General features: G+C 35.1%; 1 pseudogene; it reads right to left on the bottom strand.

The window, feature by feature from the left end:
- Window positions 1-34,612: 34,612 nt before the first annotated feature.
- Window positions 34,613-55,739, bottom strand: LOC141700238 (thaumatin-like protein 1b; annotated as a pseudogene).
- Between the last annotated feature and the right edge of the window lie 16,350 nt (window positions 55,740-72,089).

Here is a 72,089-nt window from a genome sequence, read left to right on the forward strand (position 1 = left end):
CTATTGTAACACAAGATTATAAAACGGTTAAATTATTTTGGTAACATTTTTATAGCCTATTATAAAACTACCTTTTTTAAACATTCGTGTAATCTACTGTTACACTCTCTTATATTTTTAATAAGAACATACTAAAATGTAATATTAGTTACACGTTCTGATTTTGAAAATGTAATAAAACCTAAATCTACTTCCAATAAAATGATACGACTTGATCAATACATAACACTAAGGATTAAATATAGTCAACTTTAGAATTTAACCAAGGCACAAATTGTAATGGCCTCAACCTAGGGGTCAGGAGTTGACGTCATCAACAACCATAAGATAAACAATTCAGTGATAAAATATAACTATGACCTCAGAGGAGCCTGACACCAAAAGGAATTGGAACTCTGCCCTAACTACCACGGAAGAATCTCTTAAGCATATGAAATATATATACATATATATATACATAACATTCTGCAAGGGTGAGCAATTGTTTGCTCAGCAGTACCACTAAATGAATAACAAGTAAAAACGATTTAAAGTAAAACAGTTATAGGAACAGAATTCATAATTCGTTATAAAACAAGTAAAACATGTATAAACTGGATATCAAAACTAGCATGCTCTGTAAAACAAAAAAAAGTCGTGTGCTGTGCATAAATACCAGAGTTCAATTTTAGCATGCTATTTTCATTTTCAAACCTTCTGTTCCATTACAGGAACCATAAAACCATTTGTCCCGTTACGGGGACCCAAAATCATTTGTCTCAAACACGTTGATTTGTTAAACATTTTGAAAACTGAATCAATCAAATCTATTGGATGTTTAACGGGTGAAGATAGCTGATCAGTCTACCCTCACCGGACAGCGACTAGCGGCCATCCAGAATAAGAATGTGTTCCGGAACTTGGGAAAAGACTAGCTAGGTCTTTCCCCCATGCTGGACTAATCGGTTAAACAGAATGCCCAACCCAATTAGCCACTTACGCAACCACATGTTGGGCCGTTACTGAATAACGGGCCTCTTACGCAACTCTAATTGATCAACTGAATTCCCTTTTTGCCTCTTTCCAAAATTCCACGACATAGGTGGATCAAAACATTCCACGACATAGGTGGATTAAAACAGTCTCTTTATCCAGTTCCCAAAATCACTGGCACCTATCTCTTTTTAAAACCAATCGGTCACAGCACACTATTCAAAACTTCCTTTCATTTTAATCACGTTTAGAGATAGGTGTTTTCAGAAATTATTTTTCCCTAAAATATAATTTAAACAACATTTTCAAATACAGGGGATACGTAACTTAAAATATTTTTGTTCCATTACGAGAATAAAACATGTAGCTATTCATACGTACTGAACCATAATAGAATGGTCAGGGGTACTTTCCTTGCAGAGCTTTACCACTATTACTGATTGACCTTGGACTAACTTGGACACTCGGCTTTATCGCCTTACTATCAGACTATCCTAGATCCGACTTTAACGTTCAGGTCCTTCGCTTGGAACCTCGCTACGCTTGTCGACTGATCACTAGGTTATCTTTAGTTCGACTTCACTTCTGGAGTCCTTCAACTAGAACCTACAGAGCCAAAATACCTTACGTTAGACGTCTAGGTATGCTTGACATATCCTCGCTAACAACCTACCCATTCGATATCAATTCCCGACTCGTAATTACACATATTACAATAACACACACAACAATTAGGGTTCACATTCACGAAAAATAGGTTCGGTGTTCGTTTTCGGAAAAATACATATACTCGTCATTTTACAAAAAATAGGGTTATTACTTTTCGGCAAAACAGTTTGCCACCATATACAATCAAATTTCGTATACAATATATATATATGTTTATATATACTCGTTCGATGGTCCAATAATTACTGGCTACGCTCCCGTATTTCCGTAGTTCGATTTCTCGGAAATTGGGCAGCACCTCCTTTATTTATCGGACTAACCCGTCGAACAACTCGACGTCAAGTAAATCTCAACCAAATCCAAACCAACTACAATCCAATTCCCAACCACCGATTTCAGTCAACAACGTCAATTCACAAATTCTCCAACACCAATTAAATATAATTATTTACATCTTATATTTTTATTTGTATTTTATATTTATTTATTTTAAAATATTAGGACTCAGAACCGCATCATCACAGTCCACCGTCCGCTCGTCGAAATTTATCGCGGCCGACGGTAAAATCCGCGGGTACCCGATTATTTCGGGTTTCCAACGCGAATCCTACCAATTAAATTCGTCGTAATATTTCAAAATTTAAGAATAAAAATTTGAGAAATCATAAAGGTAATCATTAAATTAAATAATAAACAAAATCACCACATCAATTTCGAATTACTAGGAACCAGCAAACCAACCCACACACGCGCGCGTGTGGGCCGGAAAAGAAACTAACACGGCCAAACAAAAATGCAGGCAACAGGCGGCAACTAAAGGAACTCGGCGATAATTAGCACAAGCACTGACAATTTACAAGCATCAAAACAAATATATATACAGACACACGTATACGTGTGTGTGTGTGTATATTTTCACACAAGAAAACCCAAGAACAAGTAGTGGAAACTGAAAGAGATATGTCCTAAGTCCAATCATGTATGAGGATTTAGGAATAACTTTTATGTAATCTGTTTTGATTTCATTGATATTAATAAAAGACTTGTTTTGTTTTTATTACGGGCTCTATCTATTTAAATGTTTAAATAAGATATACCACAGTTTAGAGTAAAGCTTTTTATGGATTGTGATGAGATCATAATAATGAGACCTAAAAGATGATAACTCTAAACTTAAATAGTTTCTGGACGTAGGATTACTAACTGGTAATTAATAATCCGCAAAGATCGGTACATACTATGCTTGCTTCATTATGAAGGATGTCTGTTCTCATAGACATTTGTGTGGTGACACTATAGCTAGTATGTAGGTGCTTAAAATATAGAATAATTTCACTGAACATGACTCACACAGCTGAACAACTGATGGAGTTCACTCACGTGTCAGCAGTTGTTCACATAGTGATAGTTGTACAAGTATCATTAGACTTGAGGTGATCATAGTCATCTTGTGTACACTGAACTATGCTTTGGTTTAGTTCTTAGTCTCAAGGGACAATTATAAGGGCTCTACTAGGTATAGGAATTTGTACACGAAGATAGTGTATGATCAATAAAGGATCTACCCCTTCCAGTGTAGGAAGAGAATGTTCAATGTTGATCCACTTATGTTAGTTCATGAATCTCTGGCCAGAGTGAATGAAATTAGAAAGGAGTTTCTAATTTACATTAAATAGAACTAAGCATAGTGAATGGGAAAGCAAGTGATTAAATAAAATAGGCTTGACACAAGTTCCATGCCTTGTATTTAATCGTGACATTACAGGGTAGAAGGAATTAATTGTACGGTAACTACTCACTGAATAGGTTCTTGGTATTCTAAGCAGTGAATTCGTATTATCCGGATAGTCGCGAAATGCTGAGAAGTATCCCTTACGATGTAGAATAAATATGATTAATTAATTAATCATATTTAATGAATTAGAAAATTTATATAAATAATGATAAAATAGTTTTATTATTATTTATTTCTACTACTGGCTTAATATTGAACCTACAGGATCACACCATAAAAGAGAATAATTTAATGGTGGGGAAATTAATTAATAATGGCTGATAATTATTTATTTATGAAATAAATAATTAATTGGCAAATTTAATAATTGATTAAATGAGATTTAATTGATTATAAATTAATTAAGAAAAAGTTCTTAATATTATTAATTAAGAATTTAATTTTTGGAAATTAAATCAAGTGAGAGAATTATTTCTAAAGTGTTTAGAAAAATGATTAATAATTAAATGGTGTTTTAATTATTAGTGAGAATAATAAAGGGTTAATAATAATAATATTTTATGGGAAAATTTTCAGCTGAAAATTTTTCCTTTAAATATACTATTATAGACCCTATTTTTGCCTCAACGAAAAAGATTTACAAAACCCTAATTCTCTCCATCTCCTCCTCCTTCATTACATCGTTTTCTTGGTTGATACCGGTGGAGTGCTTCACACTTGAGGAGCAGCTGCTAAGGATCTCCGTTTATCATTTTTTGGATCGCCATTAAAGACCTCCATCTTTCCATTAACGTAAAGCTTCTTAAGGTAAAATATTATTTAAATATTATGTGTTTAACTGTTTTTGATATATGAGCATGTACGTGATTCGCCATGATTTGATGTTGATATAATATGCTTATATTTGTATGGTTTTGAATATATGATATTCATGTGAGTTGTATAATCATGTGAGTTGTATAATCATAAGATGATTATGTAATCTGTATATATACTGATATATACATGATTTATGTTTGTTCTAATTATGAGAATCATATTATATACAGATTCTGAATTGGCTGCTGCAAATTTGCCGAAATCTGGGTCTGGTGTCCGATTTACGCAAACGAATACCCTATTCCATAGGTAAATGAGCGTCTGAACAAAACTGATAGCAAAATCTATCAACGACTTTTCTGTAAGGCGTTTGACGTCGTTTACTGCCCGTAAACAGTGATTCTTGTTTTTCTGATTTGATTCTGATTTTTCTGATTTTTCTCATATTTTTTTTTATGATTAGATCATGGATAATATGATATGTTAAGATCAGATTATGTGTTTTAACATGCTTTTATGTGTTGTATGAGCATGGTGGATGGTTATGGCCTTTCGACCTTAGTGTAATGGTTTTGGTTTTGGTTTTAAATACGACTTGCATGTCGTCAATCTTTGTAATCATAAATCTCGAATGTAACTCGAGTTATTCTTGTAAGTTCATTAGATTAGTTTTACTTTCAATCATGTAATGTAATTGAAGACTCAAGAAGGCTATCCAATGGAGATGATACAAAGAAGAAGATGAGGCATACAAGAAGTCTAAACAAAGAAGAAGACTTATGTAATAAGTAGTTGTATTTATTTCCATCACCATATTAGATTGACCTTGATCTTTATCATGAGCTTGATAAAGATCACATAGGATGGGGCCATAACCAAACATATTTACTTTATTGCACTTTACATTTACTTGTTTATTTAATTTTATATATGAGATATATACCTATGTTTACCATGCGATGATAGATTTAGGTGAACTTAAATCAATATAAGGCGTGCTCTAGAAAATCTAGAATATGAATCGTTTCTTGCCTTAATAATAAATATTATGAATACGATCATGAGATTCTTGTGTTTATGAAACATGTAATTGAATATGAATTTTCAATATTGAGAGAAAGGATGATTCTGTCAACAACAGATCTCTATCTGTAAGAAAGGGTTATTAAGTGACGCCTCTTGACAATGCTACACCCGATCTGGGAATCATTTGATTATCGATTATTGATTTGAAATATTTAATTTAAAAGGAAGAATCTCTTTATAATATGATTATGATTGTAACGTAATATAATCCCTCTAAAATTAAATAATATCAAGTAGTAATTGGCCAATGACACAACGGGCTTGTGTCGGTCATAGCCTTACAAATGGTAGAAAGTGGTTCTTATTTTTAAATCATTGTCGTTTCGTGCTACAGCCGAGGGCTTTGATTTCGAAATAAGAAATACTTGTCTATTACATAGAGATGTGTACATTGAATTAGAATATACAGGTCGTTACGTGCTACAACCGTGGGCCGTTGGAGACTGATTCAATTGTACGAAATGTTGGGTTAGACTTGACTTAGAATATTGAGTTTGTCGTGCTACAGCCGTGACTCAATTATTCAAGAGGCTAAAGTTTTATTAGGGAATAACATAAGATGTAATTGACAAGAGTTGTCTGCCTATTGAACATCACATGACGTTTCGTGCTACAGCCGAGGTTGTGTGATGGAATGTAGGATCCCTATTCCCACTAGCATTATGAATGCTTAATTTTCACTTAGGGGTTGTATAAATTAGATAAACTAGTGGGAGCCACTAATGAATAAAGACCCGATTCATATAGTGTTTTGAAATGAAATTGAATATTTGCTAAGTGTTGTTATGTGTTCATCATTTACAGATTTACTATATTCGTTATGTCTTCTGCACTATCCCTCCGAAGTATACTAGATGCTCACAAGTTGACTGGTCCTAATTTTGCTGACTGGCTTCGAAACTTGAGAATTGTTCTCAGGGTTGAGAAGCTGGAATATGTGCTTGACTGATCTAAGCCTACTTAACCTGCTAGCGATGCACATAATGATGAACATGTTGTGTATCATAAGTGGATAGATGATGCAAATGTTGCTCAATGCATCATGCTAGCTTCCATGAACATTGAGCAACAGAAGTAACATGAGCATATGAATGCTCACACTATCCTTATGCATCTACAAGAGTTGTATGATGTGGCAGGGAGGACAGCTCGGTATGAGATATCGAAGGAACTGTTCGGTTGTAGGATATCTGAGGGATCATCTGTGAATGACCATGTACTTAAGATGATCAATTTGATTGAACGTCTTGGACAACTTGGTTTTGCCATGGATGGGGAGCTGAGCCAAGACTTGGTCTTGCAATCACTTCTGAGTTTGTTCTCGCAGTTTATTATAAACTTTCACATGATTAAGCTGGATGTCAGCCTGCCTGAACTCTACAACATGTCGAAGACTGCGGAATCGAATTTTCCCCCTAAGAAGAGTTTTGTTCTTCTAATTGGTGAAGGTTCCAATCCTAGGAAAAGGAAGAAGAACCCTTCCAAGAAGAAGAAAGTAGGTGAGAAAAAGTCGGTTCCACCAAAAGCTGAAGACCCCAAAAGCAAAGCTGTTTGCTTTCACTATAACAAGGTGGGGCACTGGAAGAGGAACTGCAAGGTTTACCTTGCAGAATTGAAGAAGAAGAAGAAGGGTAGTGAGACTACCGCTTCTGATTCAGGTATGTTCATAATCGAAGTTAATATGTCACTAGGTCAAATTTCTACGTGGGTATTAGATACCGCCTGTGGTTCTCATATTTGCAATTCGTTGCAAGGACTAAAGGGAAGTAGGACTCTTGAAAAAGATGAGGTGATTCTACGTATGGGCAATAGAGCAAGGGTTGCGGCCATATCTTTAGGATCATTTAGTTTACATATGCCTACGGGCAAGACTATTATTTTGAATAATTGTTATTACGTTCCCTCTATTGTGAGGAATATTGTTTCTATTCCTATGTTGGATGTGGATGGTTTTTTATTTATTATTAAGAATAATGAATGTTCTATCCTTAGAGATAATGTTCTTTTTGGACGTGGCATTTTAAATAATGGTATGTATGTATGTGACGTAGAGCATGATTTACTTCAGATTGAACAAACTAATAAAAGAAAATGAGATGATGAAAATCTGACCTATTTATGGCACTGTAGGCTAGGTCATATTAGTGAAAATAGACTGCGGATATTGCATAAGGAAGGGTTACTTGACCCCTTTGATTTTGAATCATATCCTACATGCGAGTCTTGTCTATTGGGTAAAATGACCAAATCTTCATTTAGTGGACATGGAGAGAGGGCTGCTGATTTGCTAGGATTGGTACACACAGATGTATGCGGACCAATGTCTACGCAAGCCATGGGTGGATTTTCGTACTTTATTACTTTCATAGATGATAGATCTAGATTCGGATATGTGTATTTGATGAAACACAAGTCTGAAGCCTTTGAAAAGTTCAAAGAATATAAACATGAAGTGGAGAAACAAACCAAACACAGTATTATAACTCTTCGATCAGATCGAGGTGGTGAATACTTGAATGGAGAGTTTCTAGATTATCTCAAAGAAAATGGTATAGTCTCCCAGTGGACTCCTTCATATACTCCACAGTTAAATGGGGTATCTGAAAGGAGAAATCGAACTTTGTTAGACATGGTTTGGTCCATGATGAGCTATGCGAATCTTCTAGTATTCCTATGGGGTTATGCATTGGAAACCTCAGCATATTTACTGAATAAGGTGCCTTCCAAATCTGTTCCTCAAACACCATATGAGATATGGAAAGAAAGAAAACCGAGTCTTAAACACGTTAATATTTGGGGATGTCCAGCTTATGTCAAGAAAGTTGACCCAGATAAGCTGGAATCTCGATCCGTAAAATGTAATTTTATGGGATATCATAAAGAGACTTTGGGGTATTACTTTTACACCGATCATCGGGTGTTTGTCTCCAGACATGCTACCTTCTTGGAAAAGGAGTTTATCCTTGAAGAAAACAGTGGGAGAAAAATTGAACTTGATGAAGTTCAAGAAGCACAAACTACTACGGATCAAGTGGAAACACCTGTTCAGACTGAACAACCTTCTGTGAAACAGCCCATTCGTAGGACAGGGAGAGTGTCTCGCCAACCTGAGAGGTATTATGGCCTTGTCATTGAGAATGACAATGAGTTGTCAATCACTGATGATGACGACCCTGTGACCTATAATGAGGCTTTGAGTAGTGTTGACTCAGAGAAATGGTATAGTGCCATGAAATCCGAAATGGAATCTATATATACCAACCAAGTATGGACTCTGGTTGAGGCGCCTGAAGGTATTAAGCCTATTGGGTACAAGTGGGTATACAAGAGAAAGATTGGAGCAGATGTCCAGATGGAGACCTATAAGGCCAGGCTCGTGGCAAAAGGATTCAAACAAAGGAAAAGGATTGACTTTGATGAAACTTTTTCGCCTGTAGCCCTGTTAAAATCAATTCGGATTTTGCTTGCGATTTCTGCTTACTACGACTATGAGATCTGGCAAATGGACGTGAAAACGGTCGTCCTCAATGGGGAACTTGAGGAGGAAGTGTATATGACACAACCAGAGGGTTTTCTTTCCAAGGGAAATGAACACCTGGTGTGTAAGCTACTGTGAACCATATATGGTTTAAGGCAAGCTTCTCGTAGATGGAACATCCGTTTTGATGAGACAATCAAAGAGTTTGGTTTTATCAAAAACATTAATGAACCATGTGTCTACAAGAAGGTTAGTGGGAGCGCGGTAACATTTCTTGTATTGTATGTGGATGACATACTTCTTATAGGAAATGATATACCGATGCTACAATCAGTCAAAGTATGGCTATCAAAGAACTTCACCATGAAGGACTTGGGAGAAGCATCCTACATTCTCGGTATGAAGATCTATAGAGGTAGATCTAGAAGAATGATAGGTCTTACCCAGGGTACATACATCCAGAAAGTGCGTAAAAGGTTTAGCATGGAAAACTCCAAAAGAGGTCTCATACCAATGAGCCATGGAGTGTCCCTTTCCGAAAAAAATGTCTCCTAAGACACCTGAGGAAAGAGAGCGTATGAGTAAGATTTCTTATGCTTCAGCAATAGGATCTATCATGTACGTGATGTTGTGTACAAGGCCTGATGTTGCTTATTCAATTAGTGTGACAAGCAAATATCAGTCCAATCCAAGTGAAGACCACTGGAAAGCAGTGAAAAACATCCTTAAGTACTTGCGAAGGACTCAGGACATTTTTCTTATTTTTGGTGGTGAATCTGAGTTGAAAATAGAGGAGATGTCAACGTCGAGAGAGTTGACACACATAACAACGTAGCAGACCCACTCACAAAGCCACTTTCTCAGAGTCACTTTGATCGTCATAAAGACAAGATGGGTATTAGATACCAGAGTGATTGGCTTTAGTACAAGTGGGAGATTGAAAGAGATATGTTCTAAGTCCAATCATGTATGAGGATTTAGGTATAACTTTTATGTAATCTGTTTTGATTTCATTGATATTAATAAAAGAATTGTTTTGTTTTTATTGCGGGCTCTATCTATTTAAATGTTTAAATAAGATATACCACAGTTTAGAGTAAAGCTTTTTATGGATTGTGATGAGATCATAATAATGAGACCTAAAAGATGATAACTCTAAACTTAAATAGTTCCTGGTCGTAGGATTACTAACTGGTAATTAATAATCCACAAAGATCGGTACATACTATGCTTGCTTCATTATGAAGGATGTCCGTTCTCATAGATATTTGTATAGTGACACTATAGCTAGTATGTAGGTGCTTATTATAGAATAAGTTCACTGAACATGACTCACAGAGCTGAACAACTGATGGAGTTCACTCACGTGTCAGCAGTTGTTCACATAGTGATAGTTGTACAAGTATCCTTAGACTTGAGGTCATCATAGTTATCTTGTGTACACTGAACTATGCTTTGGTTTAGTTCTTAGTCTCAAGGGACTATTATAAGGGCTCTACTGGGTATAAGAATTTGTACACGAAAATAGTGTATGATCAATAAGGGTCTACCCCTTCCAGTGTAGGAAGAGAATGTTCAATGCTGATCCACTTATGTTAGTTCAGGAATCTCTGGCCAGAGTGAATGAAATTCAAAGGAGTTTCTAATTTACATTAAATAAAACTAAGCATAGTGAATGGGAAAGCAAGTGATTAAATAAGATAGGCTTGACACAAGTTCCATGCCTTGTATTTAATCGTGACATTGCAGGGTAGAAGGAATTAATTGTATGGTAACTACTCACTCAATAGGTTCTTGGTATTCTAAGCAGTGAATTCGTATTATCCGGATAGTCGCGATATGCTGAGAAGTATCCCTCATGATGTAGAATAAATATGATTAATTAATTAATCATATTTAATGAATTAGTGAATTTATATAAATAATGATAAAATAGTTTTATTATTATTTATTTCTACTACCGGCTTAATATTGAACCTACAGGGTCACACCATAAAAGCGAATGATTTAATGGTGGAGAAATTAATTAATAATGGCTGATAATTATTTATTTATGAAATGAATAATTAATTGGCAAATTTGATAATTGATTAAATGAGATTTAATTGATTATAAATTAATTAAGAAAAAGTCTTAATATTATTAATTAAGAATTTAATTTTTGGAAATTAAATCAAGTGAGAGAATTATTTCTAAAGTGTTTAGAAAAAAGATTAATAATTAAAAGGTGTTTTAATTATTAGTGAGAATAATAAAGGGTTAATAATAATAATATTTTATGGGAAAATTTTCAGCTGAAAATTTTGCCTATAAATATACTATTATCGACCCTATTTTTGCGTCAACCAAAAAGATTTACAAAACCATAATTCTCTCCATCTCCTCCTCATTCATTACATCGTTTTATTGGTCGATACCGGTGGAGTGCTTCACACTTGAGGAGCAACTGCTAAGGATCCCCGTTTATCATTTTTTGGATCGCCATTAAAGACCTCCATCTTTCCATTAACGTAAAGCTTCTTAAGGTAATCATTCTGAACTACGAATTAAATATTATTTTTTGCATAGATCCTGCGGAGGGTTTCATTTTTTTAAGATTTAAATTTACGTTTTCGTTGCGTTTATGTGCTAAAAACCCTTCAGAAACAACAGAGGTAACAGGCAGCGAATCGCCGGAGATGGAACAACGGCTCGACTTACCGGAGAGAAGAAGGGACGGCGGTGAATCGAGAAATAGGACAAGAGGGAGAAGACAATCGAGAGTGTATAACAGGGCAAGAGACTGTTGTGAGGTGTTTTGTTGTTCTTTTTTTTTATCTTTATGAACTGGTAACGAATTGCAACTAGACACGGAGCCAAGACAATCCTGAAAATAGAACACGTGTATTCACTCTACTTGAAAGCCTGATTTTTTTTTGTTTCGTGTTTGGATATTTACGAACCGTGGTGCATTTAAAATGATTCCAGAAAATCATGAAAACAGTCTTAAAACATTATAAATATCTCGAAGTTAATAAAAATGTAAATTTTATAATTTTAAAATAATTTCTGAAACGCAATTTATACCCGCTTTTATCAATTAAAAGAATCGACGCGCGGGTGAAACTAACTCCGAAAATTCCCAAAAAATTTTAAAATTCTCAGAATAATATGAACTTAATAAAATATAAGTTTCACAATTTTTTGAAGATTTCCAAAATTAAATATGGATTTTACCATTAAACACACTCAGAAAATCATTTAAAAATAAATATTTAATGAAATATTAATTTCTCAATTTGTAAAGTCCTAAAAATAATTATTGAAATTATAAAGTCATAAAAATAATTTTAGAGACAATTCAAGTATTTATGGAAATAAAATTGCAATAACACCATTTTTAACAATGATACAAAATCATACAATTCATTAATTAACCACGCAATTCAATTCCATATACTAGTAATCACGTATACATAGTGACAGAGTAATAACCCACTGACTGAACCCACACAAATATTTTATTTAATTATTTATTTCATAATTACACATTTAAATTATAATAAAAATATACGGGTCGTTATATCCTTCCCCCTAAAAAAGATTTTGTCCTCAAAATCTGACTTAAATAAATAAGTGAGGATTTTTGTCAAGCAATTATGACTCTAACTTTTAAATAGGCTCTTCTATTCAAGGATCTATTCAAACCATACTCAGTATAGACATAAACTCATTCCTAGGGATTCGCTTTTTAACGAACTAGAATTCGAATCGATCATTCCACGCAAAACAAATTCGGATAAAAGCCCCTTGACTCTCCATCAACGACTTGGTTCAAATCAGGTACATATCGCCTTAACATTGACACATTTAACATATTATTTATATATATAATGTGACTGCAGCGGTGATCCCAACTTATAAACAACTTTACCTATATTTCTTTATACCTCGAATGGTTCAATACAATTAGGACTTTACTTGTCCCTTCTATTCAAACTTAACCAATCTCTTCTACGGTAAAACTTTTTCCTATACCACGATCCTCATTCTATATATTCATATTCTTCCGATGCAAATCCGCTTTCTCTCTTTGTCTACCCCGAGCTGTTTCAACTCTTTTCTGAGTCAACACCACCACACTTTGAATGTACTGAATTAGTTCAGGACATAACACTATCTCTATTCCCACTTTATCTCGATAGAGTGAGGACCCACGCTTATGCCATACAATACTTTGCAAAGTAGCATTCTCTTACTAATATTATAACTATTATCATAGAAAACTCAATCTATGGTAGGTGATTACCGCAGTTCCCTTTTTAGACCCATCATATATACTCTCCACATATCTTATATTGTCTGAATCACCTTCTCACTTTGACCCTTCATCTAAGGATGATAGGCAGTACTCATTTTCAACATAGTTCCAAACACTTGAACGCCTTTTACTTATTCTCATCCGTCAAGGTTAGAAAGTAATCTCATATATTCACTTCTTATCACAGTTAGGTATTTGAACTCCAATTTTTACTCTTTCCAATTCTTCTATTAATTCCTCAATAATCTTAATCATATTCATTTCTTCTCCTCTATTCAAGACATCGGTCCCTAAATGGACCTTGCTTGGTTGGCAGTTACTCAAACAACTGGGATCCTGACACGAACTTCATACTCTTAAGGTTTAATATACAATTGTTACTGTTTAACCCTTCGCGGCATTTCTTTAAGTTTTCAACTTGGCCTTCCTTAACCCTTAGATGGGCGAGGATGTTATCAATAAATACGATTATACCATGCAATTACTCCTAACACACCATATTCCTTGATTCCTTATAGACAACTAATACACTCGTTACTCCGCCCATTATCACCAAAACTTACAGCACTCATAACTCATTCTAATCGCAATCTTTGATATGTCCTCAGGCTTACCTTGAGCTGACAGTAGTCTGGTCTTAGATCTTCCTTCAAGAACCAACACGTTCCTTTCATAAATAATCAATTTTATACAGGGTCACTTATTCCTATTCGTCAACTTTTCTAACTTCTGATAATCATCACGTAACTTCATACATCCATTCTTCTCTCTTATAAATCACATCAACGCACAACACGGAATGCACCTTGTCTCATTATTCTTTCATCCCACAGTCCTGAAGTTTCCTTTACTAATTACTTGATTCCTACTGGGTCTTACAATACGGGCTTTTAACACCAATCCGACTATCTTATACTCCAAGATTATTCTGGTAAGTCATTTGATAAAACCTTTGGGACTTCACTTATTATCTGAATTTCTTCCAATTTAGGTGTTTCCTTCTTAATATCCCTTATATGCGCTAGTTACGCCTTATCTTCCTGCTTATGTCCTTGAATACTTATCCTAATATTAGCTTCCGTAGATATTATTGTTTGCTTCTTTCGGTAATCAATTGTTGCCCTGGTTTTTTATCAGGGTCTTGAGCAGCTAAACTTTTAATCACATTACAAGTCTTAGCCTTGGCTGTACTGGACGCCAAACCTTTTGATGCACTACCTCCCATGCTATCTCGGGAAGTACTTCTACAATTCTTGGCAACATGCCCTACCTTGCCACAGTTATAACAGACGACTCCAGGATTTTCCACCTTACATTCTGACGCATAATGTCCCTTCTGACTACACCTAAAACATTCAGTATTTGCCTTACACCTTCCACCATGCCTCTTACCGCATTGCTTACACTCCGATATAGGCGATTTAACCGAATTGGCCTGATTAGAGCTGGCTGAGGTGTTACTAATTCTATTTAAAGAAATACTTTTCTCTCTAAATTCTTTATTCTTACTTCTTCCAACCTTTTTATGAGACTTCTGACTGGATCCTTCTTGATCTAATGCTTCTTCCATATCATCAATCTTTCGCTTCTTATCTTCTTTTTCTCTAGCGGCTAACTTCTGATCAAATTCAATTACTAAGGCGGCCTGAACTACGAAAGGATACGTCTTGAGTTGCAAGGCCACCACTCGACTACGAATTTTAGGCTTCAATCCTTGTTGAAACCTCCTTGCCTTCTGAGCTTCAGAGCACACATAATCTGGTACAAATCTAGCCAACTCTATGAACTTAGCCTCATACTCAGCTACACTTCTGTCACCTTGCTTCAATTCTAGAAACTCAATCTCTATTTAATTCCTCACACAGTCAGGAAAATACTTTTCCAAAAATAACTCAGTAAACCTAGCCCATGGAACAGGGCCTTCTCCTTCTAACGCCCTAGTTGACTCTCACCAATAATTCACTTCATTTTTTAAGATATAGCTTGCATTATCAGTCTTAAGATTCTCACTTGAACAAGATTGAAAGCTTTCTCCATCTCTTTTAACCATGCTCCAGCAGCTATTGGATTAGATTCACCTTTAAATTCAGGAGGGTTAACATTCGGAAAAGATTTGAAACTAGCACCTTGATTCCCTCCTTGTTGTTGTTGCTGCAACAGTAGTTGCTGCTGCTGAACCTGTTGGATTAACTGCAACTGTTGTTGCTGCTACTGGCGCAACAAATCTAGAATTTCATTTATAGTTGGATCCTCTGCAACACTACTACTTTCTTTAGACTGGGTAGCTTTCTTGGGTGACATTTTCCTGAAATATATAAATGAGTTTATTCAAAACATAACAAAATTATTTGACAAAAGGTATCACCATTTAAACGGTGCACCTGTATCAGGAAAATGCTGCCCAATCACAGTACCCAGGTCTTTAATATCGGGGTCCATTTATAAAAGAAATCTAGATTAACAGCACTAGCAATCACAGCAACAATGACAGTAGCAGAATCAACAACAGTTCAGGAAAACTAGAATACTGAACACCATAGCATAGATCCTTAATACAACAGCAACCGACCACTTCTCGTCACTACTCTATTACCACATTAACACCAATATGGTATATAATAAAACTTGGCCGGCTAAAACAGCCACCAATTACATAGAGCCCACCTGTTGGATTTTTAACGCAGCGGGGGCATGGCAAAACACTTTTACACATACAAAATCCAAATAAAAGCATATAAATCGTGAATAAAATTCGAGGGATCGAATCTAACCTTTTAAAATAATTCGGATACAACGATCAGAGATCCTTAGCAGTTGCTCCTCAAGTGTGAAGCACTCCACCGGTATCCACCAAGAAAACGATGTTAAGGAGGAGGAAAAAGGTGGAGAGAATTGGGTTTTCAAACTTTTTTGGGTTTTCGGGTTTGATGTGGGTTAAAATAAAATTAGGGTCTATAATAGTGTATTTATAGGAAAAATTTTCAGCTAAAATTTTCCCATAAATATTATTATTATTATCCCATTTATTATTCTCATTAATAATTAAAACACCTTTTAATCATTAATCATTTTTCTAAACACTTTAGAAATAATTCTCTCTCTTGATTTAATTTCCAAAAATTAAATTCTTAATTAATAATATTAAGAACTTTTCTTAATTAATTTATAATCAATTAAATCTCATTTAATCAATTATTAAATTTGCCAATTAATTATTTATTTCATAAATAAATAACTATTAGCCATTATTAATTAATTCCTCCACCATTAAATCATTCTCTTTTTATGGTGTGACCCTGCAGGTTCAATATTAAGTCGGTAGTAGAAATAAATAATAATAAAACTATTTTATCATTATTTATATAAATTCTCTAATTTATTAAATATGATTAATTAATTAATCACATTTATTCTACATCATGAGGGATACTTCTCAGCATATCGCGACTATCCGGATAATATGAATTCACTGCTTAGAATACCAAGAACCTATTCAGTGAATAGTTACCGTACAATAAACTCCTTCTACCCTACAATGTCCCGATTAAATACAAGGCATGGATCTCGTGTTAAGCCTATCTAATTCAATCACTTTGCTTACCATTTACTATGCGTAGTTCTATGCAAATTAGAAACTCCTTTCTAATTTCATTTACTCTGGCCAGAGATTCCTGAACTAGCATAAGTGGATCAGCCTTGAACATTCACTTCCTTCACTGGAAGGGGTAGATCCTTTATTGATCATACACTATCTTCGTGTACAAATTGATATACCCAGAAGAGCCCTAATAATTGTCCCTGGAGACTAAGAACTAAACCAAAGCATAGTTCAGTGTACACAAGATGACTATGATGACCTCAAGTCTAAGGATACTTGTACAACTATCACTATGTGAACAACTGCTGACACGTGAGTGAACTCCATCAGTTGTTCAGCTGTGCGAGTCATGTTCAGTGAACTTATTCCATAATAAGCACCTACATACTAGCTATAGTGTCACCACACAAATGTCTATGAGAACAGACATCCTTCATAATGAAGCAAGCATAGTATGTACCGATCTTTGCGGATTATTAATTACCAGTTAGTAATCCTATGACCAGGAACTATTTAAGTTTAGAGTTATCATCTTTTTAGGTCTCACTATTATGATCTCATCATAATCCATAAAAAGCTTTACTCTAAACTATGGTATATCTTATTTAAACACTTAAATAGATAAAGCCCGTAATAAAAACAAAACAAGTCTTTATTAATATCAATGAAATCAAAACAGATTACATAAAAGTTATTCCTAAATCCTAATACATGATTGGACTTAGGACATATTCCTTTCACCACCAGTAACTCAAGTCATGCCTAAGGAATGCTAGACTCCTCTAGACACCATGGTCTAAATTTCAACCAACCATTCCTCTAAGGTTGATTTCATATCACCCTCAAGTGATTCAACCATCACTGAGTTACCTTCCTGAGGCTATAACTCCATCCTTAGATCCTGAACTCTCACGTTTACCATTACTCTTAAATAACACCCTGATATAAATTTTTCCTTCTTCCTGACAGTTACTCTGACTTGCTTTCAATAACGAGGACCATCCAATCGCAGAAATTTATTATCATAGAATATTAAAGAAAATTTTCAACTCAAGGGAATCAAATAGGAAGAAACTGTAAAGAAGATATAGGTATGACTGAGAGCAACCATAAAAGTACATAAGATGGCCAGTCTTAGTACCATACGGTCACAACACATAATTCGGTGGCGTCCCACCAGACCCTTTTACCACACAGACAAATGGTCAACTCATATGCATTATTTTCCCCAATCAACCAATAGAATTTCCGAGAGAAGAAACAAGGTTAAAAAGAAAATTCATAAATAGGAAGGGGTGAATCTGATTTCTAGCTTACTTCGGGTTCACAACTTTCTCACAGGAAAATAAGTAACTTATGGAATAGGAAACAATTACTCTGGAAACAAGATACATTTCAAGAAGGAAATAGAAGGGTTCAAAGATATCACCTCCCGTTTTGATCCACTATCACTATAAAACTTGGCCGTCATAGTGGCCACTGACTATTATCATACTATCTGAACTCACCTAGGTCACACTATCGGGCCAATAACATTCCTTGACATAGAAAAGGCGATATTTAGAAATAACATTGGTGTCTTCTCAACTGACACAACAAGGGCCCGCTCAATGCTGAATCCTCGCAATCAGACTCGAATTCTTGAGAGGGAAACTAGAAATCTCTATCGAACATTATTAATAATACATATACGAAGGAGACGTACTCTAAACTAGGGCAGTTCCAGTCAATCCTCAACAAACGTCAGGGTTACGTTTCCGAAACCCTTGACTAAACCCATAGACTTGCTCCTCTAGTTGAGTTGCTGACTCACATCTATCTACGAACCTTTCTTCACTCTTTTGACTCAACCCATAACCTATATCAGGGACTCAACCCTGTAGCTCTGATACCAACTGTGATGGCCTCAACCCCGGGGTTAGGAGTTGACGTCATCAACAACCAAAAGATAAACAATTCAGTGATAAAATATAACTACGACCCCTTTACCAAGATCTTTTTCAAGTTTAAGTATGATTTAGGTTACAACTATTACAAAACTAACTTACTACAAACTATCCTGACGCAATTAACCTAATACAGCAACTTAATAGACCATCTTTGGTCCAACACAACTACCTCAGAGGAGCTTCACACCAAAAGGAACTGGAACTCTGCCCTGACTACCGCGGAAGAATCTCTTAAGCATCTGCAATATATATATATATATATATATAACATTCTGCAAGGGTGAGCAATTGCTTGCTCACCAGTACCACTATATGAATAACAAGTAAAAACGATTTAAAGTAAAGCAGTTATATGAACATAATTCATAATTCGTTAGAAAACAAGTAAAACATGTATAAACTGGATATCAAAACTAGCATTCTCTGTAAAATAAAAATCAACAGTCGTGTGCTGTGCATAAATACCAGAGTTCAATTTTAGCATGCTATTTTCATTTTCAAACCTTCTGTTCCATTACAGGAACCATAAAACCATTTGTCCCGTTACGGGGACCCAAAATCATTTATCTCAAACACGTTGATTTGTTAAACATTTTTAAAACTGAATCAATCAAATCTATTGGACGTTTAACGGGTGAAGATAGATGATCAGTCTACCCTCACCGGACAGCGACTAGTGGCCATCCAGAATAAGAATGTGTTCCGGAACTTGAGAAAAGACTAGCTAGGTCTTTCCCCACGCTGGACTAATCGGTTAAATAGAATGCCCAACCCAATTATCCACTTACGCAACCACATGCTGGGTCGTTACCGAATAACGGGCCTATTACGCAACACCAATAGATCAACTGAATTCCCTTTTTGCCTCTTTCCAAAATTTCACGACATAGGTGGATCATAACATTCCACGACATAGGTGGATTAAAATAGTCTCTTTATCCAGTTCCCAAAACCACTGTCACCTATCTCCTTTTAAAACCATTCGGTCACAGTACACTATTCAAAACTTCCTTTCATTTTAATCACATTTAGAGATAGGTGTTTTCAGAAATTATTTTTCCCCAAAACATAATTTTAAACAGCATTTTCAAATACAGGGGATACGTAACTTAAAACATTTATGTTCCATTACGAGAATAAAACATTTAGCTATTCATACATACTGAACCATAAAAGAATGGTCAGGGGTACTTGCCTTGCAAAGCTTTACCACTATTACTCATTGACCTTGGACTAACTTGGACACTCGGCTTTATCGCCTTACTATCAGACTATCTTGGATCTGACTTCAACGTTCAGGTGCTTCGTTTGGAACCTCTCTACGCTTGTCGACTGATCACTAGGTTATCTTTAGTTCGACTTCACTTCTGGAGTCCTTCAACTAGAACCTACAGAGCCAAAATACCCTACGTTAGACGTCTAGGTATGCTTGACATATCCTCGCTAACAACCTACCCATTCGATATCAATTCCCGACTCGTAATTACACATATTATAATAACACACACAACAATTAGGGTTCACATTCACGAAAAATAGGTTCGGTGTTCGTTTTCAGAAAAATACATATACTCATCATTTTACAAAAAATAGGGTTATTACTTTTCGGCAAAACAATTTGCCACCATATACAATCAAATTTCGTATACAACATATATATATTTCTATATATACTCGTTCGACAGTCAGATAATTACTGGCTACGCTCCCGTATTTCCGTAGTTCGATTTCTCGCAAATTGGGCAGCACCTTCTCTATTTATCGGACTAACCCGTCGAACAACTCGACGTCAAATCAATCACAACCAAATCCAAACCAACTACAATCCAATTCCCAACCATCGATTTCAGTCAACAACATCAATTCACAAATTCTCCAACACCAATTAAATATAATTATTTACATCTTATATTTGTATTCGTATTTTATATTTATTTATTTTAAAATATTAGGACTCAGAACCGCGTCATCACAGTCCACCGTCCGCTCGTCGAAATTTATCGCGGCTGGCGGTAAAATCCGCGGGTATTCAATTATTTCGGGTTTCCAACGCGAATCCTACCGATTGAATTCGTCGTAATATTTTGAAACTTAAGAATAAAAATTCGAGAAATCATAAAGGTATTCATCGAATTAAATAATAAACAAAATCACCACCTCAATTTCGAATTACTGGGAACCAGCAAACCAACCCACACACGCGCGCGTGTGGGCTGGAAAATAAACTAACACTGCCAAACAAAAATGTAGGCAATAGGCGGCAACTAAAGGAACTCGGCGATAATTTGCACAAGCACTACCAATTCACAAGCATCAAAGCAAATATACATACAGACACACGTATACGTGTGTGTATATTTTCGCACAAGAAAACCCAAGAACAAGCAGTGGAAACAACAGAGGTAACAGGCGTGGAATCGCCAGAGATGGAACAGCGGCTCGACTTACCGGAGAGAAGAAGGGACGGCGGTGAATCGAGAAATGGGACAGGAGGGAGAAGACAGTCGAGAGTGTAGAACAGGGCAAAAGACTGTTGTGAGGTGTTTTGTTGTTCTTTTTTTATTTGATCTTTATCAACTGGTAACGAATTACAACTAGACAGGGAGCCAAGACAATCCTGAAAATTGAACATGTGTATTCACTCTACCTGAAAGCCTGATTTTTTTTGTTTCGTGTTTGGATATTTACGAACCGTGGTGCATTTAAAATGATTCCAGAAAATCATGAAAGCAGTCTTAAAATATTATAAATATCCCGAAGTTAATAAAAACTTAAATTTTATAATTTTAAAATAATTTATGAAACACAATTTATACCCGCTTTTATCAATTAAACGAATCGACGCGCGGGTGTAACTAACTCCGAAAATTCCCAAAAAATTTAAAATTCTCAGAATAATACCAACTTTATAAAATATAAGTTTCATAATTTTTTGAAGATTTTCTTAATTAAATATGGATTTTACCATTAAACACAGTCAGAAAATCATTTAAAAATAAATAATAATGAAATATTGATTTCTCAATTTTATAAAGTCCTAAAAATAATTATTGAAATTATAAAGTCATAAAAACAATTTTAGAGACAATTCAAGTATTTATGGAAATAAAACTGCAATAACACCATTTTTAACAATGATACAAAATCATACAATTCATTAATTAACCACGCAATTCAATTCCATACACTAGTAAATACATACACATAGTGACAGAGTAATAACCCACTGACTAAACCCATACAAATATTTTATTTAATTATTTATTCCATAATTACACATTTAAATAATAATAAAAATATACGGGTCGTTATACAAATTCATCCTAATATTACAAAGTTCCAAAAGCAACCCAAAATAAAAGTTCCAAATTACGTCTTAAGTTGTCATTAACTACTTAATACCATTTCAAGTTCACAAACCATTAAGTACTTAAATAAGTAGCTATAGTAGTTGCTTAAACATCAATATCATTATCGGCACTAGAGTTGGAGTTTCCATCTGCACTAAAGTTTCCTTCTGCACTGGAGTTGCCTTCTGCACTGGAGTTTCCACCATTGGAGTTATTGCCATCTGCAAAGTTAATTTTCAGTTCAGGATTTTTCTTGGCCAACTTTCTCAGCATCTCCTGAACTTTCCTGTCAAATTTCTCGTCCATCTCTTTTTCAAGCGGAGCACGGATCTTTGATGTAAGGTCTGCCACGTACTGATCATCCTGAACTATGGTTGAAGTTGCAACCTTTTCCTTAACTTCTTTTTTCAAAGAAACCCTTCCAACAAGAAAAGACGGGTCGTGTTCCTTGTTACCATAAACCAATTTATTTGCAGCTTTCACATTTCCTCCAGTTTTGAGAATCTTGCCAATGTCATCCTGTAGACCAATATATTACGACAGTCTCAACACTCGCTAAGTGAAGAAATGTAAATCTAATAACATTGTATCTAAAATTTACTATGATTTCAACAAGCATAATTCAAAACATTACGACCAGTCATATTTATGCACATTTCATATATCCCAAAAAGCTCACATGACTTCCAGATTTCAAAACCGTTACCAGAGTTTAAGTTTTGACTGTTGCTTGAAATTATAAACTAGGATTCCAGATTCCAGATTTACAGAAACTAGAATGCAGAAACATTCCAGATTTACATACTTTAACATCCCCATGTCTTTTTGAGATCTTAAAATTTCTGAAACTAACCACACATAAATAGAAGTTCAGAAAAGATATGGTGCTATTATTCTATGGGTAAGTTGGGGAAGAAAAATAAAATGAAACACATTACCCCAATATTTGATGAATCAGTCGTAATGTTTGGAACTATTACATACAAGCAACAGTAAAGAATATAAATACAGTAACCATTGACCAAGACATACGAGTTCAAATTTTTACTTGCAAGTTTACTATGATGTCAACAAGCAGATTTCATAACATTATGACCAGTCACATACATATATGCAAAATATTACGACCAAGCAAATTTTATATATCCCAATCTCACATGTCATCCATATTTCAAAGGGAAAATCAGAGTTTAAATTTTAACTTACAATTTTTTTCATAACCGTTTCAGTGATGACCTTGTACTCACGCTTGGGGTTTCATTTGCGGGTTTCTACAAAAACATGAGCATCTGATATCGGTGCTGGTGGTTCCTTATCAGGGTCCTCAGGATCAACTAGTAGTTCCTCATCAGGATTCTCAGGATCCACCTCCCTTTCAAGTTCCTTCCATAAAAAAATAGGGTATTTTATAAATATGTCCTACTTTCTAAATCACAATTATAAATATGTCCTACTTCATAAATCCATTTATAAATATATCCCATTTATAAATATATCCCATTTATAAATATATCCTATTTATAAATATATCCTATTTATAATCCATCAAATTTAATTTAATAAAAGCCTAAGATACAACACCTGATAAACTGAAGCTGAGAAATTCTTAATACTCAAGGGAAGCTTTTAAATTATATCTTTGATTAAATTAATTTCAAAACCAATTTCATAAATTTAGCGTCTTCAGTTTTAACGTCAAAAGAATTTTATTACCATTTTATTGCGAATTTGGGCGAAACTCCTAGGACCAGTAGTATGTGTGTCTTCCACTTTACTTCACGCTTTTCTGTTCTTTTCAGCCTTTTTCTACAAACAAGGACATAAAGTGATTAAAACTATACACGATATAAATTGAAAAACACGACTGTTGATTTAAGTATCTTAAAAGTCAGAAAGAGGAATTTCTCTAGGCCTATTTTTTAATCTCTCCTCATCTGATGGGTAAGCAGTATAATGGCTGGCCTTGATGCGACATTTATACGTCCTAAACTGATCTGCCATTCCTTAAATATCCAGTTCTTACTCTACTCGGGAACGACATATTTTTCCTAAGAAAACATATGAATCTTAAGAATTATTTAAAATTCCTCAACTACATAAAAAATATGACACATAATTATATCCCTAAAAAATATACAGTTTATGTTGACGTATTCCCACAAGAGTTCTTTATTTTGAAACTTTACTCCAACTAACACAAGTTAGTGATGGCTGAACTCCGATAGTAACACAAGTTAGTGATACTAATTCAGATCTGGAAATGATTTTGACTTTGTCAAAATTGCAGCTTGTAAATAAGAGCTCAGGTATTATCTAACGAGTTTATGAGGTATACTTCTTCATGAAAGTTGAGGGATATCAGGAATTATGCCACATAAAAGAATCTTAATTTCCCCTCTCAGAAGGAACATTTCTGAATCTCTTGACTGAGAGTTTCCATCCTAGAAGGTGGAAGGAAACTTTTCTATGAAAAGGATTTTCTTGCAGGTACACTTGGATGTTTGGATCTTTGAGTGAGTGACACACTGTGAGACTGAGTGACAAACACTTGAGTGTAGAGTGGAGTGAAACACTATGTGAGATAACTAAAAAAGAAATCACACACTTGCACTGTGAGAAATGGTTTCCAAATAATCTCTTTACTTGGTTGGTTGATCCCAAGGTTCTACTCTGAATACATTTTGAAGGATTACTCAACTAAGGGGGAAAGATTATAAAGAGGTTATGAACTGACAATCTTTCTGAAACTAAGAAGAGGGATTTTTAACTTTATTATACTAAGGAAGGGTTTCTTCATCTTAGGGGGAGAAATTATTGGATTTCGTTTCTGGTTTCCAAAATGTTTTCTATGTGATTTATGGAAAAATCTGAAGGTTATTGAAGACCGTATTTGGAAAATGTATCTATCTGCAACTTTACATAACGGAGAGAAGAATATGTTCTATGCTGAAGCTGAATGCATATAGAAGATGCGGTAGATATAAGATATCATAATTTCCAAGTCCAAGATTGAAAGTTGAAATTTGATTGAAGATTTTTTGGATAAGATTAGTTGAGTTATCCTCCAAACTGTTGCTTTTCCATTATTATTTGACCGTCAGGTGTAACAGTCAAATATGGGAGATTATTGAGCAAGATTGAAGCTTTATATATAAATCAACAATAATGGTTTGGATAACTTAACATAGAACAAGGATTTTGAAATAATCTATGTTCCACTAGGATCAGTACATATTGTTTATTGGGTATATGCACATAAGGTTTTGTTAGCTGTAATAAAGAAGACGTCGACAGTGATCTGTATGAAGTTCATTAATATGTTCAGGCATCGGAGGAATAAGGTTAGAGTCATTTGAAGCAGTTATCAGAATCAGTGTGAAGACCTCAAGGAATCCTAGTGTAGTTGGTTATATTTGGTAGAAGACTTAACAGTGGTTTATACGAGTATAATACGAAGACCTGAGAGCGGAACTAGTCGGCTGTGAACCAGACCCGTGCACTAGATGTCATTCGATATCAATATTGAATGTTGGAAAAATAAATTAATATTTGTTTTTAATGAAATCTTATTTATTTATTTATTTATTTTATCAATCAAATGTTTTATTTATTTTTTATTTAATCCTGTCAACCAGTCTATCACCTGCATGATTCGTTTGGTTCTATTAATAAAAAGGACCAGACAATTTTTTTTGTGCAAGAAAAAGCTAAATAAAAGATTATTGTTTTCCACCTTCGCTGTTCACACAAAGAAAACATTCAATTTGTTTAATCAATAAACAAAAGAAACACGAGCAGCTACAGTGTACAGAAAATGGGATTGTACAAAAAATGGGAGGTTAAATAAAAAGATTGCAAAAGAAATCTGTTTGTTTGTCCTGTTCAAAAGAAAAGAAATGGCAGGCCGGGTTTGTTTTCTCCAAGGTGCAATCGCCTCCTCTCCTGCTGTACTTCCCGCGAGTGCGTCACAATATCCCCTCCTGGCGTGGTTGCGTGACTGTATGAACTGAATGCAAAAGAAACACACAAAAATGGCAGTGTTTCGTTTGTTTAAAACCTAAGCACTCGCGCGTGGGGCCCCGCGTCATGACCCGTGCGTCTTTTTCGGCACGTGTCTACAAAACTCCCTCCTGTTTATTTTGCTTTAATTTGAATAGAAAGGATGCAAGCAGTTGTACTTCTTTTATTTGTACAACACCAAAAGAAAAAAGAGCAAATGCAATATATGATCGCAACATAAAAAAAACAAGTCGCCAGTTACCTCCTATTTTTATACATCGCATGTTGAGGTTATCTTTTGAAGGTCGCAGGATGAATTTTTCTGGTCACAAGTTGAAGCCACAAAACTCAGTCGCAAGTTAACAAATCAAGTCGCCTGTTACATTCAAATTCAGGTAGCAACTTGGGTTTAAATAATTATTTTGAAAGCTGTCAATTTAATTTGCTTGGTCCTGGTTGTGCCACGTGTCCCCTTCTCTCTCCAGCCTATCACTCTATATAATCAATCAGCATCAAATTGGATATGTGTCTCCTCCATTTTTACACAGTGCAGAGCTCTTGAAAAAATAATCTCAGCACTTCTTTGAAAGCTTAATTTAACAAGTAGAGGTCATGTCCAATTTGTTCCACACCATTTAAAGCCTTACAAACTTGTAGCACTCATTATTTAAAGCTCTCTTAATTGTATTTAATATCATTTGATAAGAGCTTTAAATTCTTAGAGTGATAGATAGAACCCTAGATAGATAATTATTATTTTTGGTTCTCTCTATATTTGTTGCTTCGAATCATTTATATTCGGAGTTGTAAGCAACCCTTTACGGTTTAATTTCTTAATAACAAGAAATATTCCGTGAATCTCCTTGTGTTTGTTTATTTCGTTTTCGAGTTTTATTTTCCGCTGCAATTAATTAACGAAAAATGAAGAACATACATTCATCCCCTCTGTATGTACCTTTTGGACCTAACACGCTTAGCCGAAGAGGCTGAGCGAGAGAAACTTGAGTTGTAAGAGAAAATTATCTTTCTCGCAAAGACTATCTCGGGGATTTATCACCGTCGAGCTCTCAAGAAGCAAGAGGAGATGAAGAAGAAAAAATTAGGATAGATTCTAGGAATAGTCTAGTTCTTGTGAGGACTATTTTCTTGTTTCTGTCTTGTACTTTTCTTTTTCATGAATGAATGAATGAATATATTTTATCTTCTTTTGCTTCACTAAATGACTTCTTAATTACTTTCTTATGTGCTTGAATGTCCTTAAATGCTAAATTCAAATCAGTACTGCATGCTAAACTTCATATATTTTTCATAGTGTATGTGAATAAACTAATTTTTGTTTGAGTTCATGTGTCACTTTAGTACCGATTGAGCACTACAGGAAGTAATTGTTGTTTAAAGAGGAAAATTTAAGGAAAGATTTAATTCTTAACCACTAAGAGTTATAATCTTTGAGTGTTGCTTACAATTTAAAATCTTTTGAAACTTTCTTGTTCTGATCAAGAAAGTTGTCCACCCTCAATCTCAAATTTCAAATATCGTATGTCTTATATTTCTTCTTACAACTGAAACACTTGAATTCTTTTCTAAAATGTTGTCATAAATAAAGTGAAATAATTCTTGAATTATGATTCACCACTCAAAAATAACATTTAGTTGGTTAGAGACTACTTGCTGAGGTAGATCTTAATGATACTAACAGAGATACAGAGGTTTCATCAGTTTTTACTAATGACTCTATGATAGCTTTCAGTAAACACATTCAAGTGTTAGTTCTTTTCAAGAAGAACAAGGTTTAAGATCATGGTACATGATATTAACCTAATCAAATCAAATGGAGGTTCTCATTATTGATGAACAACAACTATCATAATCACAGTATCTATTGCGAGCCTAATTGTGAATTCACAAGGCTATTAATCTCCCTGCAAGTCTAAGTACCGATACTTTCTTGTAGTCCATACATTCTACTATTCCACCACATGAGATAATCCCTGTTCTCTTTGACAAACAGTTTATTCATTCTACTTTTCCATCACCTGAAGAAATCCCTGTTGTTGCTGAAGTTGTTGTAGCACAACAGTCCATTCATAAAGATTCATCCATTTCAGAATCACCATAACATTTTACAGGACCTGAGCTTCTGAAAGTTAATCTTGAAGCTCCAATTCATTTATCTACAATATTTGAAGATGTGGAGATAACTGTTGAAGGTGTGGAAGCTTCTGAAGCCACTGGGTCAATTTCTCATTCTATTCTGCATGTTGAAGCTGGTGATAAAGTTCAACAATTAGTGCAAGATCCAGCTGCTATTGAAGAATCTAATGATGGTAAAGAAACTCATGTATCTAATGCTATGTTAGATCTTGAGGATGACCTTTTCTTTCCTGAAGATATGCCTATGCATGTAACACAACAGAAAATGAAAGAGTTATATGCTAAGAAGAAGCGGGATTATTTTGATAATCTCTGGAATGCTTATTGGAAAGATAATGCATATCCTATTTACAGAACACAAGCAGTTGAATATCTGGAAATAGCAGAATAGAAGATTACAAATCCTGATATGCTGAATCATCTGAAAGTATCAACTTTGATTGTAAGATCCTTACACACAGATCATGAAGCAACTACTACTCAAATCAATCAGATTAAAGAATCATTGATTGCTTTAAAGCTGCTTACTCTTCAGGAAATTCATAAATAAATTTCACCAATAGTTACCAGAAAAATTGCAATTGAAGCCAGTCAAGCAAGATTGGAAGCTAATCAAGTTCAAATGTCTGATCAACTTGAGAAGTATATAATTCAATGGAGCTGATTCTTTCTCTACTGCTTGGTGATGATGCCAAAAAGGGGGAGAAAATTGTTAAATCTAAATGCAAACAGCTGTCAATGATAAGTACTGATGATGAAAATCATGATGGAGGTAATAAGGGGGAACAGAAGGAGAGCAAAAGTACAAGAGGTGACGAGCTAGTTGGAGTTAATGGTTCATCAAAAGCAATCACTAGATTTCAGTCTAGACAAAGAAGAGGAATAAAGAGGAATAAAAGAAGAGTTGAATAATTGACTATGACTACTGAAATGCAACAATCTTCACAAGTCACAGCTGTTGCTGATGAAGACCAAGGTATTCTGGAGAAAGAAGTTGATGCGGAAGCAAGCCAATATCTTCAAACTCTGAAAGTTAAAGGAAGAAAGACAACTCTGTTCTACAAGGATCTAAAGATTCAATTATTTGATTCTGAGGTGAGTAGAAGAATATTTGCAAAGGAAAATCGTGGAGTTGATCTTGAGCAGCTAAGGCAAATAGAGAAAGACTTTATAAATTCTATAAAGACAGCAAATGCTGATATTGATGTTGTTTTCAAGTACTTTATGAAAATGATCCTTCTAATAGACCAACTAGAGGTATAGTTATAAGGGAAATCAGTCAGCCAGAAGATGAAAGATCTCTCAGATCACAAGCTATTGGAACTGCTGACAAGAAGCTTAAAGGAAAAGAGAAGATATGAGAAAAGTCAAGGATTTCAAAGTCTAAAGCCAAAGCTGGAGTCCGTATCTAAGGAATCTAAATCTTAAAATCTGATAGATTTAATCTATACAGTAGTTTAAGCTCTTGATACTGAAGAAAAATTTCTTGAAGCAGAAATCATCCAAGGTGGTTCAAAGAAGGAAGATTTCTGGAAGCATTCTGAGTTGAGGAAGTGGAATTAACCTCTAACATTGCTCAAGTTAAAGAAGTAGTTCATGATGAAGAGTTAAAGTATGATATCCACTAAAGAAATATTAAATATGCATACTTGATTCCTGCATTTAAATAGTTTTGACATCATCAATTGGAACTTGTCCATAATTCCATAATGAACAAGTTGGGGGAGATTGTTAGGAGCAATTGATAAATCAAACAGAAATTATCAAAAGTTCACATCAAAACTTATATATCAACGGATGCTGATGACATCAACGGATGATGAAATATCAACGGATGATAGGATATCAACGGATGATGATGTCAACAGATAATGAAATCAGTATTTGTCATATCAGTTGATCTTCATAGAGGAAAAAGAAACAGGAATTTCAAGGCGGTGAAGGACTTTATCTTAGAAGCAATAGTATAGGTTTCCTTGTTATTAATAGAATAGGATTCCTTATACATTGGTAGTTGTGCTCTATATAAAGCACAAATTAGGTTCCTGCTATAAGCATTGCGACATTGTTATATCTTTCGCATAACCTAGCAGCTCTCAAGGATATTTGTTCATCCTTTCGAGAGAGTACATGTGTAATAAGTTTTTATCAGTTAATATAAAAACTGTTGATTATGTTGAAGCTTTGTCGATTAGATTGTATTAACTGTATTCACCCCCCCTCTATAGTTGATTAAGGGCCTAACATATAGTGTAAACCTAATATGTGCTTATATAGTGCACAGTTACACAATCAATAAGGAATCATATTCTATTACAATAAGGAAACCTAATACATATCCATGTATGATTGCTTCTGATATAAAGTCCTTCACCGCTTTGAATTTCTGCTTTCCTTTTCCTTCTTGAATATCTACTGATGTGACTAAATCCTGATGACATCAAATGCTGATCATCAAGTACTGATGACGTCACCTTCAGTAAATCCTGATATTAAGACCTGATAGTTTATCTCCTGATATCATCAATTACATCTTACAATCTCCCCAACTTGTGCATTATATAAATATATACAAGTTCCATTTGATGATGTCAAAACTATCTAAATGCATAAATCAAATAATCGTATACAATCTTACATACAGTGTTTATCAGACTTTATTCATCATTCTGAACTTTAACACAGTCCTGAGCTTCTTCAAGAAACTTCCTCAGCAGATTTTCTTCTATTACATCGAAATACCATTGCATCCTTTATTTGTGTTCTTTAAATTCATCTGTTAATTTATCATTCTGATAGATGGCAGCCCTGAGGTCATGTAACTTTGAATTTCCAAGAGATTGATCATCCAGTTCTAGAAACCCAATCTTCTTTCCATCGGGATTAAAAGTTAAGACTTGTCTTCCTAGACTCAATTCTATCTTAGCTACTCCAATAGGCATATCAACAACATATTCAGTTTGATCAATGTCTTTTGGAATGTAGTTTTATTTATAAGGCATTCCTCTCTGCTTTAACTGTATCAGGTTCTTTATAAATACAGACCATCTGGCAGTTACAAGATTGGTTACCTTGAGAATTGTAGCAACAAGTTCTAATTCCTGCCATGGTTTGTCTCTCAACTGTTCTTGAGTCAACCTTAATCTTCTCCCAGAATCTAGAAAATAAATCATTTTTCTCTCCAACAAGATCAATAATAATTTGTACTGATATGATCTTCTATAAGTATTCAAGCATCACATTATCTCCAATTTCTATCAGATTAACATGCTTCCTTAGAATCAAAGCATCACCTATAGATGGATCATCATTTAACCTTCCCAGACCACTTGTGATTCCAGGTTTTCTAGCATGAGAACTCCCACTGTAAATCTTCTATAATGTTTCAGAGGAATCTCTTCTAGGTAAAGGTTTCTTGCTTCCCCATAGTAACTTTCTCTTTTCTTCAAAAGTAAGTTCTGGCTTATCAGAGATTATTTTTTTATAATCAGGATTTAGAAACTCATTTTGAATTGGGTTTGAAGAATCATTAACATGAGTAGTATCAGAAGTTGTGATTGGTTGAATAACAGGTATTTGCTTCTTCATTAACTTGAGCAATGTCAGAGGTTAACTTCAGTTTTTTAGCCCAGTCAGCTCCATAAATCTTCCTTTTTTGATGAGCTTGACTTACTTCTTCTTCTTCAACTCTTTCTTCAGTATCAAATGCTTGAGCTACTGTATAGACTGGATCTATCAGTGTTTGAGATTTAGTTGCCTTAGATACTGATTTTTTCTTAGCAACAACTTTGGCTTTAGGTTTTGAAGGATTGGACTTCTCTCCTATATTCTCTTTCCCCTTATGACTCCTGTCAGCAGTTAAGATAGCTTGAGACCTAAGAGGTCTTTTAGCCTCTGTCTCACTCACCTCCCTTATGACTACCCCTTTGGTTGGTCTGCTAGAAGGATCATCTTCATATGGATCTTGAGAGATAACAGCAGCATCAATATTTGTTGTCTTCATGGAATTCTTGAATTCTTCCTACATTTTCCTTAGCTGTTCTAGATTAACTCCAGGATTTTATTTTTCAAAGATTCTTCTACTCACCTCAGAGTCAAATACTTGAATCTTTTGGTCCTTGTAGGACAGAGTTATATTTCTACCTTTTACTTTTAGAGTTTGAAGATACTGACTTGCTTCTGCACCAGCTTCTATCTCCACAATACCTTGGTCATCAGCAGCAGTTGTGACTTTCAGAGTTTGTTGAGTTGTTGTAGTCACAGTCAGTTCTTTAGATTTAACTCTTCTTTCACTTCTCCTACTTTCTCCACCTTGTCTAGATTGAGACCTAGTGATAGATTTTGATTAGCCACTAGTTCCAACTAGCTCTTCACCTATTCTCCTTACACTATCCTCGTGTCCCTCCTTATTACCTCCATCAAGATTTTTATCATCAGCATTTGTCAATGTCATCTGCTTGCATTTAGACTTAACAAATCTTCTCCCCTTTTTGGCATCATCACCAAGCAGTAGAGAAAGAATCAGCTCCGTTGAATTATGTACCTCTATAAGTTGTTCAGATATTTGAACTTGCTTAGTTTCCAATCTAGCCAGATTGGCTTCAATTATAGTCTGTCTGGAAACAATTGGTGCTATCTGCTTCTGGATTTCCTAATGAGTAGTCAGCTTTGAAGCAATCAAATATTCTTTGATATGAGAAGTAGTTGCTTCTTGAGCTGTATGCAAAGATCTTAGTACCAGATTAGATGCTTTCAGATGATTCAGCATGTCAGGATTTTGAATTCTCTGTTTAGCTATTTCCAAATGTTCAATAACATTGGTTCTGGAAATAGGATACGCAGCATCTTTCCATTTAGCATTCCAGATTTCATCAAAATAATCCTGCTTCTTTTTAGCATCTAACTCCTTAAGCTTCTGTTGCCTCACATGTTTAGGCATATCTTCAGGGAAGAATAGAACATCCTCAGGATCTATAAGAGCATTTAAAGCATCAGCTTCTTCATCATCATTAGATTCTTCATTTACAACTGGATATCGAACTATTTGTTGAACTTCATCTCCAACTTCAGCATGTAAGATAGAATCAGAAATTAGTGTTGTATGTGATCCAACAGCTTCAGAAGCTTCCATACCATCAACATTGAACTCCACATCTTCAAGAATTGTAGATAAATGAACTGGAGCTTTAGGATTTACTTCCAGAACCTCAGTACCTGTGGAGTACTGTGGTGACTCTGTAGTGGATAGATCTTTATGAATGGACTGTTATGCTACTACATCTTCAATAATAACAAGGAAAATTTCAGGTGATGAAATAGTAGAATGAATGGACTATTTTTCAACAAAAATAGGGATTGCTATAGGTGGTGGAATAGTAGATTGAATGGACTACATGAAAGTATCAGTACTTAGACCTGCGGGGAGATTATCAGCACTTTGCATATCAGAGTTTATTCGAGGATCAACAGACTGTTGTTCAGCAGCTGTTTCTTGTGTACTCTATGCACCTGCAAAATATAACAAGTAACATTTAATCTCTATATTCTTTTAAATTAGTCTCACTACTCCTCACACCATACAGCTCATAACTTTCAATAGTTAGAGTTTCCTCACAAGGATTACTAAATCCTGACTTTCATCTACCTCTCCTGTTTCCAGGAAGGATCCTGCCTTTATTTAGTTCTGTTTTTCTCTAAATCTTTTCAAACAACTCACAGATAGCTCAGATAATTTATCCTACAGAAATAAGAGGTGGCTAAAAAAAGGTGGTCTATGGTCATACAAATAGAGGTAGTCCTTAAATAAGGTCTAGAAATAATCATACCAGCAGGATTTATAACATGAATAGTAAATACTGATAAGACAAAATTAGTATTTAAAATAAATGCTGATAAAGTGAAATCAATATTTATACCTTGTGAATCTGAAGATTCGGCTTCTTTACAAATATTTAGTGGGGGAACTGATAAGATATCGGTAAATGGTGGTGATATATGAATTTTGCCTTCAACATCTTTTTCTAGATTAACTTCAGCAGGAGTGAAGTCTTCATTGCAACTTTGATGCAATGGTTTTTGTGTAGCTGGAGAATTAGAAGTTGTTGGATGACTTTGACACCCAGGTTCTTGTGTACTCTTCTCCATACTTGTAGTGTTAGACTCCTGAGCGGTTCTTCTTGAAAAGCAGTTGTCTGACTGAATCTTACAGGATCAAATTTCCCACAGAAGTCCTTGACCTGGGAGACTTCTGTGTGAATTCTGGCAGTTTTTTCATCATGCCATTGTTGAATGGACTTTTCATTCAGAGGTTCTTGTTCTTCAATATTTGCCGCACCACTTTGAGGTGCATTTTCTTGTGGGATTAGATTAGGAGATGTAGCTGTTGTACCCCTTTGAGATATAGGTTCCAGTTTTCTTGATCCAGGGAAAAGATCGTTCCCTTGTAGCCTCTTGACACTCTCTTCAACTTGTTCATTAGAGATTTTTCTTACTCTCTTACTGTATTACTTCACTGGAGAATCAGACAGAATCACAGGTGCATCAGGATTAGATTGAAAATCAGGACTTGATGTAAATGTCCCCTGTATCTCCTCAGCAAGTTCCTGCTTGATCTTGAGCAAGTTCTGATTATAGTATGCTTTGACCAATCTTCTTTTCTTTAGCCTTGGGCTTGTACCAACATCAAGATTTCTGGCACTTTGATCAGCATCAGTAGTTGTGCCCTCTTTAGTTGGTAGTACAACTGGTCCTGGAGAAGAACCAGATGAACTATTTGGAAATTTAGAGGATAAGGTAGCATTGTCCTCATTTGAATCTGATTCTAATCCAGCAAGCACAAGTTTTCTCTTGACAGATTCCGAAGGTTTAGATGAATGAGGAACTTATTTTGCATCAGCTTTTGACTTAGCTACATTAGGATTTGTAGCCTTTTTAGCCAATTCTTTCTTTCTTTTTACAACAGGTATCTGTTGGGAGACACCTAAGGTGACTTCTGTTTGTGGTTGTTGTGGTGGTTGTGTTTGTGTTTGGGTTGTTGTGCTTGGGTTAGCTACATGGGGTTTCCAATAGTTATGGCCTGTAACTGAGCACTCTGCCTGTTAGGTAAGCCATAAGTCACAGAGAGCCTTGTAATGAGCAGGTTCCTAGCAACCAAAGGTAACCTCAAATGAGCTAAAATCCTCTTCTTTTCATCTTGCAAAACTAAGTCAGAAAAAGCCCTTTTTGTCAATTTAAAACATGTCACTATTTGATTAGAGGGGATAGGAATATCAGGAAAATAAACATTGAAGATTAACTGACAAAATCTAGTATAGCATACAATATATCTATCAGTAGTTAATCTATCACCTATAAAAGATAAGACTACTCTACCAAAATCATAATTTGAACCATGAATCAGAGAGTAACCTATCAGTTGTGTCATGATCGGTAGAGCATCAAAATTAAAAGATTTGTTGTTGAAGGTCTTTGCAATCAAAGAAGAAATTATATTCCTTCCATAGTACATTCCATTTCAACTGACCAAGGTTCTTCAAGTCCTTGACATAACAAATCTCCCTAAAGAACCTCCTCATTTCAGCATCTCTGTAACGCCCTCCAGACCCGGGGTATAAGTCTGGGGGTTACTAGCTAATTACCAAACCTGTACAATCTGAATAATAATAATAATGACATATATCTAAACCCCTTTAACAAATAACCATGATCTTTTTAAGTTGAAGTATGAAAATAAGAACCACCAACTATTTTACAATAAACTAAGTTCAAAATCTTACAAACTCTCTGTATTGCAAACCATTGTCTAATCAGTTTCAAACTAAGTTCATCCTTATTCAAACACACACACACACACACACACACTAACTATCTACACTACACCTACTCGGGCAACTCAAAGCTTTCTTCCTGGATTGGGATCAACACCTTGGGTATGATAGGATCCCGAGGCTTGACCCGCTTCTTTATCACTTGAGTCCTGATGGGTTTCATATTTCTTCTTAACTGAAAATAATAAGGTGAATAACAACAAAAAAGGGTGAGCCAAAAATTGCTCAACAAGTCCGCAAGATATAAACAGTGTTAAAGTAGTTTAAATGAATCGGTAATCTGGGTACATCTGAAAATATATAACCCCGTGAGAATAAAAAGAAGGCCACTGCTGGCGAATATAAACGAACTAAACTGGACACAAGTTCGCATCTATACCCTGCTGATCAGCCAGAATATATTGCAGATCTATATCTCACTATATAGATCCATTCGGGAACCCAGGCTCTACGGCCCATCTCAAGGATCCGGTTATGTCCCGATCCTTAGGATTAAGTAAAACTTATTCCCAAAATATCACTATCCAGTACATAGAGTAGCAACCGGAATAATCGTTATGCTTTGATATATTCTAATCACCAGAATATATCAATATGTATGCGTAATAATTGGAATATGAATAAGGAATTCAAAGGAAAAGGAGAAATCAAGAATCGAAATGAAATATGATCAAGAGAATAACAAGTGTGTATCAGTGTTTATGAATAGAAATAAAAAGAATGCAAACATGATAAGAATCTTTAAGAAATATCACTATTCTGAAATTAGAATAGGGGAAAACCTTGCCTTCTGCGCGACTCACTTCAATTATGTCACCTTTGTCTATCACCGGCTCAACCTGCCTTGCTGGCTTAGCTTCTGTTAGTAAAATAGACTGATTTAATCATTTTGTACTTCAATTGTGTCTCGAATCGACTTCACGTCATTCCTATGGTCTACCCATGCGCGTATTATTGACTCGTATATTATTTATTAACAAGCAAGACTCGATTAACCACATAATACACCTAAGCACATAATCCACATAATCATTTTTATAGTTAAAATAATTTTTAGAATCAAAATCCACATAATCATTTTTATAGTTAAAATAATTTTTGGAGATTTATCGGACTCGCCTCTACACGCGATTTGGCTTATAATCAAAGGAATATCAAATTCAACTAATTTCTAGAAGAAATTAGGTTTTAATATTAATTTTAATGAAAATAATTCATTTTTCTGAGTCAAAGGGTTTTCGTTTCGCTCGAATCGGACTAACGGTCAAATTAATATCAATTAAAAATAGATAAATCAATTTATTATTCAATATATATAATTATTACTAATTATTAGACCATAAAATAATTTTTAAATAATTATTTAAGAAAAATCAGAACTAAAAATAATTTTTCTATAATATTTGGAATTAAAATGAATTTATTATGATTTATTGAAAATTATTTGATTAATTAATAATTAATTATAAATAATTAATCATAATTAAATAAACCTTAATTATATTTTTAAATAATTATTTAATAGTTGTTGTATTTTAAAACAATTAATCCTTAATTATTAGAATTAATTACAAATTATTACAATTAATCACAAATTATTACTAATTATACAACTAAATTGATCATTTACGAATCCTTAATTATTAGAATTAATTACAAATTATTACAATTAATCACAAATTATTACTAATAATCACAAATTCTTACCGGTTGTTCTACAAAAGACAAATCATGTTGAATATCTACCGGTTCATATTCTATTACATGCCTAGAATCAGGATTATATCGCTTAAGCATCGACACGTGAATCACATTGTAAATATGTTGCATATGAGGCGGTAAGGCTAACTCGTAAGCAACTTTTCCCACTTTCTTCAAGATTTCAAATGGTCGGACGTATCGTGGCTTCAATTTACCCTTGTTGCCAAATTTGCTCAACCCTTTTCATGGAGATATCTTGAGTAGCACGTGCTCTCCCTCTCGGTAGTCCATATCCTTCCTAGTTTGTTCTGTATACTTGCGTTGCCGATTTTGCGCTGCATCTAGTCGTGTCTAAATAAGTTCTATCTTTTCTTTAGTCTATTGAATTAATTTTGGACCCAAAATCTTGTGTTCCCCAACTTCATCCCAATATACTGGTGATCTGCATTTTCTTCCATATAAAGCTTCGTAAGGCGGCATTCCAATGCTTGCATTATAACTATTATTGTAATAAAATTCAACTGAAGGTAGATGTTCATCCCAACTGCCCTCGAAATCAATCGCACAAACTCGAAGCATGTCCTCGATTGTCTGGATAGTTCTTTCACTTTGCCCATCAGTTTGCAGATGATAAGCGGTACTCATGTTTAATTTAGTTTCAAGACATTCTTGAAATTGTCTTCAAAATCTTGAGTTGAAATGAGGATCTCGATCAGACACGATAGATATTGGTACTCCATGTCGCATCACAATTTTCTTGAGATATAAGTGCACTAGCTTTTCAAGTGAAAATCTTTCGTTAATCGGTAGAAAATGTGCCGACTTTGTTAATCTGTCAATAATTACCCATATCGCATCATGATTTGCTTTAGTCCTTGGAATTCTAACTACAAAATCCATCGCTAGATGTTCCTATTTCCATTCTAGAATATCTAATGGTTGCAGTAACCCACTCGGACGTTGGTGTTCCGCTTTAACTCGCTGGCATGTGTAGCATTACTCACCCATTCTGCTATCTCCTTCTTCATATTTGGCCACCAAAAGTTTTCTTTCAGATCGCGGTACATTTTTGTACTTCCTGGATGTATGGAATACTTTGAATTATGCGTATCTCGCAATATTTCTTCCTTCAGTTCTGCCACATTAGGGATCCAGATTCTTGATAAAAAGCGTAGGATTCCTTCATTATCTTTCTGGGTTGTAATTTCTTCTCCTATTAAGTCATCATCTTGACCCATCACTTCTTCTTGACATCGGCGAATCTTTTCTAATAATTCCGGTTGAAAAGTCATCGCGTAGATAGCTTCAGTAGATTCATTGGGAACACGAATCTTGATTTCCAACTTACCAAATTCCTTTGCTAATTCTTCACATGAAGTTAACAAATTCAATCTTTCTTCCCGGCTCAGTGCATCTGCCACAACATTCTCTTTCCCTGGATGATAACTGATCGTAACATCGTAATTTTTAATCAATTCCAGCCATCGGCGTTACCTCATGTTTAGTTCCTTCTGCGTAAAGATGTACTTCAAACTTTTATGATCCATTTAGATTTCGTATTTTTCACCGTAAAGATAATGTCTCCAAAGTTTCAATGCAAATATGATCACTGCTAATTCCAAATCATGCGTAGGATACTTCTGTTCATGAGGTTTTAATTGTCGTGAGGCATATGCAATAACGTTACCGTGTTGCATCAGTACACATCCCAATCCGTGCTATGAAGCGTTGTTATAAATAACAAAATTTCCATGCTCATCTGGCAATACAAGTACCGGTGCGGTTACTAACCGATTCTTCAGCTCTTGGAAACTTTCTTCGCATTTGTCATCCCATATGAACTTTTCACTTTTTCGAGTCAACTTGGTCAATGGCGTTGCTATTTTCGTAAAATCTTTAACAAATCTTCTATAGTATCCTGTCAATCACAAGAAACTTCGAACTTCGGTTGGTGTCTTTGGTCTTTCCCAGTTCAACACAGCTTCAATTTTTGCTGCATCAACTTGAATGCCTTCTCTACTGATCATATGCCCTAGAAACTGCACTTTCTTCAACCAAAATTCGTATTTCGAGAATTTTGCGTACAGTTGTTCTTTCCTTAGAATTTCCAAAGCAATCCTCAAGTGCTCGGCATGCTCTTCTTCAGTCTTCGAGTAAATCAAGATGTCATCAATAAATACAATCACGAATTTATCCAAATACCTCTTGAATACCCTGTTCATCATATCCATGAATGCTACTGGCGCGTCGGTCAAACCGAATGCCATTACAAAAAACTCATAATGTCCATATCTAGTACGAAAAGCAGTCTTGAGGATATCTTCAGTTTTAATCTTTAATTGATGATAGCCCGATCTCAAATCTATCTTCAAAAACTATGCGGCTCCTTTTAGCTGGTCGAACAAATCGTCGATTCTCGGTAAAAGATATTTATTCTTGATAGTCAGCTTATTCAATTCCCGATAATCAATGCATAGTCGCATGTTGCCATCTTTCTTCTTTACGAACAATACAGGTGCACCCCACGGGGATACACTGGGTCTTATGATGCCTCGGTCTAGAAGATCTTGTGATTGTTTGGACAATTCTTTCATTTTAACTGGTGACATTCGATACGGAGCTTTCAAAACTGGTTATGTACCTGGCGCTAAATCAATCGTAAATTCAATTTCTCGGTCTGACGGTAACCCTGGAAGCTCGTCTGGAAAAACATCAGGAAATTCACACACAACTGGAATATCTTTTATTTTGGGACTCCCCTTTTCGGTATCTAACACGTAGGCTACGTACATTTCACATCCCTATCGAAGCAAGCGTTTAGTCTGCATTACCGTCAGAAATTTCTTCCGCTGTTTTTCGCATTTGAACATTACCGTTGCTTTTTCCGCAGTTCGCAGTTTTACTTTCTTGTTCCCGCAATCGATCTGAGCATTGTGACAAGCTAACCAATCCATTCCCAAAATAACGTCAAATTCTCCTAGCTTAAAAGGAATCAGATATACGGAGAAATGATGTCCGGCTATTTCAATATCGCACGCAGGACATACTCGATCTACTGGAACTTGGTCATCATTTGCTAATTTTATAATTAACGTCTCACCCAACCATTCAATTTCGCAATGTTATTTATCAAGGAATTCTTCAAAAATAAATGAACGTGTAGCACCAGAATCAATTAGTACTTTTGAATTTACTGAATTCACCAAAAGCGTACATACAATTACACTAGGACTCTGCACGGCTTCTTTCATTGTCATGTTGAAAGTCCTTGCTCTGGGTTGATTAGGCGGCGGTGGAGGAGGTAATGCCAACACTTTCGGAATACTAGCTTCCATTGCTGGTCCTTTGCAATTTCTGGCGATATGCGTATTCTTTGCACAAGGGTTAAATCTCAAAGTGGTCACTCCAGTGAAGGGCATGTATCAAAAAACCGATTCTAATTATCGGAGACTCATTTGTATCATTTTAGTTGCTAGTAATTACAATATCGTTAGTCAATATAGTTGACTTAACGAAAAACATTATGAATTAGCAAAAGTAACAGTTGGAGTCCAACTAAGCATGTCTAATGTACAAAGCAAGCCATATATTTACAAATAATACATATATGATAAATAACCCAGCATATATAACCCATTTAAACATCTATATATCCTATGTTCTCGATTAATATCAAGCATTACCGGTTGCTCTACATGATCTTAAGGATGTTAATAGGAGGGAATATAACCGCTTACTTTCTCAATTCACCTGGCTGTTATCGGTTTTGAACGAAGTCACCATCCAGACTTTTGTACGTCATGTACCTATCACATCCACATCCTTTATGAATATCAACATAAGGTTTCCCTTGGTGAAGTGTCCATGCATTACCAGTACCATCCTTTGTTAATTTTTTTTATACAAACCAGTACCATCTTTTGTAGAGCTAGAACCGAGCTGCTGTAATATAGAAATGAGTTACATGTTATAAATAAAATGCTTGACATTAATTTTAATGATCAGGTTTTTATTTAGAACCACACTGCCCACCAGTTTAGCTTTTGCTTAAAGATTCATAGTTGAAGTTCAACATTATAGTTGATATAAACATATAAACTACTGAAGGTGATATATATCACGGATCACCCGAACAGCGTCTAAAGTACACATACGCAATGCATCAGAAGAACACTGAGAACTCTATTGTGGCTACAGGGCTTTAAGATGTCATGAAGTTAAGAGCCAATGTATGAAACGAATTAAACTGTTTCCCACTAGATCCTGGAAGGGAGTGATTTTTATCCGCATGAACCCTAATTAATGTACATGCATTTTACACTTTTAAATATTAGATCTGTGGCAACCTTGTCCACCCTGCCCAAGTCAACAATGCCACCTCCATTCTTCCGTCAAGTCAACAAGCTCAATTAACGGTGCCGTCATTACTAGCAACTAAAGTGATACAAATGAGTCCCCAATACCTAGAATCAGTTCTTTGATACACGCCCTTCACTTCAGTGACCACATTAAGATTTAACCCCTTTCCACAATGGTAGCAAGTAACTTCTGTCTTTTCCGTTGGACATTCGTTAGAATAGTGCCCTTTCTGCTTACATTTGAAACACGTCACATCCGCTTTAATACAGACGCCGGTATGTTTTCGACCACAAGTCTTGCAATACGGCACTGAGACTCTGACAATTCCCCGTTGGCTGGGAGCTTGGAAACGATTACCTATTTTCTGGATACCTTGTCCTATTCTTTTAAAATTCAAATTTGTCCGGGTTTGAAATCTCGGCTTCCTGCTGGAGCGGCTTTGGAAACTTCCCTGTCCTCTTTCCTTTTGCGATCTTTCGCTTTCTCCTTCAATAATTAAGGCTTTCTCGACTACGGCGTTATAAGTCGTTAATTAAAAAACTGTAACTTGTCCACTGATCCACGATCATAATCCTTCTTGAAATCTTTGGACTCGTTTTTCTTCAGTATCAACTTATTCTGGAACAAATCTAGTCAATTCGGTAAATTTGGCCTCATACTCTGTCACTAACATATTTCCCTACTTCAACTCCAAAAACTTAATCTGCATTTGATTCTTCACATAGCAAGGAAAATGTTTCTGTAAGAACGATTCTTTAAACCTATCCCAGGGTACAACATCTTCACTTTCTAAAGCCTTCTTAGATTCCCACCAATAGTTCGCTTCTCCTTTCAACAAGTAACTAGCAAAGTCAGTCTTGTGGTCTTCACCAATCTTCACAAGTGCAAATTCTTTCTCTATTTCTTTCAACCAAGTGGTAGCCTTAATAGGATCTGCTGTTCCATCAAATTATGGAGGTTTAACCGACTGAAACTGCTTGAAAGTAACAATAGGTATAGTTGGTGGTATCTAGGGTTCGGGACGCGGTGGCTGTTATAACATTTGTTGTTGAATCTGCTGTTGTTGTTGCTGCATCTGTTGTTGCATCATTACCATCTGTTATTGTATCAGATGGAACATTTGGGTCATGGTATCATTGGTCTGTTCTTCGGAGTTGCTGTTGGAAGTCTCGGTTCTAGTCTTTCTCTTTGGTACCATTTGCTGATAATAAAACAAGTGATGTCTTTTTAACAGTTTATTAAACAGTTGACAGTAGGTAAGAAAATAATTTGCTTAATATAAAAACAGAAAATATAAACAATTAAATAAAATTATTGTTCTTTTTTTTCAGAATTTAAAGTACGGAAAATTGTAAAATAATAAAATAAAGGTAAATGTTGTAAAACTGTAAAGACTGAAATTTAGATAAAGACAATTTGAAAAAGTTCATTTTATATATAACACCAGCCTCAGGTGTGGATGTTTGGTACAAAAAGTCTCGTTCAAAACTTTCATGGTTGCTGCTACTACAAGTCAAGCTACTACTATACACATATACTACTCACTATACCATATTAGGCTGCATCTATATACATCAGTCACCTACATTACGTCAGTCCCCTGTAGTCAAAACCTCAGAATCCCGGTGGTATACGCCTCAACTCGTCTTGAAGTATCTGAACCACTATCTGTGCTAGACGGAAAATCATATAAAACTCTGCAAACGAAGGCGGCATGTCATGTGTCAAAGCATCTAACTCCCATGTAGCACTCTGTTAGATATATTTGATAATGTCATGTCTAATATGATTTGTGTTTAGTTTTCAGATCTTACATAAACAGGACAAATCAGTACTTAACTGGAAATCAACACTTATATTGAAGTCAGAACTTAAGTGGTCAGAACTTAAGTTATCAGGAGATATTTATCAGAAGATAATATCAAGACTTAAGGGGACTTTCAGATAAGGAAGGCGGCTGATTGAAAGGAAAGAAGATCAAGACAAACGCAAGAAGAGATATGCATGAAGGAATTCTATGAAGAATAAAATACTTGGAAGAAAAGATATCTGATTGATATATTTTAGGAAGCAGAATTATATTCCATATCAATTAGTGATTATCTTGTAACTGTGTAGTATATAAACACAGACATAGGGTTTATACTATAAGTGTTATCATTATCGAGAATAATATTCATTGTAACCCTAGCAGCTCTCGTGATATTTGTTCATCACTGCGAGAGGACAGTTCCATATTGTAACCGAGTTTATTAATTGAATAAAGTCTGTTTTCTGTTACTTGAGTTCTTTAATTCGATTTAATTATGATTAACACTGTATTCAACCCCCTTCTACAGTGTGTGTGACCTAACAAGTGGTATCAGAGCAGATCTGTTAACACACAAACAGTTTAAGATCCAAAAACAATCATGTCTGAAGCAGAAACTCCAACCAAGTCCACCAAAACTGAAGAACCTCCAAAGACTCAAATCCATAGTCGATATGGGACTATTAGAGTTCCCATAATGAAACCATCTGAATATCCCATATGGAAGGTGATGATGTCTATGTTTCTGGAAGCTACAGATCCAGAATATCTTGACAGAATCAATGAAGGACCACACAAACCAACCAAACTCGATGTTGCAGTTGTAGGTGAAGCAGCAAAATCTATACCAAAGGAGAAGAGTGATTACACTGCTGAAGATATCGCATCAATTGCTAAAGATGCTAAGGTACGACACTTGCTGCATAGTGCCATTGATAATGTAATGTCAAATAGGGTAATTAACTGCAAGACTGCAAAGGAGATATGAGATGCCTTGGAGACAAGATGTCAGGGAACTGATTCAATTAAGAAGAACATGAAGACTATACTCACTCAAGAGTATGAACACTTTGACTCAAAGCATAATGAGTCATTGACTGATTTATATGACAGATTTGTCAAACTCTTGAATGATTTGTCACTAGTTGATAAGGAATATGATCTTGAAGACTCAAACCTTAAATTCATGTTAGCTCTTCCGGAAAGTTGGGATTTGAAGGCCAAAATTATAAGAGACAACTATAATCTTGAAGAAACAACTCTTGATGAAATTTATGGGATGCTCCAAGACTCTTGAACTTGAGATGGAACAAAGAAGCAAGAGGAAAGGAGGAAAGTCAAGGACAGTTGCTCTTAAGGTTGAGGAGGAATCCCCCAAAGCAGCTACCTCAAGGAAAGGCAAGGGAAAAGCTCTCATCACAAAGTCTGAGACTGAGTCATTAAGTTCTTATAGTGATGATGACTCAGAAACTGAAAGCTTACCTGAGATGGATGCTGATGAAGAGATGATGAAGCTGTGTGCTCTTATGGTGAAAGGAATCACAAGGATTGCATACAGAAAATTCAGGAAGGGAAAGAAGTTTTCCAGGAAAGGTGCAAGTTCTGATAAGAAAAGTTTCAGAAATATATGAAGGCAAAGGAGGGAAGTCTGATAAATGAGATTACACAAATGTCAAATGCTACAACTGTGGTGAGAAATGCCACATATCTCCTGATTGCAAGAAAGTGAAGAGTGACAAAGGCAAGGCTCTTGTCACAAAGAAGAAAAGCTGGACAGACACTTCAGATTCTGAAAGTGAGGAGAACTATGCCTTGATGGAAAATGCTGATAGCAGTTCCGATGCTGCTGAGCTAAAGGTACCTCAAACTACTTATGCCTTTCATACTAATGATATTAATGAGTTGAGAAGATATCTTAAAACCATGTTCATTAGTTATAGAGATCAAACTTTAACATGTGAAAGATTAACTCCTGAAAATCTTGCTTGTAAAAAGAGGAATGATTATTTAGAAAAAGAGTTAGTCATGTTCCATCAAACTCAGAAAGATAGAGATGATGCTTTCTATGTTAGGGATGAAGTACTTAAAATGAATGAATCTCTAAAAACTGAGTTAGAAAAGGAAAGAGAGATTATCAGAACTTGGACTAACTCTAGCAGAACAACTCAGAATTTGTTAAGTAGTTGAAACTGGAAAGAGAGCTTAGGTTTTGGAGATGATAAGAATGATAAAGGAACTGTAGAAATTAAGCCTAAGCATAAGCTAAAAGATGTTAAGAATGTAAACAAGGTAAAGTCACCTAGGAAAAATAGGAATGGAAATGAAGGTGTGAATAAAAGCAATTATTTTAAGCCTATTCCTAATGCTCCTAGAAAAACATGTCATAATTGTGGAAGTTCTAACCATCTGGCTTCTTTTTGCAGGAAAAATAAGAACATAAACTCCTTACCTTCAAAATCAGGATTTAAGAGTCGGTCTGTTAGATATAAGCCACAAAATCCTTATTTTCATTGTGGTAGTTTATGGCATTCCATTTATACTTATAAGGAATATCATAGTTTGTAATATGATTATTATCAAATAAAACCTTCTTTAAAGAAAGTTAGCATTGTTCCTTCTAGTGTAAGTTCTGATACAAAGTCTGATAGTGTAAATGCTGATAAGAAAAATGTTAACAAAAACTCTGATTCTAAATCCGCTGGAAATGTTAACAAACTTAATAAGGCCAAAGGATCCAAGCAAGTCTGGGTCCTTAAAACTAATCATTAATGGTCTTTGTGATTGCAGGGCAACAGGAAAAACATCCTAGATCTGGACAGTCGATGATCAAGACATATGACTGGAAATAAAGCCCTGCTATCAAACTTTGTGGAGAAAGCTGGCCCAAGTGTTTCTTATGGAGATGGCAACATTGGAAAAATCTTGGGATATGGCAATATCAATTTGGGGAATGTCATCATTGAAAAAGTAGCTCTGGTCTCAGGACTTAAACACAATCTGCTGAGTGTTAGTCAAATCTGTGACAGAGGTTATCCTGTGGATTTCTTTGAAGAACACTGTGAAGTTGTAAGCAAATCTACAGGCAAAGTTGTTCTGAAAGGATATAGGCATGGTAACATTTATGAAGCCAAGCTTTCAACAAGTACTGATGGTTCTGCAATCTGTCTGTTAAGTAGAGCATCAATTGAAGAAAGCTGGAATTGGCACAAGAAACTCTCTCATTTAAATTTCAACAATATAAATGAACTAGTCAAGAAAGATCTTGTGAGAGGACTACCTAAATCAGTATTTGCTCCCGATGGCCTTTGTGATTCATGTGAGAAGGCTAAATAAAGAAAATCTTCATTCAAGAGCAAGACTAAATCATCAATTCTTGAGCCTTATCACCTACTACATGTTGATCTATTTGGTCCAGTAAATGTCATGTCTATTGCAAAGAAGAAATATGCTATGGTCATAGTGGATGAGTTCACCAGATACACATGGGTGTATTTCTTGCACACAAAAAGTGAAACTGCATCTATTTTGATTGATCATGTTAAGCACCTGGATAAATTGGTCAAAGATTCTATGAAGATTATAAGAAGTGATAATGACACTGAGTTCAAGAATTTAATTATGGAAGAGTTCTGCAAAGACAATGGAATAAAGCAGGAATTTTCTGCTCCTGGAACTCCACAACAAAATAGAGTTGTTGAAAGAAAGAATAGAACTCTTATTGAAACTGCACGAACTATGCTTGATGAAGCAAAGCTACCAACCTATTTTTGGGCTGAAGCTGTGCAGACTGCTTGTTTTACTCAGAATGCAACACTCAATAACAAGCATGGAAAGACACCATATGAGATGGTGAAGAAAAAGAAGCCAAATCTGAAGTATTTTCATGTATTTGGATGCAAGTGTTTTGTTCTTAAGACTCATCCTGAACAACTATCCAAATTTGATCTAAAAGCTGATGAGGGAATTTTTGTTGGATATCCACTTTCCACAAAAGCCTTCAGAGTCTACAATTTAAGAACAAGGGTTGTCATGGAATCTATCAATGTATCTTTTGATGATAAGAAGATTACTGGACTTGAAGATTTCAATGATCATGATAAGCTGAGATTTGAAAATGAAGATTTAAATTCTGATACTGTAAATCCTGACAGTCTAAATCCTGATACTGTAAACTCTGATGGATTAAACTCTGATGTTATTGAATCTGTGGTGACTACGCTAAATGAAGATGCACCTGTGCAGGGGGAGCATATTGAAGATACAACCACATCTCAAGAAGCATCAGAACCTACAACTGGCTCTTCAAGTTCCGATTCATCAAGTTCTGATGAGCCAAGTTCCGATAATTCTGGAAACTCAAATTCTGAAGGATCCAACTCAGAGAGCATAATTTCAGGTGGAGCATCAGAAAATGTTGATGAGGACAGCATGGATCATGGGGGAGCATCCAGTTTTAGAGAAAACCTTCCATCTGCAAGGAAGTGGACTAAATCGCATACACCTGACTTAATTATTAGAAATCCTGATGCAGGTGTCAGAACTAGAACAGCTACATCAAATGAATGTCTTTATAATTCTTTTCTTTCTCAGACTGAACCAAAAAAAGTGGAAGAAGCTCTTCAAGATGCTGATTGGGTGCAAGAAATGCAGGAAGAGTTAAATGAATTTGAAAGAAACAGAGTCTGGACCCTAGTGCCAAGACCAAAGAACAGATTTGTTGTTGGTACAAAGCGGGTGTTCAGAAATAAAACTGATAGTGATGGCATAATTACAAGTAATAAAGCAAGGCTGGTTGCAAAAGGATATTCACAACATGAGGGAATTGATTATAATGAAACATTTGCACCAGTTGCTAGATTGGAAGCCATAAGGATATTTTTGGCTTATGCTGCTCACAAAAAGTTTACTGTCTTTCAAATGGATGTGAAAAGTGTTTTTCTCAATGGAGAATTGGAAGAGGAAGTATATGTTGAACAACCTCTAGGCTTTGTAGATTCCAAACTTCCAAATCATGTCTACAGGCTTGATAAAGCACTCTATGGCCTTAAGCAAGCTCCAAGAGCATGGTATGAGACTTTAGCTCAGTTTCTTCTGGAAAGTGGATTTAACAGAGGAACTATTGACAAAACACTGTTCTACCTCAACCATGGTAAGGACTTACTTTTGGTGCAGATATATGTTGATGATATCATTTTTGGTTCTACAAATGATAGACTTTGCAAGAAGTTTGCCAAACTGATGCAGTCAAGATATCAAATGAGCATGATGGGGGAACTTAGCTATTTTCTGGGCCTTCAAGTCAAGAAAAATGAAGAAGGCACTTTTATTTGTCAATCCAAGTACACCAGAAATTTGCTGAAGAAATTTGAAATGCAAGATTGTTCAAGTGCATCCACTTCTATGGCCACTGCAACAAAATTGGATAAGGATACTGGTACATCAGTAGATATTACTGATTACAGAGGTATGATTGGCTCACTACTTTATCTAACTACAAGTAGATCTAGTATCATATATGCTACCTGTCTTTGTGTAAGATTTCAAGCAGATCCAAGAGAACCTCAGTTAACAGCTGTGAAAAGAATTTTCAAGTACCTTAAGGGTACAGCTGATCTGGGATTGTGGTATCCTAGAGAATCAGACTTTAAGCTAGCAGGTTACTCAGATGCAGATTTTGCAGGATGCAAAATTGACAGGAAAAGCACAAGTGGAAGCTGCCAATTTCTTGGAGGCAGATTAGTTTCTTGGTTTAGCAAGAAACAAAAGTCAATTTCCACATCAATTGCAGAAGCAGAGTACATTGCTGCAGGAAGTTGTTGTGCACAGATTCTTTGGATGAAGAGTCAGTTACTGGATTATGGGTTAACATACTTTAAAATCCCTATTTACTGTGATAATCAAAGTGCTATTTCTATGACAGGTAATCCAGTTCAACACTCAATGACAAAGCACATCAGCATTAGGTACCATTTCATTAGGGAACATGTGGATGAAGGTACAGTGGAATTGCACTTTGTTCCAACAGATCAACAACTAGTAGATATCTTCACAAAACCACCGTGTGAAGCTACTTTTACAAGATTGGTAAATGAACTTGGAATGGTTTCAGGTTCTTTCTCTAAATCTGCTTAGTTTATGTTCTGATACATCAGACTTTATGATTAGTATTTACAGATATTACTATCTTTGTGTATTCTGTGCTTAAATTGAAAATTGCTTAAGTGCTGATTGTTGTCTGATGTGAATTTCTAAACTCTGATAGTGATATGAATGTTTCTGTGACTATTCAATCCAATGAGGATAACTGTGCTAGATGCTGACCTAGTAGTATTTAATATACTAAGTCCCATGTTTGAAGTAATTGTTTATGTGAAAATCTTTTAAACACAAGCAAATTCTTTTATTGAGCTTAGTTAAGTTTACTTTGTGTATCTTATTACTAAGTCAAAAACTAGAATAATACTTCTTATCTGTTAAGTTCTGATGTTAGTAAATCTGATGGATGTACTAAGTGCTGATAAACCTGCCTTATCAAAAGAAAAAGAAAAAGAAATAAAAATCAGGTACTCCTTTGAGATCTAGAGTGAAAATGTGGAAGGGATGACCCAAGTGCATTGCTGGTATTAAGTAATATGCATTAGAAAAGCAAAATAAAATTTTCTTGGTGACTTTTCAAACTCTATGATTACTGGAGAAATACTCTGATAATAGCATAAATTCTAATAAACAGTCGTGACTCACTTACACTGAGAAGCCACTGTAAAAAGGAATTTCAAAAGATGCATAAAATGAACACAAAACAATTGAGGTGGACTCATGCATAAACTCATTCTTTAGTAGACTTCTAATATAATGACAGATTTTGAGCAAAGTTCTTAGTTATGCCTTATTTTTAAGATGTACTGAAGTGAATCAGACTTTAATCTTTATCTGATATTTGACTTTCTGCACACATACACTCTATATGAATGATGAAAATTACTGTGGTGATAAATGTTGTTTTAGATGAACAGGTTAAGTGTCAGTTGCATAAATTCTGAGGACAAGTTATGATGGAAGTTCTGATGATTAAGTTCTGAAGAAATGAAATCAGAATTTGTGTGAAGAATTACATAAATAGGCATTCACCTTTCGAGTTAAGGAATCATGTTCTGATGACTGTTAAGTTCAGATATAAGTCTAAGTTCTGATATTAAATCCTGATTCTTTACTTGACTTATTTGTGGTTACAATCTGAAATAGTTATATTTAAAATCAGAATATGTTTAGGTGAGATATTAACAGTCAACATAATTTGGGTTCGTGGTACTCGTACATGCACAGTAATTCCTATTTGTTTCGTGTGCTCATTAACTCCTGTTTTAAGCTTCCAATGGCTGTTATTATTACTCATCAGTCTAGGGAATCGAGGGGTCATTATTTGTACTTGTAATTGTTGCCCAGTTCTCGTGTCCCTTGGTATTCCATTGGCTATTTAAACCATCGATTCATTCCAGCCAAAACATTCTTCACTTTCTCACAAACTCGCTCTCTTTTCATTCATATCAACAAAAATGGCTGAGTTTGGTTGGTTTTACAACTATGGCACCGAAACTGTGCATAATTTTCAAAATGGAATTCCAACTGCATATCCTATCAACAACATTCCTCATAATCTCTGGATTCAATTTCCAGAGATCATCAAAAATGACTTGTTGACTGTCCAAAGAGATCTACATCTCCGTTATCTTCGTCAGCAAGAATGGATCATCCATCTTGCAGTGCTCTTCATCAGCAACAGAAGGAGTTAGTTGTTAGGCTTCTTAGCTTAGGACTAAAACTATTGATGTTAGGCATTTTAGACTAGGGCAATCTTATATTTTATGCATGTAATTGCTAAATTTCATCGAATGTATTTGCTTGATATATTAATGAAATTTTATCTTCTTGCAAGATTTTGTCTCTAAGTCGTTTCTTATTCTGATGACATTTTAAATCCTGATACTAACCATATACTACGCCATAGATGGCCTACAGCAACACCTAAAAAATGTTACAACGGGCCAAAAAAATGTTACCATAGCCACCCAAAAGACCTAAGGTAACATAAAATTTAAGTTGCTTTTTTTTGAGTTACCTTTGGCCCCTAATGTAACATTTCCTTTGCCCTGGTGCAACATGGACTTTTGTGTTACAATAGACACCAAAGGTAACATCAATATATGTCTATAGTATCACACTATGTATGTTACCTTTGAACTTTGAATTTGCAAAAAAAAATGGGGCCCACTTGTGGGGCCCATATTAGGGACCACAAGTTGGCCCCATTTTTTTTATAATGATTTGTATTATATTAATTTGACAGAATTTGTTTGTAAATATAACACATATACCATTAAAATGTTTTTCATATGTAAAAAGCAATACTACATGAAATTATTCTATTCGAAATCGACAATCCCAAAATATCATTAAATACCACAAAATGTATTACATCCAAACCAACTCAAATATTCAAACCATCACATGTCTAAAACTATGACAACAACAATTATTTTAACTAAACAAAATAGTTCAGGTTCTTTACTAAACATTAGAAAAAAAAAGATAAACTTAATAAAATAGTAACACTAGAAACTCTTCACATTCTCCTACAAGATCTGGAGCTTTAAAATTTAAGAACTGGTGTTGGTTTCATTTCTGAATGTTAATTTGACGCCTTCTTCAAATTTCATAAGAGAAAAGCATAACATTTGAATTAGTTTGCTGATGTCCATTGATATGTCAGCAGGGGACTTGACACCGCGATCAATCTGAAAAGTAAAGATTTAAATATCATATTTGTAGGAAGCAGAGGAAATCGATATCCAATTAGGTGAGTGTGATTGATTGAATGTTGCGTGCTTTCTAGAAAGGGCACAACTCGCACAAATGATTATACATAAGTGAAAACAATGATAAGATGACTGGGAAAGTAACTTTTGATTCAGGGTTCAGTGTTTATGGTAGACTTACTAATGATGGCGATATTGGTTTGAGTAATGAACTTTTATAAACTCTAACAGCTGCCACTGTCTCTGCCATTTGGAGCCGTGATAGTCTGTCTGGCCCCCAACATTCAGAACCAGTTGCATTTCATTACATCCTGGACATAACACAAACATAGTGTCATAACAAACATAAAGATAATAAAAGAATGAAACAATGGAAAATGGACCAATTGAATCATATGCACGAAGGTAAATCAGTGATGTTTTAGTGAATTGTGACTAAAATTCAATGCAAGTTATCGAGTAATCATGTGATACAACAGATTAGATTTATCATATGATGAACAGCATGGCCGATTCAATCTCTGATTATGAATAATTTATAATATAGTTTTTACTTTTATAACATGTGAAGGTAGAATATTTTCTCCCGGAAAGGTATATCTAAGTGTCCTCTTGCTGTAGCTAAAGGATATCGCAATCCAAATGGTATTTTGCAGAAACAACTTGAGCATGATATATTCATCAGCAAAACCTGATGCACTGAGATGATACTGGTGGGGTGTATATATTCCAGATAAGCTTAATAAAATTGAACATAATTGATGAAATAATTAACTGATCTCATGATAATGATTGAAGAGAGCAGTATATTTTTTTAAAGGAAAACGTCACAGCAAACAAGTGCTGGAATTTTCTTTCATGAATAAAACACAGCAAAAATTGTATCAAAGGGAATGGTACAAGTGTAAATACATGATTGAAGAAGACTGGATTTCAGAAATCGAAATAACACTTCCTTCTGATATTTATGTCAGTATATTTGAATGTTAGTTTATCGACAATCCTAGTTAGCATTTTGCAGTTTTAGACTAAGAATGTTGAGATGTTGATCTGTAAAAGCAGATGGATTGAGCTGATGATATTAATAGGTTGCATATAGCATTAAGGTAAGATTTCAACAATTAAACTTATATTGCAAAGGGATCACTACTAAAGAACTTCTGAATCGTCTGAATATATGGAAAAGACTATTTATGATAACTCCCAATTATGCTTATCTTAGTTATTACACAATTAATTAATATCAAATGTTAAGGAAACGTGTCAGACTTTGTTTAAGGTATAATGGGTCAGACTTTCAATTTGGCACGACAGAAATACCCGGGGACTACCAATATTGATTGATTAACAAACTAGAGAAACTGGAGCATAACAGCAAGGAAAGTCATGTGAGGAGTTATATGTAAATGTACCTGGTATCATTTGTTTCATTTGGCGTTGTACAGAAGGAAATGAGATAGTTGGCAGCACTGTCACATATGAAAGCACCGACCTTATTATCATAGACATAACTGTACGCCGTGGGACACGCCTTTTTGAACACGTTAGCGTAGTTTGAAGCCTTACACTTATCAGGTGAACTGTAGTTGCCGGTACAACAATACTGAGGATCACCAAAAGCCACGCAAGCACTCTTACAAGCCACCCCTTTCCCGTCTGAACTTATCTTTAGCTCGGATGGACACACGCTGTTGACGTCCATACTACACTATGTCCTTGAATAGTTGAGTCCACCTAATGGGGAGATCATGATCGGCAAGTTATAACCATCAACCATGCTAATGTCAAAGAAATCCCTTCCACCAGAACCATCGATCGAGAACTCAGCTAGAGTTGCTCCCCCTACAGATCTACTGCCCGTACATTCCAGCCTACTGGAGCCACAATCGCCTGTGAGGCAAGTGAAGTTTCCAAAAGAGTCTTGGACATATTGAGTCCTACCATAGAACCAACCGGTCCAAGATGATGGTATATTGATGGTTGTAGTTTCGCCTTTCCGAAGTTTAACTAGTGGTTGGAACATGAGTAGCGGTGTTGGATTTATTGTCAGGCCAGACTGTCTGGTTACATTTGTTAAGTAATGTTACTGTTGCGGATGAAACTACTCCTGTAAAATCAAATTATATACACCAGGTTATACACATGATGTATAGAACAGCTTGTAAAGTTGATCAAGTACAAATTTGTTACCCGAAATTAGTAGATGTGGAATCAAGTAAGCCAAAAGGGAGATTGATGAGCAGACTACTCCGGACATTTGGTTTTGTATTAATAATATGTCAGATTTTTCAGTCATACAAAAGAAAGGGACCAAGATTATCCAAAAGATTTGTTACAATCATTATGTAATTGGTTCGAATTCTCAGTTGATTATGAATAATTTATCATATTGTAAAAGTGATGGCTATATTGAGACAAGGTTAAAAACAATCAATACACATGAAGACACTAAGTTGAACTATGTAATAGAAACAATTCAATATTTGAACAAAATACAAATAATATCAAGCTATGATCATTATCCCCGACGTGAAGGGCTATCATTTAGAAATAATATCTAGCTATGATCATTATCCCTGAACTGAAGCTTAGATTTTAAAAGAACAAGAAGCCCGTGATATATAACACATAGAAGTACTGTGATCATTAAATTAACAATAAAACAAACACACTAAAAGCTTCGAACAACATTATGGTACAAGAAGACAGTAAAGAAATTACCATGGTTGAATCCTACATGATATGCCCTTGGAAAAGTGATTACAAAATCTCCTGGGTTCTGAACTAACCTAAGAATTAAAATCATAATATATTAAAATCATTAATTTCCTTATTAGATTTTGTAGTCTTACTTGCCGAATGTGACATACAATATTCAATTCAAGCTCACACACTGAGAAACAACATAAAACATATAAAAAGAGATGGAATACCTTGATGTAGAATCGTAAACTAAGCCCAAGCTCTGAATTAGACCCAAATCAAACCAAACTAACCCTGGAACAAAAAGATAAACCAATTACTTTGAGAATTTAACCAAAAAAAATAAATCACAAAAACCCCTAATTCAAATAAAAACCCTAATTTTCTTTAAAGCTTGAACCCGCAGACCCATACACATCGATTTGTAAAAGTTTAACTCTGAATTGAATAAAATCGACTTTATTATACCCTTAATGTAGAGAATGGCGGAGAGAGAGCAGGAGGGAACTAGATGAGTGAGAGAGAAGAGTAGTGAGAGAGAGATCCAGAAGAGAAATAGAGTATATTGACTTTTCGAAATTTTTTAACGTACTGCCTGTTTGACAAAAATTCCCGCTTCTCCAAATTTTAGCCAAATTTTAGCCGCCTTGTTCAATTCACCTCATATTTTGTTTTTAACTTTTTTTAAATAAATTATTATCATAATGAATTGTAACTAAATTATTTAAAAATAATGTCACTACCTACAATTTATAAACTCAAACAGCAAATTAAGTTATATCAAAATTAGTTAAATTTAAAATTAAATAATAGGATTAATTTATTTTATATTTTTTTAAAGATAAATTTTTATATATTAATAATATAATTTTAATTTAATATTTAAAACAAAATAATCATTATTCACTTATTTCAAAAAAGTAACATTTTTAAATTATTACTTAAATATAATGTAAAATTAAATAATTTAAATTCACATATTTTAAATATATCTTATTATTTTGTAAAATGATAATATTTTATTCATTAATACCCTATGGTAACACATCTTAAAATATGTTGCAGTGTGTAACACTTTCTATCTATGGTAACATGTTGAAAAGGCTATGGTAACATCAAATGTGTCATGTTGCAGTAGACAAAAATAAGCATAGCTAATGTAAAATTAAATTGTAACACTCATGATCAAACTATTGCGATAGGCCATCTATGGCGTAGTGATATTCTGATGACCTTTTTAGCTCTGATACAAATCAAGTTCTGATGTTGATGTGGCAGTATTTATTTACTTGGTTTATTTTTGGTCATTATCTCACTGGTCATATTTTTACAGCATATTGGTAAAGCAGTAATAATAATTTATTAAGTGGGAACATTTTTTTTTAAAATTTAAAATAAAACTGAACGTCCTTGATTAATGGGATTACTTGGTAAGTGGAACAGTTTTTCTCCTTGAAAAACTGAATGTGATAAGTAATGATTACTGAATACCCGTGCCCATTAATTATCTTTTACTGCTGCATGTCTGACAGGTGTCTCAATGGCTATTTTTTTACCGTGTATAAGTAAAAGAGAGAAAAGATTGTAAAATCTTTTATTCACTTTCATATTTTATATCTCTCTTTTATTCTCTCTCACATCCACTGATGATTTATCATATAGCCATTTTATCAAACACCTTACAGGCAACTTAATTTCTCACTTATTTCTCATGGCACCCAAGGATTTGATTGTAGATGGAGCCAAGTTTGTCCCTAACAACTATGTTGCAATCTTGAACAAGGCTGAAGTTCCATCTGATTTGTACTTTGTGCAAGATTTTCTAGCAAATAGTGAGATTGGGTATGCTTTGACCCAACCTCAAGCCATTTCAAGCCAACAAGTTCTGACGTTCTGGCGGACTGGGCATTTTGATATTGGTGGTGCTACTGCTACTCCAAGCATCGTTTTTGAAGTGAATGATGTTGAGCACGTGGTTACTCCTGGAGCAGTTCGTAAAGCTCTTCAATTACCAGAAGGCTATACTTTTTCAACAGTGGAGGAACCTGTTCTACAGTAGTTCATGGCCAGTTTGGGTTATGAGGGCAGTTTGGGAAAGCTTGGACAATTGAAAAGAGCAAAAATCTGGAAGGAATGGAGTTTTTTCTTCGATTGTATCACTAAGGCATTCGCCAATAAGTCCTCCAACTTTGATGCCATTCCAATTATGAGTCAGCACATCGGGTATGCTCTTATTCATCAAACTCACTTTGATTTTGCAAGTGTTGTGCTAGGTTTCATAGGGGATAGGATGACAAAAGATAGGAATGTAGTGTACTTTGCTAGATTTTGTCAGCTTATATATAACTTCTGTTGTGCTAATGAACCCCAACCTACCACTGATTTAATTCCACCTTTTAAACTTGCAAAACAGGCTTTTAATGACTTTTTAAATGCTGACCTTAAGAAGAAAGTGGTTAGACCCTTACAGATACCTCAGTATGTAAAATAGATCCTGGTAAATGCTGATCCTCACACCTACAGATATGTTATTCCTGATGTTCAACCCACCAGCACATCCAAGCCACCACAACAACCATCAGAACATACCACACTTACACCTCAAACTTCTCAACCTCAACCTACTCAACCCTCAATCAAAACATATTTCAAACCTTCACAGATATCTCAACCTTCATCATCAGCACATCCTGTGAGGCCTTCATCTTCAAAGCCCAAGAGGACAAAGACTGTACCTCAGACACAACAGAAGAGAAGGAGGATTGTTTTAAGAGATGAGTCAGACAGTAAGGAACAAGTTCCAGTATCAGAACCTGTTGTTAAAGAAGCTGAGAAGGTCTCTTCTCAGAAGGATACTGGAATTGGGGGTTCTAAGCTTCTCAAAAGGCTTAGAAGAATGTATTCTGATGAAACTCCCAAAGTCTCTCCACCTTCAAAGAGACATAAAAACCAAAGAGCCAGGAGGCCTGTCAGTGTATCATCACGTTCTGAAGAAACTCTGGCAGAAGGAGCTAAGGAAGGGGGTCAGGAATCTCTGATCCTAACAGAACCAATTGTTGTTGATTTTCTTCCTTCAGCACAATCACTGCCTACTCCTCCCGTGTCTCCTGTAAATGAACCAGTACATACTGAAAACCCAGGCACAAGTGCTGAGATTGATATTCACAACCTGGTTGTGCCTGAGGTTCTGTACTTAGAAGCTCCACCAGCACCAAACACTCCACCACCAACACCACTTCTTGATGCTGATTTTAATCCAGAATTGCCTACAATACCTTCTCTGCATCTAGATACTGAAGATTAGATTTTAAGTGAGCATCAGAATATGGCCGTTGATCAGAACTTAGTTAGAGATCAGCACTTAGAGGATGATGTTGAAGCCTCAATAGCCTCTCATATAATTCTTTTATCAGAAGAAGCTGCTGATGCTGATTCTATAAGTTCTGATGCTGCTAATGATGAAGTTACTGGTGAAGCTGCTGCTACAAATATAGATACTGATGCAGCTGGTCCATCAAGACATGCACCTCAACAAACTGTTCATAAAGCTGAGATAGTCAAGAAGTTTGTTATAGAGGAAGCACCGATACCTTGGAGTGAAACTCCTAGATGACAGGAGTGGACTAAGGAGTGGAACACAGTTAGTTTTGTTCCTTCTAAAAACATTCTTGCTGAGCATCTTGCAAAAGCTGATGAAATGCTGATAAAAGATGATTTCAAGACATAGCTGAGAGTTACTGCATTGAGTACAAGGCACCTTCAAGGCCAACACTCAATAACTCATGACAAGGTGAATAAAATTCAAGAAAACTTGATCTAGTAAGATATGAATCTGAAACTTAAAAAGAAAAGGTTTTTCCAACCAAACTTTGACAGAATTGCCTACATTGAGAAAACCAAGAGAAGCGACAGTCTCAGATTGATGAAATTTTGAAGAATCAAGCTTCTCATCAAAATCAACTCATTGAGATCCAATCCTCAATGGAATTTCTTGTCTCTCTTCTATTACCTGCTGATGCCAAAAAGGGGGGAAAGTAATTAAGTCCAAATGCAAACCGATCAAGACACTGAAGGGAAAGGATGATGGAAAAGATGACCCGGGAAACTCTAGAATGGGTGGAGGTCATGGTCAAGGTAAAGGTCTTTCATCAAGTAAATCTGGAATTACAAGTCAAAGAACAAGTTCTGATACTAGGAGAAGAATAACTTCTGATACTGGTAAAAGAATAAGTTCTGATGAACATCTGGAACTTGATGAGGAAATTTCAAGACAGTTATTTCTGAAAGAAAATCCAGGAATGGACTTTGAGAGTCTAAAGGAAGAAGCTAGACTTAAGTTAGAAAAAGTCAACTCCAAATCTGAAGCTTCTGTTGTTGAAAAGAAAATTCCTAAGGTTAAAGGCATTGTGATAAAAGAAAGGGTAAATACTGAGGCAACCAAGGCCAAATCACAAATGCAGATAGATCCAAGGTCCAAGGGCAAAGAGAAAGTTGGTGAACCTTTAAAGGTTTATGTGCCTCCTATGGATGAAGAAATATTTGTTAAAGATGCTAATATTACTCTGGTTTCAAAGAATATTTATCAAACAACCTCTGACATGGCTCAAGTTGTTTAGAGTCAAGATAGAGTAAGTTCTGATATGACGCTGAAGCAAGCAACCTCTGACATAGCGCAAGTTAGCTTGATATCAGAAGATAAGTTAAAGGAAACCTCTGACATTGCTCATGTTAAATCCTCAAAGTTACTCCTACCAAGATTCACTAAAGCTAAATAGACTCAACCTTTGAAGACTGCAGCAAGTGGTTTTGAAGCAAAAGTTGTTACCCGAAAGAAAGCAAGAGATAAATCTGGATTGGGTAGTGTTAATGAAAGAAGAGTGTAGAACACAACCAATGATCCAACTTTCTTAAATGAACCAGGTGTTGGAGCAACTCCTGAAAGATTGAATCAGCTTGAATCTGTACAGATGGTTTACCATACCTTCTTGAAAGAACACATCTTGTTATATTTCATGACAGATGGAAGAGTTTACCACATAAGGGAGAATGCTATACCACTGAAGTATTTTGAGGAACTAGAACATGTTCTATTCTTACTTCAAGTGAAGAATATATTAACTGAAAGTGCTGCAAATTATTTGAAGACTCAAATTCAGAGAAAGAAGAAGCTTTATTCTGTAAATTCTGAAAACACATACTGTCCCAAGTACAGAGATCACAAGTGTAATATTGTTGAGATGAAGCCTAACTCTGCTAAGATTATAACTACCTTTTTAGGTTATAAGGCTGTGGAATTTAATCTTGAGTCTGACAAGGCATATTTGATCAGACTGGATCAGGACATAAGGAAAGCCAGAATAAATGATCTCAGGGTTGCTATCTTTCAAATTGGTGAAGATACAGTTGAATTGAAGAATGCTAAAAGGAGGATGATAGATGAACTTAAATATGCTGAGAGATGTTTGTTAAAGAACTATCTTAGAACAACTCCTGACATCAAAGAGATCAGTAATTGAAGCCAAGTCAAGATCTACAACTGCTCAAATTATGATGTGTATACAGACTGAAGCTGTTATCAGAAGTTAAAGTTGGTAAAGCTTTAAGGACTGTAAGTTGTAGTTATCTAGTCAAATTCTCATGCATTTGTACTTAATGTTTTTGACATCATCAAATATCTGTTAAACTTGTATATTATGCTAATTTACAAGTTGGGGGAGATTGTTAGATATATTTGATAATGTCATGTCTAATATGATTTCTGTTTAGTTTTCAGATCTTACTTAAATAGGACAAATCAGTACTTATACTGAAGTCAGAACTTAAGTGGTCAGAACTTAAGTTATCAGGAGATATTTATCAGAAGATAATATCAGGACTTAAGGGGACTTTCAGATAAGGAAGGCGGGTGATTGAAAGGAAAGAAGATCAAGACAAACGCAAGAAGAGATATGAATGAAGAAGGAATTCTATGAAGAATATAATACTTGGAAGAAATGATATCTGATTCATATATTTTAGGAAGCAGAATTATATTCCATATCAATTAGCGATTATCTTGTAACTGTGTAGTATATAAACACAGACATAGGGTTTACACTATAAGTGTTATCATTATCGAGAATAATATTCATTGTAACCCTAGCAGCTCTCGTGATATTTGTTCATCACTGAGAGAGGAAAGTTCCATATTGTAATAGAGTTTATTGTATTGAATAAAGTCTGTTTTCTGTTACTTGAGTTCTTTAATTTGATTTGATTGTGATAAACACTGTATTCAACCCCCTTCTACAGTGTGTGTGACCTAACACACTCATCAGGGTCGACTGTAACCTCTGGCTCATCATATAATCTGGCTGTAGTGCAGCTAATGGTCCTCGGTCTCTCTGATCAAATAAGTGCATAATCTCTCTACACTGAGCTCTCCATTACTCAACGTCCTCTCTCATAACACTGTAGTCATGATACGGTACCATATGTGGTTGTGCAACATGTCCTACTGACTCCTGTGATAGAACCCTCTGAATCCCTGCAACACCCTGTTGTGGGGCGCCCAACTGTAACTCTACCTCATGCTCACCCATATCCTCAACTGGAACCATCTGGAATATCTCTGGCTCTGGAGCATGTACTGGAATAGGAGGTAACACTGCTGGTGGTGGAAGCTCTGGCTCAATCCCTGGCATAAACTGATGTTCTACTGGAGGTGGAGGTGGAAACATCGGCACAAAGAACTCTAGTGGATCAAACATCTCTACTGGATCAAGAATCAGATCCGGCACTGGTGGTGCTGGCTCCTGGGGAAATGGTGGATGAGGTGGAAACATATACTCAAACACTGGTGGAACCATTGGTGCAACTGGTCCTGTAACTGTCCTCTCAGATGAACCTGAATAACCTAACGACGCCATCTGATAATATATCAAAGAAAGAAGAAAGGTCACTGAATAATCCTAAAACTTATACTTTCCTATTCTAATCTGATCTAAATCCTAATGCTACTCTTCCTAGTTGACTATTCCTATCCTATGTGATCTCCCTATCTTATCTTAACCTTAATGTTCTTATTTTCAGGGACCAAACCTACAACTCTAATGCCAAACCTGTAACGCCCTCCAGATCCGGGGTATAAGTCTGGGGGTTACTAGCTAATTACCAAACATGTACAATCTGAATAATAATAATAATGAAATATATCTAAACCCCTTTAATAAATAACCAGGATCTTTTTAGGTTAAAGTATGAAAATAAGAACCACCAACTACTTTACTATAAACCAAGTTCAAAATCTTACAAACTCTCTTTATTACAAACCATTGTCTAATCAGTTTTAAACTAAGTTCATCCTTATTCAAACACACACACACACACACTAACTATCTACACTACACCTGCTCGGGCAACTCAAAGCTTTCTTCCTAGATTGAGATCAACACCTTGGGTATGAGAGGACCCCGACGCTTGATCCGCTTCATTACCACTCGAGTCCTGATGGGTTTCATATTCCTTCTTAACTGAAAATAATAAGGTGAATAACAACAAAAAGGGGTGAGCCAAAAATTGCTCAACAAGTGCGCAAGATATAAACAGTATTAAAGTAGTTTAAATGAATCGAAAATATGGGTACATCTGCAAAGATATAACCCCGCGAGAATAAAAAGAAGGCCACTGCTGGCGAATACAAATGAACTAAACTGGACACAAGTTCGCATCTATACCCTGCTGATCAACCAAGATACAGTACATATCTATATCTCACTATATAGATCCAGTCGGGCACCCAGGCTCTACGACCCATCTCAAGGATCCGGTTATGTCCCGGTCCTTAGGATTAAGTAAAACTTAATCCCCAAAATATCACTATCCAGTCCATGGAGTAGCAACCGGAACAATCGGTATGCTTTGATATATTCTAATCACCGGAATATATCAATATGTATGCATAAAAATTGGAATATGAATAAGAAATTCAAATGAAAAGGAGAAATCAAGAATCGAAATAAAATATGAACAACAAAATAACAAGTGTGTATCAGTGTTTATGAATAGAAATCAAAAGAGTGCAAGCGTGATAAGAATCTTGAAAAAATATTACTATTCTGAAATTAGAATAGGGGAAAACTTGCCTTCTGCGCGATTCACTTCAATTATGTCACCTTTGTCTATCACCGACTCAACCTGCCTTGCTGGCTTAGCTTCTGTTAGAGAAATAGACTGATTTAGTCATTTTGTACTTCAGTTGCGTCTCGAATTGACTTCATGTCATTCCTATGGTCTACCCATGCATATATTATTGACTCGTATATTATTTATTAACAAGCAAAACTCGATTAACCACATAATACACGTAAGCATATAAGCCACATAATCATTTTTATAAATAATTTTTAAAATCAAAATCTACTTGATGTTCGCTTAACTGATCATTATCTGACTTGTTTCCTATTTTTTGAGATTTATCGGACTCGTCTCTACACGCGATTCGACTAATAATCAAAGAAATATCAAAGTCAACTAATTTCTAGAAGAAATTAGGTTGAATATTATTTTTAATGAAAATAATTCATTTTTCTGAGTCTAAGAGCTTTCGTTTCGCTCGAATCGGACTAACGGCCTAATTAATATCATTAAATACAGATAAATCAATTTATTATTCAATATAAATAATTATTACTAATTATTAGACCCTAAAATAATTTTTAAATAATTATTTAAGAAAAATCAGAACTAAAAATGATTTTTCTATTATATTTGGAATTAAAATGAATTTATTATGATTTATTGAAAATTATTTGATTAATTAATAATTAATTATAAATAATTAATCATAATTAAATAAAACTTAATTATATTTGTAAATAATTATTTAATATTTTTTATATTTCAAAATAATTAATCCTTAATTATTAGAAATAATTAATCCTTAATTATTAGAAATAATTAATCCTTAATTATTAGAAATAATTACAAATTATTACTATTAATCATAAATTATTACTAATTATACAACTAAATTGATCATTTACGAACAATTATTCGACACAAATAACTATTAAGACATTTTTTGAATAAATAGACTAACACTCGGATAATAATCCAACTTATCTGAAAGGCATATGTCATAGCCTATTTGTTTATTCGAGGATTTAACTCAACTCAAATAAGAATGTAATAAGTAAATAGTGGATCTATCGTCAGAGAGATCTCACAGAGTAACATCTGTCAAAGGGTTAAGAAACATTATTCATCTACAGACTTGAAGACTTAATTCACTGGAAGAAGCTCAAGAAATTGATCAAGCCTCAGTGATATAAATCAAGATTGTGGATTTAATCAAGTGACAGAGATCTCGTCAGGGTATCAATTAATTACAAGGATTTAGTCTGAAGAAAATCAAGAGTATCAAGGTCAAAGCTTGAAGAAACGTCACGGAAGTTAGTCACTCATGAACCAGACAGTACATCGAGTGTCAACATTGAAGTGGTGGAATTGATTCATAATTGACAGTAATTTTCAGAAGATTTTCAGAAGAATGGTTGCTGCTCAAGATTAGTATTAATTCTCTATTAATTAATTAAGTCAAATAATTTAATTAAGAAAATAAATTATATCTGCAAAGATTAATTTATTGATTAATTGAATTAATTGATTAATTAATTCAGAATTAATATTAAGGATTTTCAGAATTGTTATTAGATTAAAATCTATTAATAATTCAGTAAGACAATTTGATTTGAACTACTATGACAATCGGTATGACAATTGATAGTTATACCGAAAGTCTTGCTAGTTCATTCTGATTGTCTTGCTAGCTATTGGGATTGTCTTGCTAGTTCAAAAGGATAGTCTCACCGAAAGTCCTACCAGTTCAAATGGATATTCATACCAGTTCATTTGATTGTCTTGCCGAAAGTCTTGCTGATTCAACTGGATTGTTTTGTTTACTTAAACAACAAAAAAGCAGAAGACGTTCATGCAATAATTCAACAGAACACACAAGTCAAGAACACAGCAGAAACAAAAGCAAATTATTTCATTTTTCATCTGCTTTATTCAAGATCAAAATTCTAGATTGTAAAGTTAAATCCAGACCACTAGAATTATTTATCTTGTTCTTGTGTAACAATCTAGCGGATTAAAATCCCTAGAACTTAATCTCAAATCGTATTTAGCATTTGATCTTTTCATTGCAAAAATAGAAAAAGTTCATGTCGAATTTATTCTAGATTTGTAATAATTGATTTGAGATTAATCCCTTGTAACAGATACCGTTGTTGTAACACCTTTCAAGTTTAATTAAAGTTTTATTTAACTTGAATTTTGTTTCACCTTTTATTCCGCATTTTATTCGATTAAACGGTATTGTTTACATTCAACCCCCCTTCTACAAATAAATTGGGACCTAACAATTGGTATCAGAGCCTTCTGATTAATGTACAAATCTAGATCCTAGACTTTTGTGTTTCTTTCACTCCTTGAATTCTTTATTCACTCAAAAAATTCATAATGACTACACAAAAAGTTGGAACCGTTAAAATTCCACTTTTCGATAAAGAAAATTATATTATGTGGAAGAAATAGATGCTACTGTTTTTACAAGTTGCTAATCCCAAATATCTGCAAGTGTTAAAAAAGGGTCCAAAAATTCCTATGGTTATTGAACCAGAGGTAATAGAAAATGATGTGGTGATCACCAAAGCGAGAACTTATGTGAAAGATCCTGAGGATTTCTCTCCTGCTGAAATAGAAGAAGCCTCCCTGGATGCTAGCCTTCAATTAATTTTAGTAGATTCCCTTAATCCCTTGATGAATAGACATGTGATGAATTGTAAAGATTCCAAACATATCTGGGAAACTATTGAGGTTATTAATGAAGGCACATAGGAAGTTAGGGAGAACAAGTTAGAAATCCTAACCTCTGAGAATGAATACTTTAAATCTAATCCAGGAGAAGGAATCACTGAAGTGTTTGAGAGGTACAATGCATTGATCAACAACCTGAAAATTAATGGTAAATACTATTCCATCAGGGAGGTCAACAAAAAGTTCCTTTTAACACTGCCAACTCATCTCGAACATAGAATCATTGCCATAAGAGAAGCAAGAGATCTGAGTGAGATTTCTTTGGAAAGGCTCTATGGTGTGTTAAAGACTTATGAGTTGGAGCAGATTCAGCAGAAGCAAGTTTACGGGAAAGGAAGAGTGGTCAGCACGTCTACTGCTCTAGTAGCTGGTGAACAACAACAACAACCCCAATATCAACAACAATCTTAACAGTCAGAAAGAATGGTACAGTCTTCCAAGGTTGAAGAAAATGTGATAGTAGCAGAATTTGATCCTCCTACTACAAATCAATCAGGAGATGATTATTCCTTGGAAGAACTGGAGCAATTGGAGGATGAGTCAATGGCCCTTATTGTCAAGAGATTCTCAAATGTCAGATTCAAAAGGAATCCCAAGTTCAAGTACAAGTCCAACTACAACAGATTCCAGAAAGGTGGATCTTCATCCTCTAACACCAGCAGTGGTGGGTATAAAACAGGGATGGTTGATCGAAGCACAATTCGATGCTTCAACTGCAATGAGTTGGAACACTTTGCCACAGAATGCAGGAAGCCAAAACAAGTTAGGAAGAACTCTTACGATTCTAATCAGAAGAGTAAATCTGAAAGGGCTTACCTGGCAAAGGGAAGAAGCTGGGACGATACTGACAGTGAAGATGAAGAAGTTGGGAATCTTGCTCTCATGGCTAGTGATGTAAACACCTCATCGTCAAGAAAAGAGGTAAAATTTACTGATGCTTAATTAGTTTATCATCTAGGAGGTTCCTTAGATTGTGCTCGTCGTGATAATGAATTGGTAAATCAACAAATCAAAGACCTTGAGAAAGAGGTCAATGAATTAAGACTTGTGCACATTAATCAAGATAAATTAAAAGAACAAGTATCTTTTCTAGAGAATAGAGTTGACTGTTATAGACAACTTGAAACTATTCTCAAAGACAAGATCACCGGTCTTGAGGCTAAGGTTAAAGCTTACTTTAATTCTTGTTCGAAGTCCAAAGAGTTTTACAATAAGCAAGCTGTTAATCAAACATCTGGAATAGGTTATGATTATAATGCTGCTATTGGAAAATTAGGCATAAACTCCCCTCCTCATGTCTGTGCTAAAGGTAGGGAAGTATCACATGTGCTTAAGGGTGTTGATGAACCCCTCTATAAAGAATCAATTGCTGAACCATTTGATGAGACCTCATTTATTATTCAAGAAGAAATCTGTGCTGAAGATAATGCTAATGAGAAAGCTGTCTCCAAGTCAAGTGTGTCAAAAGTTCCAGTCAAGGTTGTGAAAGCAACTGAGACTAACTCAGACACACATGAGTTGGATAACACAAATGCCATGTCTATCATGCATAAGTTGCCTATTGTTAATCCCTCTCATAAAGCATGTGGTGTTCCTGATTGTATGTCTTGTGCTTTTAATCTGATGTATGCTTATTTTAATGGTAAGCATGTTTCTAATGATAAGACTACTCCTCGTCAGCATGTGAATAATAGAAAGCATGATAGGTCTAAGACTGCTAGTCCTCCTAAAGCTAGAAAGGAGACATTTATGCCTAAGCCTAAACAGAAATCTGTCAAGGCTGTTCACAAGGTCAAATGTCCAGTCATTGAGAAAGTTGAGAATATTAAAATTAAGAATGTTGTTTTGCCTGATAAAGGCCAATTTTACAAATATGTCGGACCCAGCCAAGCTTGGGTTCCGAAGAAGGTCTAATCCATTTGTATTGCAGGGCATTAAACAGGTACAACTGGTAGTGTGGATTCTTGACAGCGGATCGTCAAGACATATGACCGGAGATAGAGCCCTGCTATCAAATATGGTTGAGAAAGTTGGCCCAGTGGTTACCTTTGGAGATAACAGCAAAGGTTTAACGGAGGGATATGGCTATTTGCTAGCTGGAAATGTTATCATTGAAAATGTGTATGTTGTGCAAGGACTTGAACACAATCTGCTTAGCATTAGTTAGTTCTGTGACAACGGCTACAATGTTTTATTCGACAAGCTGAAGTGTCAGATTCTGCACAAGAAAAGTGAAAAACCCTCCTTAATGGGAATCCGGAAAGGAAATCTGTTCGTAGCTGACATGAACTCTGGAAGCAATCCTGAAGTCAATTGTTTCTATGCAAAGGCATCGTCAGATGAGAGTTGGCTATAGCACAAGAGACTTTCTCATCTCAATTTCAAAACAATGAATTCTCTTGTAAAAAGAGAATTGGTAAGAGGTCTGCCTCAGCTGGAATTCTCTCCAGAAGGACTATGTGAGGCTTGCCAGAAAGGAAAGTCCAAGAAAGCAAGTCACAGAGGCACTGCCACATCTTCCATAACTGGTGTTCTGCAATTATTGCACATGGATTTATTTGGACCAGTTAATGTCCTTTCAATGTCAAAGAAGTGTTACTGTCTTGTGATAGTTGATGACTATTCCAAGTATACGTGGGTTTTATTTCTTCACTCTAAGGATGAAACACCACAAGTTGTGATTGATCATATCAAGTTATGAAGATGATTGATCATTCAAGAATTCACTTCTCAATGGATTCTGTATAGACAAAGGGATTACCAGACAATTTTCAGCTCCTAGAACCCCTAAGCAAAATGGAGTGGTAGAAAGGAAGAATCGTACATTGATTGAAGCTGCAAGAACGATGTTAAGTGAATCAGGTCTTCCAATGTACTTTTGGGCTGAAGCTGTCAATACTGCATTTTATACTCAGAATCGAACTCTAATCAACAAAGACTTCATGAAAACTCCTTATGGATTTTGAATGAACAGAAACCTTCTATCAAATACTTTTCATGTATTTGGTGCCAGAGGCTTCATGCTCAAGGATGGAGATGATCGTCGTGGTAAATTCGAGGCAAGGCATACGAGGGTATTTTTGTTGGATATGGAAGAAGATCATATAGAGTGTATCATCATTGATCAACACAAAGTAACTGAAAGTGTTAATGTTACATTTGATGACACTAAACTCCCTTAGTATCCAAACTGAAGAATCCTTCTGAGAACTGAAGTTTGATGATATGTCAGATTCAAATCAGAACATGGTCAAAACCTGAGGTTGTTGCTGGTGAAGAACCTGTTAATCATGATGATACTCCAAGGTAATAATGATGGAAACTTTGGCAACAATGGAGATACCACTGCTACTGACGGAGAATCTTCAAGGTCACATGGCAACAACTCAGGGGGAGATGCTGAAGGATCATCTAGTAGGACACAACATCCCAATGAATTTCAAGGCGAATCATCAAGATCAAATCTTCCAAGACAGACTGTCTGGAATAAAGCTCATCCTTTTGAGTTGATTATTGGTGATCCAGATGTTGGAGTCAGAACTAGACGTGCTACTCAAAATGAGTGTCTGTTCTCAGGATTTCTTTCTGAGATGGAACCTAAGAAGATTGAAGAAGCACTAACTGATCCAGATTGGGTGATTGCTATGCAAGATGAACTCAATCAGTTTGAAAGTCAACAAGTCTGGAAACTGGTACCTAGACCTACACACAAGAAAGCTGTTGGTACTAGGTGGGTATTCAGGAATAAACTAGATGAAGATGGTGTGGTTACAAGAAACAAGGCAAGACTGGTAGCAAAAGGGTATTCTCAAGCTGAAGGCATTGATTATGATGAAACCTATGCTCCAGTGGCTAGACTTGAGGCCATCAGGATATTTCTGGCATTCGCAGCATTCTCAAACTTTAAAGTTTATCAAATGGATGTCAAGAGCGCCTTTCTGAATGGAAAGCTGGATGAAGAGGTATATGTAGAGCAACCTCCTGGTTTTGAAGATCCAGATCATTTGGATTTTGTCTTCTTTCTTTTCAAGGCTATCTATGGGCTCAAACAGTCTCCAAGAAAATGGTATGACACTCTCTGAATTTCTTATTGAAAATAGCTTTATTAGAGGTGTCATAGACAAAACTCTCTTTTCTAAAAAACATAAGAATGATACTATATTAGTCCAAGTCTATGTGGATGATATAATATTTGGGTCTACTAATGATAATCTCTGTAAGAGATTTGCTAAGTTAATGCACACAAGTTTGAAATGAGCATGATGGGAGAGCTGAAGTTCTTTCTTGGATTACAAGTAAATCAAAGGTTAGATGGAACATTTATTTGTCAATCCAAGTATCTCAAGGAACTCCTCAAAAAGTACAATCTAGAGGATTCTGCATCAGCAAGGACTCCATCAACTACAGCTGTCAAGCTTGGACCATGTGAAAACTCCATTAAGGTAGATGTCACAAGCTACAGAGGTATGATTGGCTCGTTACTCTATCTTACTGCAAGTAGACCAGATATTATGTATGCTACATGCTTATGTGCAAGGTTCCAAGCGGATCCTAGAGATATTCATCTCGTTGCTGTTAAACGAATCTTAAGATATCTTAAGGGAACACCAAATCTAGGTATTTGGTACCCTAAAGAATCTGGTTTTAACCTTGTTGGATATACAGATTCAGATTATGCAGGAAGTGTTGTTGATAGGAAAAGCACCTCAGGGAGTTGTCAATTCCTAGGTAGCAGACTAGTCTCATGGTACAGCAAGAAACAGCAAACAGTTTCCAACTCAACGGCCGAGGCTGAATATATTGCTGCTGGAAGCTGCTGTGCTCAGATCTTGTGGATTAGGAACCAGCTACGAGACTATGGCTCTGTATTGAACAAAATTCCTATTTTATGTGACAATACAAGTGCAATAGCCATCACCAACAACCCTGTGCAGCACTCGAGGACAAAGCACATTGACATCAGGTATCATTTTATTAGAGAGCACGTCATGAATGGTACTGTTGAACTATTTTTTGTTCCAACAGAAGAACAAATAGCAGATATTTTCACTAAACCACTTGATGAATCCACATTTACCAGATTAGTTGGTAAATTGGGCATGTTGAATAGTTTTAGTGATTAATTTAGTTAATATCTGAGATCTGTTCTTGAATGAATTTACAAATGAATTTTTCATAAATGAAAAATTCATTTGCAAATTTATTTTATCATTTTATCATATTTCTTGCTTATTTCTATGTAATTTCTATTATCTTATCTTATTTATTTACTCAACTTGTTAATTTTAATGTCTCAGAATATTTTATTTTCTCTAAAAATATTTTTCTATGAATTTAATTTGTTAAAATTCAAAAGAAATCTATTTTTGGACTGAAAATATTATTATCTCTGAAATATTTTAATTATTTTATTTATGTAAATATTTTCTGCAATATTCATTTCAGTTTTCTGAAATTGAAATATTTTATATATTCTGTTTTTTTATGTGTTTTTAACAGTTTTTATGTTAATTATTCAGTATATTTAAATACTTAATTTATCTTATACTAGAATGACAATCGGCAAGACAATTGAAATTGTCTTGCTGAAAGTCATTTCAGTAATAATGCTTGGTTATTTTTAAAATCAGATTAATTTTATAACTGGCAAGACAATCGGTATGACTATTGATTGTCATGCCAGTAATAAAATTAATATCAGACTTTTTATGTTTTATTTTGTACTGGTATGACAATCGGTATGACTATCAGATTGTCATACCAGTTATATATTATTATTTGTTTTGTTTTGTTTGTTTTTTTCTGTCTTTAAGCTGGTGTGACAATCGGTATGACAATCGGTATGACAATCCGATTGTCATACCAGTTATACTACTTAATCGTTTTTGTGTGTGTTTAAGTTTCATCA

This window comes from Apium graveolens, unplaced genomic scaffold (assembly GCF_009905375.1).
Source record: "Apium graveolens cultivar Ventura unplaced genomic scaffold, ASM990537v1 ctg1938, whole genome shotgun sequence".
In the NCBI taxonomy this organism is placed as follows: domain Eukaryota; kingdom Viridiplantae; phylum Streptophyta; class Magnoliopsida; order Apiales; family Apiaceae; genus Apium; species Apium graveolens.